Raw genomic sequence first — 72,089 nt, 5'->3', positions numbered from 1 at the left:
CTGGAGTGAGGAAGCAGGGCATCAGCTGCGAGGGAATCTATGTTGATGCGGCTTGTCGCTTGAACGCGAACTAAGCGACGAAAACACTGCGCACACGAAGCTATCAGCCATTGGAGCACACAAACTCTGTGGTCATCACAGATCGCTTTCAAGGTTGGCGTGAAGGGCCGCGGAATAGGTTGCAGCTGAAGTATTAAAACACCTCCCTCTCTCCGCTCTGCCCGAAAACGTCGCGCTTCCTCTGCGCTTTCCTCCCTTGTACACGCCAGATTGAGCCGCCATCGTTGTCTCACTCTCGCACGCTTTCACTCACATATAAACATACGGGGTGCTGCGATGATGTTGTCGACCGTGGATGTCCGTGACACGGGACATCACGGTGAGGACGACAGCAGCATTACAAACTGAATTAAATTATGGAATTGTACGTGCAAAAGCGTCGATCTGATTATGAGGCGCGCCGTAGTGGGGGTCTGCAATGAATTTTCACCGCCCTGGGTCCTTTAAGAAACACCTAAATCGATGTACGCGGCTGTTTTTCTATTTTACACACATCGAAATGACGGCTCCGTGGCCTGGATTTGACAATGTGCCCTCGAGCTTAGCAGGGCAACACTTAAGATATCAAGCAACCATGGCGGGTCAAATACGACGGCGGAAATGCGGTTTCGCAAGACGACCACTCACAAATTACTGGTATGTTTCAGAGGGTTCTATGGTGTCAGCGACCTTCAAAAGGTACTGGTCGCGTTTAAGTGGAACAGCTCGCTACTGAAAAACACGTGAGTAGGAGTTAAAGAGTGTGGTTGCAACACTAACATCGTGAACGTGTATAAAAGGGCGCTTACCAAAATTGCAAGTAATATGCCAAATGTAACGTCTGAATATATGTATCATTGCAATGTTTATAACATTCTGATTGTTTCTGTGTTATCTTTAGGTGAAACACGAGGAAAATCAACGTTTAATTGATATTATACGTGTAAGTAATTGTAGCATCCGGTTGATTGTTTCTTTTACCAAGTAAATTTAATTTTTGCATTATAGTATCGCATTCCTTGTACGTTACAATATGTAAACAGCCGTGAAACTTATAGCCATCGAACGAGGACTAGACGTGGTCTACGTACGTGCAGATAAGACTTGCATGTCGCATTGTGGGAAGCGCTGGCATCGCGCAATTTTCACGCTTTACATGGCCTACTTTCTCGTGTTTTAGGCATTTGCGTTTTCACACACACGCAAGAAACAGTGGCGTGTACGGTGATTTTAACAGTCACTGGAAGGAGCCATATCTTTACTGCGACAATGTACAGTGGTTTGCCAGTAAAGGATGGTTACAGGATGGAGCCTTGTTTCGAATGCGGCCTTATAGAGAGAAGTGGGAGTAAAGCATGTTCAAAAATAGCAGTATCGAATGAAGTATAATCCGGGTTGTTGGCTATGGATGCGGGGCTGTGATTCCGCCAAGAGGTCTTGGGCACAAATTAATGACAGGAAAGGTTAGCGTGGCAAAGGGTCACGGTAACGTTCAAGCGATGATCGACAGGAGATGAAACGTAGCAAGGGGGAACATTATTGAACAAGCATTACTCGCATTCATCTCTGCAACATCGTAATAACATAACGGGTTTTATTTATAACTAAATAAAAAGATGAATGAAAATTAATACATTGAGCTCGCGCATTAAAGTGTACTGCATTGGCGCTTACTTAGCAAATGACATTTTGGTGCATCTGCATCCATACGCGACTATTGAATGGCCGGCAACCGCTGGAAGTTTTCTTTTTTTTCCACACTACCTTTAAGTGATGTTCAATTTTGCGGAAAATATATCGTGTATCTAGCTGCGTTCATGGCCTCATGCTTACGAGATACTCCGAAACCACGATATTCGAAATATCGAGAAATACTATATCGTGCCACCTGTTGCGGTCAGCAAAACACGAATGCCACAGATAATTCAAGCATGTTTTCAGGCGCGTAGGATCGTCTGGGCTGGAATTCACTGACAAACGATGGCCTGGCAGGCCACAGGGTTTTCTGACTGAGCTAATTTGGATGCTCGGTTGCCGCATTCACACGCTCGAAACCTCGCGTTTTTTTTTTCTTGAATGTGGACAACTCTAACTCACCTCTCCCAGTACACTGCATCTCCAGGTTTCAAGTGGCCCCTGACACCGGCCAAAACGCAGAGAGCAAGTGCGGCTATGGGGAACCAGCGCTGGAGTTTTCACGACGCCTGCAGCGCCGCCCTGGCGGATAGAACGTGCACAATGCAGCCTCTCCCGCGGACGAAAATTGCTGCTGGTAGTGGCGTTGCGCCCGCTAAAAGTAGAAGAACAAAAGGACGCCGACGATACTGTTGCGTATACAAGTGCCAAAACTACGTCGTGATGAGGGAGGATGTATCCTCCTGCGTCTTTCCATCTAAACCCTGCGAACGAGAACGGAGGCGGCGTTGGATCCAAGCAGGCAGGCGAGCGGAGTAAGTTCCCGTCTTGTCGCCCTGACAAGCGGTGTCGGGCTGGTTTCTAAATCGAATTTCGCGTGTGTGCTTGGTTTATTCGATAGTGAAGACGGTCAGCCGTGGCAGCCAGTACCAAACAGCAGAATCTGCAGTCGGCATTTCGACGGAAACAAAATGAGCAATAGCATGCACCATCCGGCATCTGTACAAACCATTTTTCCTTCGGAATACCACCGCCAAGCTCCTTGCAATGCCACCACACCAAGCGAACGGTACGAAAGGTAAATAGTTTCCGTTCATTGCCAAGAATTATGTGGCAGGGAAGCTGCCTTGTAATACGAGTTGTGTGCGCTTACTGCCGGTGGACGCGCGGCTAAGCCTCCTATGTGTTTTTAAAGATGCGCATGTGGATGAGGATTCAGCGCTGAGATGCACCCTGTAAATTTATCAGATTAGTGCTAAATGCAGCCATGCTTGTTACGGATTAAGCTGCGGAGCACTCAAACCTTTGCTTGCCCGAGTCAGCTGATGCGATAAAGCTTTCTTCTCCATTGACTGCTGTGGCGAAGTAACATCAGAATTTCTTATGTTTAACCAGAGAAGTATGGAATGTCTTCAGGCCAACTAACACTTCCGGAACCATAGCGCAGCAAGACCGGCGCCGTAGCTGCTAGATTTGCGAGGTGAAGCATGGGAACGGCACAGAGCGCAACCGTTAAAAAAATGCACGTGCTCGCCCCGACACACCGAAAAATATATAAAGCCTAAAAAACTTCCTGCGTCATTTCTTCACCTGACGTCGTTAGCTTCTTTACGGAAACTGTCCACTTGAAACGGCGCGAAAACGGAAACATGCGAACTATGAGAGCGGCCGCGGACGCATCGTCTAGTCGAACGGCTGGAGTATGCCGCGTTTCGTCGCCAGGGCGGGTTGCAACGCACTCTTTTCGACGCAACGCCTATCCAGCGCTGGTTCCCCATAGTAATTGAGGTACAACCAGATTAGGAAGACCCACTGAGCTTCAACAAGACGTTCCGTCACCAGAACAGGAATTGGCCACCCTGGTGCCGTACTCGGCCACTCCATCGCAAATGACTCGATCAGTTACGCAATGCTCATCAGGCCCCAGCAGCTGCGAAACAACTGAGCAAGGCGGCGGTCAAATTTGTAACCCACCAGAGGGTGCCAAGAATCGTTGGAAACAGGCAGGCGTCCAATGCAAACTGAACCTCACAACGTGTAACACCCGAGCTCTCCCGAGTGAAGCTGTCTCTGCAGGACTATTTGAGGAACTATTAGGCATTGTTGTGGGCATAATTGGCCTTAGTGGGGCTACAGCAAGTGGTGTGGCTTATACAGTGCTGACTAGCAGCCACATCCTCCGGTATTGAGGACTCCCAAATCAGAAGGAATACTGGGCAGGATTCCTAATTTAGGTTAAATGCGATTCACAACTAAGGGTATTGCCGGCAAATTTGTTGCTTTTAGACAGGAGACCGCTTACTTATAAAACATAATTCGTCAATGGCCAAATGCAGGCCTTCAGAAAATGACACTTCATGCTGTGAAGAAGTTTTTCGAGGAGGCGAACACTTTGGGGAAATATTAAATTTCACTTGATCCTAATAAGCTAAATGCGTGATATAGATATAGTACTGGGTTCAAAATTGCTTTATGTGGTAATCTTAATTTTTACGCAGGGTGTATTGTGTTCTGTGCTTGCGGTGTCAGTACATGTCTTGTGTGTCGTGGCTATTCAACGTATCTGACTTTATATGTGCGTATGTGTAAGAACTCACGCACAATACTTTGCGATTCATGTGCTGTTGGACTGTATAGTATCTCCTCATCTCTTGTTCTACTTAGTGCCATATTTTGTGGCATTATTTTCCCTTTTTGCGCATATTTGTATCATTTGGTAATGGTCAAGGAGTAGGCGGTGCCGCCATAAAGGCACTGACCTCTCCTATTACTGATTTCAATAAAGAAATGCCGGGATCTCCTGCCGGGTAAATTTCTTTTTACCTTACGGGGACAACACGTACAGACAGATTAATACTCTGACCTGTTGGAATGCGAACGCTAGCCACTTTCGTTTCCTTTCCCTCCTCGCGAGGGCGGTTTTCATTGCGAATGCGACGTCAGCTGACACGGAATGAGTGTTTTCTACGGCATCCCTGATAAGACGGCGAAGCAAAATCGGCTGCCCAGCACTTCTTTCCAGCACGAAGTGCAACAAATAGGTGGAAGGCAATTGTGTTATCTCACTTTTATGTATTTCGAACAAACCGTTTATGCAGCCGTCATTTACACTTCGGGTTTTCATAAATAAACGGCAAACTGCCAATTTATTCATGACATTTTGTTGCAACATTGCGACGAAAAGAAAATAAAGCTTTCGTTTTGAACCTTGCACAGCTTGCAACTCTATTTTTTTTTGCTGCATTGAGAAATCATGCGGTCATCTTAGCAAAAATACGCCAATGTGGTCATTCTAGTAGTAACTTATTTAACAATAAAGAATATTAAAACATCACAAACCATTAAAACATCCTGACCATGCAAATACTATAAGTAGCGGGAGAAGTGACAACATGGGAATTAGTACGGTGGTTGTACTGCATCAGATGTGTCACCAAGATACTATGCCTCGGCCTTGGTAAAGTGTATTGAGTATTTTAGCAGTTTTTAACTCCTCTAATGACATCTTAATGTTAACGAAGCTTTCCCTCAAGTCTAAATATTTTAAGGCAGTCTGTCCTGTGCATATCATGGCCACGCACGCTTATATCGCCTTTCGTTTCTCTACCATGGGTGCGCTTTAAATCCACGGCGCTGCAATTTTGCTTTCCTGTCCTTCCTTCTTCTCCGCCTTTAAACTGGCCCTCTTAACTACTACACGCAGAGACAAAGCAACAGCGCGCGCATTAGATCCCATAGATGAGATGAATATTTACAATTATTATTAGGGTTATAATTATATTCGAGTGCTGATTGCTGTGCTATCGTTGTTAACGAAGCTTTCCCTCAAGTCTAAATGTGTTAAGGCAGTTTGTTGTGTGCGTATCATGGCCACGCACGCTTATATCGCCTTCCGTTTCTCTACCACGGGTGCGCTTTAAAACCACGGAGCTGCAATTTTGCTTTACTTTCCTTCCTTCTCCGCCTTTAAACTGGCTCTCTTAACTACTACACGCAGAGACAAAGCAACAGCGCGCGCATTAGATCCCATAGATGAGATGAATATTTAAAATTATTATTAGGGTTATAATTATATTCGAGTGCTGATTGCTGTGCTATCGTTGTTAACGAAGCTTTCCCTCAAGTCTAAATGTGTTAAGGCAGTTTGTTGTGTGCGTATCATGGCCACGCACGCTTATATCGCCTTCCGTTTCTCTACCACGGGTGCGCTTTAAAACCACGGCGCTGCAATTTTGCTTTCCTTTCCTTCCTTCTCCGCCTTTAAACTGGCTCTCTTAACTACTACACGCAGAGACAAAGCAACAGCGCGCGCATTAGATCCCTTAGATGAGATGAATATTTAGTTATTATTAGGGTTATAATTATATTCGAGTTGCTGATTGCTGTGCTATCGTTAGTTAACGAAGCTTTCCCTCATGTCTAAATATTTTAAGGCAGTTTGTCGTGTGCGTATCATGGCCACGCACGCTTATATCGCCTTCCGTTTCTCTACCCCGGGCGCGCTTTAAAACCACGGCGCTGCAATTTTGCTTCAGACACTTTCCTTTCCTTACCCGCCGTGGTTGCTCAGTGGCTATGGTGTTGGGCTGCTGAGCACTAGGTCGCGGCATCGAATCCCGGCCACGGCGGCCGCATTTCGATGGGGGCGAAATGCGAAAACACCCGTGTGCTTAGATTTAGGTGCACGTTAAAGAACCCCAGGTGGTCAAAATTTCCGGAGTCCTCCACTACGGCGTGCCTCATAATCAGAAAGTGGTTTTGGCACGTAAAACCCCAAATATTATTATTATTACTTTCCTTTCCTTCCTTCTCCGCCCTTAAACTGGCTCTCTTAACTACTACACGCAGAGCCAAAGCAACAGCGCGCGCATGCGATCCCATAGATGAGATGAATATATATATATTGACACGTGTACTTATCTTTATCGGGCGACCACATTTCGCCGCATAACAAATGTAATCGCACAGCGAGGGACGCGCCTGCATGTATCCGACGTTTCTGGAAAGTTATCGATGCTTCTACCCGGCTGTCTGTTGTCGCCGAACCTTGTGTTATCTGATTCCATCGCGTAACGCGAATGGTGTAGAACATTGTGGAAGGCACGCGGGTCCGAACGATTAGTCTGGAACATTCGACGACTGCTCTATAAAAGCCGACGCGCTTGACCCGCTGATCAGATTTCCGACGATCGCCGACCGTGTTCGCCGCTATCGTTGTGCTATAAGTGTAGCCTGTTTTGTGGGCACAGGTTCGCCCAATAAAAGCTAGTTTTGTATTCCACCATACTGCTTCTTTCTTCACTGTCACTACCACGTGACATCTGGTGGAGGTGCTTTTCGTTCATGTACGGGACGCCCCCGACAAGCCGTGATCCCAGCCCAGACCGCAAACAGAACACTAACGTAGTCCCGGACCACCGAGCAAGCCGCCATCTTCAACAGCTGCCCCCGGAGCACGGACTTCTACCTGAGAAGACCAAGAAGATTGTGGCCAAGGCAACCCCAATGGCAGCCCCAGCGTCCCCCATCGTGCTGCAGCAGCCCAGGGAACCACCGACGTTCCGCGGTTCCACATTTGAGGACCCGGAAACCTGGCTGGAAACGTATGAGAGGGTCGCTACGTTTAACAACTGGGCAAGCGACGACAAGCTACGACATGTCTATTTCGCATTGGAGGACGCCGCCAAGACGTGGTTCGAGAATCGAGAAGCCACCTTGACGACGTGGGACCTCTTCCGAAGCGGCTTCCTGCAAACATTTCAAAGCGTCGTGCGAAAAGAGCGAGCCCAAGCTCTACTGGAGACAAGAGCGCAGCTGCCGAATGAGACGATCGCGATCTTCACTGAGGAAATGAGCCGTCTGTTCCGCCACGCTGACCCCGAAATGTCCGAGGAGAAGAAAGTACGTCTACTGATGCGTGGTGTAAAAGAGGAACTTTTCGCCGGTATGGTAAGAAGCCCACCGAAGACCGTCGACGAGTTTCTTCGTGAGGCGACGAGCATCGAGAAGACACTGGAATTGCGGAACCGGCAATTCGACCGACGCACCAAGCCAACAAGCTACTCCGGAATTCAATCCCTGGCCACGGACGATCTATGCGAGACCATCAGGGCCATTGTGCGCGAAGAACTGCGCAAGGTCTTGCCATCGTCGCAGCCTCAAGTGGCCTCGATCGCCGACATCGTGAAAGAAGAGGTGCACCGATCGCTAGGAGTTCCTGAACTGCAACCACAATTACCGCAGCCCCAGCCAGAAGCGATGACATACGCCGCCGTCGCACGCCGTCCAGGTCCCCCTCCGCGACCACGCCAGGGCCCTGCAACGACGCAATTCCGTCGTCTACCGCCGCCGCCGCCAGCACACCCACCCGTCGCCCAGCGCACCTACGCGAGGAAGACGGACATTTGGCGCGCCCCCGACCACCGCCCGCTCTGCTACCACTGCGGCGAAGCCGGCCATGTGTACCGCCGATGCCCATACCGCGACCTGGGATTGCGAGGCTTCGCCGTCAACGCACAGCGCCCGAGGGAAGGTGAACGACCTCGTGACATCGCCGACTACCTCGCCGCGACTCAGTGGAGCACTCGACGACCATCGCGTTCGCCATCACCAGGCCGCTACCTGTCGCCGCAGCGCCGACCATACACTGGCCCAGCCCGGGGCCGGTCAGCGAGCCCATATCCGGAAAACTAAAAGCAGCAACCGATGGCGGTGCGGTTGCTGTTCGTCGAACTGACGAAGATCCTCCGCCGCCGACGAAGACGACGAAGAAACGATCTCGACGACATAACAACGACACGCCGCAGTCCCGACGAAGTCAGGAAGGCAAGACTACACCGACGAACGACGACTTGACGACGCGACGTTCCAACTTCAGTTCAACACGACGCAGCCGTGATCCGACGCCACGACCTAACTGCAACGCCAGACAAAGAACCACCGACCTCGACGTGCTTCTCGACGGCCACGCAATCACTGCCTTAGTCGACACAGGGGCCGATTACTCCGTAATGAGTGGACACATCGCCGCCCAGTTGAAGAAGGTTAAGACTGCATGGGAGGGCCCCCAAATTCGGACCGCTGGAGGACACCTCATTACACCGACTGGAATCTGCACGGCAAGAATTACAATTCATGACCGGACTTACCCTGCCACCTTCGTTATCCTCCAACAGTGTTCACGAGACGTCATTCTCGGCATGGACTTCCTGAATCAACATGGCGCAGTCATCGACCTGAAGTCGAAATCGATAACGCTGTCACAAGATCAAGCGATACCGCCGGAGAGCTGTCGTAGTCACCACGCCTTGAGTGTGCTCGAAGATCAAGTGAGCATCCCGCCGCGTTCCAGCATTATTATTTCCGTCGGCACTGAAACACCCGCTGACGTAGAAGGCGTCATCGAGGGCGACCAACATCTACTGCTCGACCGTGAAATTTGCGTCGCAAGAGGGATCGCTCGACTCCACGGAGGGCAAGTGGAAGTTATGCTAACCAACTTCAGCCAAGAGTTCAAGCACATAAACAAGGGCACGACAATCGCATACATCGAGGAAATTGTGGAAACCAGCAATGCCTTTGTCCTCTCGGATTCAGCCGCATCTACCCCGATGAGCATTATCCCCGAACCAGACTTCGACGTGAATCCAAGTCTTCCTATGAGTAAGCAGCAACAGATCAGAAGTCTTCTCAGACGATACAAAGACTGCTTTTCGACGTCATCGAGGATTCGACAAACACCAGTTGCAAAGCATCGCATAATAACCGAAGAGAGCGCTCGACCACTCCGCCAGAGCCCTTACCGAGTTTCGACGCGAGAACGTGAAGCTATTAGGCAACAAGTCGACGAAATGCTGCGCGACGACATCATCCAGCCGTCGAAAAGCCCATGGGCCTCTCCTGTAGTCCTAGTAAAGAAAAAGGACGGAACCCTACGCTTCTGCGTCGATTATCGACGACTGAACAAGATCACGAAGAAGGATGTGTACCCCCTTCCACGGATAAACGACGCATTGGATCGGCTCTGCAACGCTAAATACTTCTCGTCGATGGACCTCAAGTCTGGCTACTGGCAAATAGAAGTCGACGAGAGAGATCGCGAAAAGACTGCATTCATCACGCCAGACGGCCTCTACGAGTTCAAGGTCATGCCATTCGGACTGTGCTCGGCGCCTGGAACGTTTCAGCGCGTCATGGACACGGTGTTAGCCGGACTGAAGTGGCAGACGTGCCTTGTTTACCTGGATGACGTCGTTGTCTTCGCCGGACATTTCCACGATCACCTTAGGCGGCTTGCGACAGTGTTAGAAGTCATCAAGTCATCAGGGCTCACTCTGAAGCCGGAAAAGTGCCGTTTCGCTTACGATGAGCTTTTGTTCCTAGGCCACGTGATCAGCAAATCAGGAGTACGCCCCGACCCACAGAAGACAGCTGCCATCGCAAAGTTCCCGCAGCCAACCGACAAGAAGGCAGTGCGCAGATTCCTTGGCATGTGTGCCTACTATAGGCGCTTTGTCAAGGACTTTTCACGCATCGCGGAGCCGCTAACACATCTCACCAAATGTGATGTCGCGTTCAAGTGGTAAACGCCTCAGGCCAAGGCATTTCAAGAACTCAAACGACGCATGCAGTCGCCGCCGGTACTTGCACACTTCGACGAGGACGCCGATACCGAAATCCACACTGACGCCAGTAGCCTAGGCCTCGGTGCCGTCCTAGTCCAGAGGAAAGGAGGACTTGAAAGGGTGATATCGTATGCTAGCCGGTCGCTGTCAAAAGCGGAAAGCAACTATTCTACGACTGAAAAGGAATGCCTGGCCATCATTTGGGCTACAGCTAAATTCCGCCCTTACCTCTATGGCAGGCCATTCAAAGTCGTCAGTGACCATCACGCACTGTGTTGGCTAGCTAACTTAAAGGGCCCTTCAGGACGGCTGGCACGGTGGAGCCTCAGACTACAAGAATATGACGTCACGGTAATATACAAGTCCGGAAGAAAACACTCCGACGCCGGCTGCTTATCGCGCGCCCCCATCGATCCCCCGCCGCAAGACGACGAGGACGACGACGCCTTCCTTGGGATAATAAGCGCGGAAGACTTCACTAAACAGCAGCGAGCCGACCCGGAGCTAAAAGGCCTCGTCGAGTATTTGGAAGGGAACACCGACGTTGTCCCTAGGGCATTTAAGCGCGGGTTGCCTTCGTTCACGCTACAAAACAACCTGCTCGTGAAGAAGAACTCCTCACCAATCCGCGCCAGCTACCTTCTTGTTGTACCGTCAGCGCTGCGTCCAGAAATACTGCACGCCCTACACGACGATCCAACCGCTGGGCACCTGGGATTCTCCCGGACGCTGTCGAGAATACAGGAAAGGTACTACTGGCCGCGTCTGACCGCCGACGTCGCCCGTTACGTCAAGACATGCCGAGACTGTCAACGACGCAAGACACCACCGACAAGGCCAGCAGGATTACTACAGCCGATCGAACCTCCTCGCCGACCATTCCAGCAGATTGGGATGGATTTGTTAGGGCCGTTTCCGATATCAACATCCGGGAATAAGTGGATCGTCGTGGCGACGGACTATCTCACCCGTTTTGCTGAAACTAAAGCTCTACCAAAAGGCAGCGCAGCCGAAGTGGCGAAATTTTTCGTGGAGAACATCCTGCTGCGACATGGTGCCCCAGAAGTCCTCATCACCGACAGAGGAACGGCTTTTACAGCAGAGCTCACCCAAGCCATTCTGCAGTACAGCCAGACAAGCCACAGGAGGACAACTGCCTACCATCCGCAGACGAATGGTCTCACGGAGCGCCTGAACAAGACCCTCGCCGACATGCTAGCAATGTACGTCGACGTCGAACACAAGACGTGGGACGCGGTCCTGCCGTACGTAACCTTTGCGTACAACACGGCGGTGCAAGAAACAACAGAGATCACGCCGTTTAAGCTGGTTTACGGCAGGAACCCGACGACGACGCTTGACGCCATGCTGCCGCACGTAACTGACGAAGAGAATGTTGACGTCGCTAGCTATCTCCAGCGCGCCGAAGAAGCCCGACAGCTCGCCCGCCAGCGAATCAAGAGCCAGCAGAGGACCGACAGCCGACACTACAACCTCCGACGACGCTTCGTCGAGTACCAACCTGGCGACCGTGTTTGGGTCTGGACCCCGATACGCCGACGAGGACTCAGTGAGAAACTACTCCGACGCTATTTCGGACCCTACAAGGTCATCCGAGGTATTGGCGCTCTGGACTATGAGGTCGTGCCAGACGGCATTTCGCATTCAAAGCGGCGCCGCGCACGATCTGAAGTGGTCCACGTGGTGCGCCTTAAACCCTTTTACGGACGCTGACAAACTTCGCCATTTTTGTTCTTTTCTTTGCTACGAGTGCTTTTGTTTATTACCTTCGGATGTTTGCAGCATCGGGTCGATGCTTTTTAAGAGGGGGGTATTGACACGTGTACTTATCTTTATCGGGCGACCACGTTTCGCCGCTTAACAAATGTAATCGCACAGCGAGGGACGCGCCTGCATGTATCCGACGTTTCTGGAAAGTTATCGATGCTTCTACCCGGCTGTCTGTTGTCGCCGAACCTTGTGTTATCTGATTCCATCGCGTAACGCGAATGGTGTAGAACATTGTGGAATGCACGCGGGTCCGAACGATTAGTCTGGAACATTCGACGACTGCTCTATAAAAGTCGACGCGCTTGACCTGCTGATCAGACTTCCGACGATCGCCGACCGTGTTCGCCGCTATCGTTGTGCTATAAGTGTAGCCTGTTTTGTGGGCACAGGTTCGCCCAATAAAAGCTAGTTTTGTATTCCACCGTACTGCTTCTTTCTTCACCGTCACTACCACGTGATAATTTATATATATATATATATATATATATATATATATATATATATATATATATATATAGAAAATTATCAGTCATAGCTCTCGTAGTATAGACCTCTGGGCTGCTTCGTTTTTTTTTCATCGAAAATAGTCCTATTAGGGTTATTATAATTACACGAAGGTATTTCGCCCTCGTCAGCAGCAGTCCCTGAGATAGTTATTCTGGCGGCTAGGTTCCCACGCTCTGCGTGCCGCCCTCGCACCTGTTTAAGCTTTTCCTAGACGCTAGTTATACTAGGTCCGCGCAACCTTGAACGATCGGAAAGCGCGTATTCCCCTCTTGGCCGGCGGAGAAGGGAGGCTTTGATCCGGCCGCAGAGTCCTCCCCGTCTCAGTAAGGTGCCTGGTGGTGCTCTCGCGCGGACGATGCCCTCTCGGTGAGCGCTTATTCCCCCTCATCTTTTAAGAGGTTCAATACTAACAAGCATTTGTCTCGCAAACCATATTTATTTCAAGGGAGTTTTCCACGTCTCAATAATTTCTCTCGTCGTATTCGAGTGCTGATGGCCGTGTTATAGTTTGTTAACGAAGGTTTCCCTCAAGTCTAAATATTTTAAGGCAGTTTTCCTAGTCTCTAAAGCCGCTCAAGTTCGCTCTTCTCCTCGGGCGGCCATTTTTCCAAGAAAGTATGCCTTCCAACCACTCGGAAAAGCGACTATCGCGGACATCATCAGTCCCTTTCCCCGTGAGTATGAGGCTCGGAGCAGGAGCTATAGCGCTTGAAAGTAACCTGGGGCCTGACGAACCAACCGACTGAGCTATCTTTCCGAGCAACATCCAAGGGTCACGAGTTCAAATCACCTCTTATGTTCCTTTTTTTCCCCCAAATTCTTTCTTTTCTTTTTCTTTTTAATGTCTTTTCCTTTATTTTATCACTGCACGGGAACCCTCCTTCAAAAAAAAAAAGATATATGGTCAATTATATATAGCCACACATGTGCAGGTCAAAAATACCAGGTTCTCATTTCAGTCTCATGATCCGGATCCGCAGTCACTGCCTGTCCTAAGTATATGTATTCCCTTACCCCTTCCAGTGCCTCACTACCTATCGTAAACTGCTGTTCTCTTCCGAGACTGTTAAACATTACTTTAGTTTTCTGCAAATTAATTTTTAGACCCACCCTTCGGCTTTGCCTCTCCAGGTCAGTGAGCATGCATTGCAGTTGGTCCCCTCAGTTACTAAGCAAGCCAATATCCTCAGCGAATCGCAAGTTACTAAGGTATTCTCCATTAACTCTTATCCCCAATTCTTCCCAATCAAGGTCTCTGAATACCTCCTGTAAAAATGCAGTGAATAGCATTGGAGAGATCGTATCTCCCTGCCTGACGCCTTTCTTTATTGGGGTTTGTTGCTTCTTTATGGAGGACTACGGTGGCTGTGGAGCCGCTATAGATATATTTCAGTATTTTTACGTACGGCTCGTCTGCACCCTGATTCCGCAATGCCTCCATGACTGCTGAGGTTTCGACTGAATCAAACGCTTTCTCGTAATCAATGAAAGCTATATATAGAGGTCGGTTATATTCCGCACATTTTTCTATCACCTGATTGATAGTGTGAATATGGTCTATTGTTGAGTAGCCTTTACGGAATCCTGCCTGGTTCTTTGGTTGACGGAAGTCTAAGGTGTTCCTGATTCTATTTGCAATTACCTTAGTAAATACTTTGTAGACAACGGACAGTAAGCTGATCGGTCTATAATTTTTCAAGTCTTTCGCATCGCCTTTCTTATAGATTAGAATTATTTTAGCGTTTTTCCAAGGTTCAGGTACGCTCGAAGTCATGAGGCATTGCGTATACAGGATGGCCAGTTTCTCTAGAACAATCTGCCCACCACCCTTCAACAAATCTGCAGTTACCTGATCCTCCCCAGCTGCCTTCCCCCTTCGCATACCTCCAAAGGCTTTCTTTACTTCTTCCGGCGTTACCTGTGGAATTTCGAATTCCTCTAGACTATTCTCTCTTCCATTATCGTCGTGGGTGCCACTGGTACTGTATAGATCTCTATAGAACTCCTCAGCCACTTGAACTATCTCATCCATATTACTAATGACATTGCCGGCTTTGTCTCTTAACGCATACATCTGATTCTTGCCAATTCCTAGTTTTTTCTTCACTGCTTTTAGGCTTCCTCCGTTCCTGAGAGCATGTTCAATTCTATCCATATTATACTTCCTTATGTCAGCCTTCTTACGCTCGTTGATTAACTTCGAAAGTTCTGCCAGTTCTATTATAGCTGTAGGGTTAGAGGCTTTCATACATTGGCGTTTCTTGATCAGATCTTTCGTCTCCTGCGATAGCTTACTGGTATTCTGTCTAACGCAGTTACCACAGACTTCTATTGCGCACTCCTTAATGATGCCCACAAGATTGTCCTTCATTGCTTCAACACTAAGGTCCTCTTCTTGAGTTAAAGCCGAATACCTGTTGTGTAGCTTGATCTGCAATTTCTCTATTTTCCCTCTTACCGCTAACTCATTAATCGGCTTCTTATGCAGCAATTTCTCCCGTTCCCTCCTCAGGTCTAGGCTAATTCGAATTCTTACCATCCTATGGTCACTGCAGCGCACCTTGCTGAGCACGCCCACATCTTGTATGATGCCAGGGTTAGCGCAGAGTATGAAGTCTATTTCATTTCTAGTCTCGCCGTTCGGGCTCCTCCACGTCCACTTTCGGCTATCCCGCTTGCGGAAGAAGGTATTCATTATCCCCATATTATTCTGTTCCGCAAACTCTAGTAATAAATCTCCCCTGCTATTCCTAGTGCCTATGCCATATTCCCCCACTGCCTTGTCTCCAGCCTGCTTCTTGCCTACCTTGGCATTGAAGTCGCCCATCAGTATAGTGTATTTTGTTTTGACTTTACCCCTCGCCGATTCCACGTCTTCATAGAAGCTTTCGACTTCCTGGTCATCATGATTGGATGTAGGGGCGTAGACCTGTACAACCTTCATTTTGTACCTCTTATTAAGTTTCACAACAAGACCTGCCACCCTCTCGTTAATGCTACAGAATTCCCGTATGTTACCAGCTATATTCTTATTAATCAGGAATCTGACTCCTAGTTCTCGCCTCTCCGCTAAGCCCCGGTAGCAAAGGACGTGCCCGTTCTTTAGCACTGTATATGCTTCTTTTGGCCTCCTAACTTCAATGAGCCCTATCATATCCCATTTACTGCCCTCTAATTCCTCCAGTAGCACTGCTAGACTCTCCTCACTAGATAACGTTCTAGCGTTAAACGTTGCCAGGTTCCTGTTCCAATGGCGGCCTGTCCGAAATTAACAGCACGGAAAGCATACCTAAAGAGATTCGAGAGATCATTGAGATCAGCCCGATACTGAGGAACATGGACCCTCAAATACACACGGCCAAATAAAGGCAAGATCAGAAAGACACGAACGATATTTCGCTGGGAGAAAGGACGTGTTATACGTCGACGTGACCACATACAGAGACCACTCCGCGCCGGTAGTCAGCGTTGTTGATCACCAGCTTAGAGAAATTAATTACGCTTCGATCAAAGGCAACATCCTCGAGGCTGAGGAAGCGGCAATCGCACTCGCCATCACCCACTAGGGCATAGAGGCCACTACAGCAATACTTACCGACTCGCAAGCGTGCAGAAGGTACAGCAGTGGACGAATATCCACTGCAGGCATTCGCATACTCAAGACGAGAAAAATCACTTTTTCGAGACGCTTCATTACGTGGACACCAGGCCATGAAACTGTGACAGGGAACCAGCGTGCCGATGCCAACGCTCGAGCACACGCCAACCGCGGGGCGCGCCACGACGGGGAACCGGACACAGTCACCAGACGCTATGGAGCACATTTAGAAAACCAGAGCCCTAAGGAGGATTTAACCCCCTCCCCACAAAGACCTTAGTATAGAGCATAGACAGCAGTCGGTTGCCTGGAGACAACTTCAGACTAATACATACCCCAATGTGTCTACTCAACAAAACCTGCCCGGCAACATATGACAATAAATTCCCGCTATGCGAGGAACACGCAACGCTTTACCACGTTACATGGGCCTGCTAAAAACCAAAGGTAGCACCAATACACAAAACACCAACACCGGAGCAGTGGGTGCTGCGCTGTCCTGCTCGAAGCCTGAAGAACAGCTCAAACAGATCGACAGAGCTAGCAAGATGGCCAAGGCCATCTTGCTAGCTCCTTTGTGAAAATAAAGTTTTTTCATACATTCATTCATTCGGCGCAATTGTGTCAACGCCGATCGGTTCAAGGATGCGAACGCCAGGTTCCAACGAGACCTCCTGGATTACAACTTCGGCGCCAGTTGCAACGCCAGACTGTTAATTGTCAGACTGTAAGTTGCAGACTGTTAATTGTCAAATACCTTACTACGATCGCGGGTGTGAGGGCGACAAGGATGGCTACCATGCGTGTAATTTGTTAACGCGGTGTTTCCCCGACCAGTGCGTGTCCGACTATCGCCTGTGTAGTACGTGCCGAGATGCTCTCTTGAAGGGTGCCGTTCCGCGTTTCGCCACGACGAAGGGTAACGTGTGTCCGCGCGTGCCGGCGCACCTTCTGAAGCTCACCATTGGAGAGTTTTAGTTTAGAGGACGCAAGCGGGCATGCGTACGCAATAACTAGGGGCGATGGTACTGCGCATGTGCACATCATTACGTCTACTTGCGTCCTTGGGTTGTTGAGGTGGCCGAAAATATCACTCCCCCTAAGCGGTCACGTTACCCACGTGACTCTCGCGGCGTACGAGAACTTACGAGAAGCGAGACCAGCCGATACAAGCCGCCCATCCCGCCACACAGAGGGAGAACATGGTTGCGCCGGCGAGGACTTGTGCACGTGTGCATTTTACAGCCGAAGTTGTAAAGAAGCTGGTCGCAGAGCACACCGGCACGCTGTCGTCGCAACGGCGGCATGTCAAAATTTTACAGGAGGCTCTAAATAAACAATGCACGAGACGCCTAACTAAAGTTTACCAAACGCATGTTTAGATTGCTTCGGCTAGGCCTCAGTCATAACGTAGGCACGTAGATAAGTGCCGACAGACATTGTTTTTTTAAATATCTTAACTGTTTTTAATATTCGATTGGATTGGTGAAAGGTTTATTTGAGCCTGCAGTAAAACGCGCGCCTGCGCGCGCGCTCCGGACGGGGCTGCGTCGTCCTCTCGGCGCTGGCCGTGCGGCCTGGGTCCGCACTCGCCGTTGCCGGCTCGCTCGGTCCCTGCCGGGCCAGCGCCTTGATGACCTGCTGGACAGCTCAGAGTTGTTCTTTTCGATTGTTGCTCCCTGCGGCTGCTTCGAGTCACAGCGGGATCCTCCCAGACTTGGCTTCTTCCTGGTACTTGATGCAATTCCACAGCACAAGTGCCCTCTCCCTTCGGTAGACAGCACTTGTCTGTGGGGTGCGTCTCGGGATACATTCTGTGCATCAGCGACGGGCTTGGGAGTGAGCCCGTCCGCAGCTGTCTGAATAAAACGGCTGGCCCTCAACTCAACCCCGAGGAAGGGGGTGGGAGGGTTCTGCGAGCCAGGCGGGAAGCCTTGGTTATCTCGTTGTATTCGGTCATTCGGTCCTTGGCGCTGAACCACAGAGGCCAGTCGACCGAGGCACAGTCAGCGCGCGCGCCTCGGCGTGTGCCGTCTCGTTGTGGTTGGCGTTGTGGTCCGTCGCCTCGCCCGCGTATGCCGGGTACCACTCGATTCTCACTTGTCGTTTGCTGCCATCGTCGTTCTTTGATGCCTGCAGTATGCGCACCGCTTCCTTCGCTATCCAGCCTTTGGCGTAATTTATCACCGCTTGCCTCGAGTCACACAGCACCATGTGGCAGTTGCGGTCGGCGATGGCCAGGGCGATGGCCACCGCCTCCGCTTGCTCTGCCTTGGTGCATCTCGCGCTGGCGGTCGTGGGAACGGTGCCGGTCGCGTCGATGACGACCCTTGTGAAGCCGTGTAGCTTGGCGTACTCAGCCGCGCCCACATATCGTGCCTGTCCGTTGGCCGCGTGCTGGTCTATCAGCGCCTTGGCTCTCGCCGCTCTCCTCCCTTTGTTATACTCCGGGTGCATGTTCCTCCGTATCGAGTCCACGAGTCCACTCTGATAGTGCGCCTGATCTCATCGACGACGGGAAGCTGCGTCTGCTCCCTGCCTTGGTGTCCAATCCCCAGGTTGTCCAGGATTTTCCGGCCGGCCTTGGTCGTAGATAGCCTTTCAAGTTGAGCGGCGCGTCGGGCCTCCACTATCTCCTCTAGCATGTTGTGCACGCTCAGCTGCAGGAGACGGTTGGTGCTCGTTGTTTAGAACAGCCTCAGTGCCGTCTTGTAGGGTATGCGGATGAGTACATCTATATTGTTTTTCTCGCTCTTCTTCCACTTGCGGTAGGCCGCCACGTACGCTACGTGGCATATGACGAACGAGTGGATGAGTCTGATCAGGCTCTCTTCCCTCATTCCGCTTTTCTTGGTCGTGGCTCGCTTGAGTAGTCTCGTGGCTTTCGCCATGAGCCGGGTCATGATCTCGCCGTTTCTGCCGTGCGTCTCTATGGTCATTCCTAACACTCAGCTACAGCGCGACAGACGCGGACAAAAGGAATAGAAAGGGACACAATACGGTGCTGACTGACAACTGAAGTTTATTGGAAGAAAACAAGCAGTACAACGCATCACATTATCAACACCCAGTCACCCCATGGATACACAGGTACACTACCAAACCAACCTTCATATCACAGAATGCTCATGTTTCGAAGGCGACGCAGATGCCATGGCTGATTAATCAACGCAAAAAAAAAACAAATTGCTAAGGTACGAGGCAACTCAGTGGCTTTACCAAAGTTCTAACAAGGCAAGCTCGCTAGCTTGCAGCGAGACGGATGGCCGGCTGACACATAGTGAACCTTTCTTTCTGTAGTAAGCCTCCATTACTTCGAGAGCTCTTCACAGCGTCTAAACAGCAGAGTAGTGCTTTCAAAAACTGGATGACGCCCACAATCGCAACAATGCATAGAAAGGTGCGAATGTGCAAAAAACCCTTCGAAGAACTATGGTATACCCCTTTTTCGAATGTTCAAGCATCTTCCAGTCTGACCGATATAATATTTTGTAAGCCGTAAGAAAAAGGAATCAGATAAACAACATTTTGTGAGCAAGGTACAAACTGCATGCCATGCTTCACTTTGCAATTTTCCCTGCTCAGACACCCGTGTGAAGAACCCGCTTGTTTATTGCTTCACATATTCCCTTCGGCTTATTTTTGTGCGAAAACCCAATCGTGACCCGGATCTTAGAAGCCACATTTTTCAGCCTGTGCGAGAACGAATGGAGGAAATAATGGCAACTTTGTTCCTCTCTTGCTTCTTCCACCCTGGTTGCGCTTGAAGTTCCATAATTAACTTGTCGCAAGATAAATAAACCACTGAAACTGGTTGACCTGCCTCATTAAGCCTTGTCACCAGATTCCTCACACTTTCAAGGATAATGTGCGGGCAGCTCTTGGTTAGGCAGTCTCTAATTACGTGAGCGACAATGATGTGCTTAATAAGTTTTGAATGGCTAGACCTTTATTCAAGAAGGGAAGTTCTTGGCTAATATCATTAGCACACGTGACATCCTGTAAATGTAAGCCTGATATGAAGAAATTGCTGCACATCTTTTTCTGGAACTTCTAAAGTTGAAACCTTGTTCTTGTTCTCTAAATAGCCTCAGTGCATCGATAACAGCTCTGCGAAAGTAACGTTCGTGCATGAAAATCAAATAATCGCCCACGTATCTGAAAATCATAAGAACAAGCGCACTCAGGTTATGATTAATTTACTGGCCAATGTAACTCAAAAAGATACTACTGAGCACACGCGCAGCACAGGAACTTATGCACATGCCAGCTTTCTGGACAAATATTTCACTTTCCGACCAGACCAAAATTAACTTTAAATAGAAATCAAGAAGCTCCAGAAAATTTGCACACCGAATTTTACACCTTTCACAAAATTCCAGCTAATCCGTTTGATCGTGTATGCAGTACTTAAAGAACTGCAGGCAACGCACATGCGGCAAAGAATAGTATAGATCTTCTATGTCTATACTAAGCCTGCGTGTTTCCCCAGATTATGCTTCGGCAGGAAGTGTACAACACTCAGAGCTGGGAGCAAGGAATGAGTCCTCGATTCTCAACCTGTCAAAGTGTTCCTGCAGAAATTCTGAAATAACACCAAGCCACAAATTATATTCCAACACAATGGTTATGAAATAGATTCCCTAGCTGGTGTGTTTTTACACTGAAGAAGGCGCGTAAAAGGCCTCTTTTTCGGCCTTAATAGCATTTGAGACCATGGTCAAACCAAAATGATTCAACTTCACTACAGCTCAAGTTTTATGTTAGCTGGATTTGCAAAATTTTGATCAGAATTTATGCCACTTGCAGGAAAGCCCTTCTCTTAGAAAAGTGCCATCCAACATGACAACAAAATGCCCTTCTTTGTTCTCAAGAAACCTCCCAGTTTCTGCCCCATATGTTAGCACAGGTAGAATTCAGTGATTGTACACATATATATATATATAGTTTTTATTTACCATCTAGGGAACAAGAGAAGCCTGACATCACTGACCAATTTCTTTGACTACAGTAAAGGAATTCATTTTTTTATCTTGTTACTGCACACGTCCCACACCTCCATGCAGGTTCCCAACATGTTGATCTAAACAGCTTTTCTGTCTCCACGTACACACACCTTGATGGTATGTGTTGAAAGCATTTTCAACCTCTGTTTGCTTTTCTGGCTTGGAATAAAACGAAATTTTGCCTCTAAACCACTTGCTTTTCAACCATTCTGTTTGGTTCATTTTTCTAACTTCTGCAGCATTCGCATCTTCCTTAATTAACTCACCCCATTTTCTTTCCTGCTTGCCACAAATACGTTCTCAAGTCATGCTAATTTGGCAGGCCTTCTGTTAGCAATAGGTGTTGTGCTTCAAGACTATCAGTCCAATACTGCACGAAGAAAACTATCTTGAATTTTTGGGTGTCCCCTTGTATGAAAGCAAACTGAACATCAATAAATTATTAAAGTTATTGTTCAGCTTGATATTATGTTATTGCCGCATTGTTGTTATTGAGAGTGTATTTCAATGGGTATTGTTTTCTTTCTTTTGACACGAGTTTATAAGACTCACAGATATCTGTACCAACAATATCTGACATAGTATCTTAATTTTGTGCGACATGCACTAAATTTTTTCACACAAAAGTTGCATGTTTTGTCTCTCAGACCATTCTGCTCAGTGTCAGGAGGTCAAGAAAACGATAGGGGATGGCTGGCCAAGATCTATGGTGTCTGACGCGTGTTATGCATCTGGCCAGCTCTCATGGTAGCAAGAACACGTCAGACATTCTGTGACCTTTCATATTATTGTACCCAGAGTTATCAGCATAATATTATCCTTCATGCTATAAAGAAAACCTCCAGCATATATTCCATATGCTTAGCATTTTTGTTGCTTGCCCACAAAATATAACATCCTTTCAACCACGCTCACTCGCTATCCTGTCGGATGCATAAGATGAAGAACACGGCTTTCCCTCAGTTTATTAGCAACAAGAAAGCCACTCTGGAAGCAGTTATATACATACGCAGCAACAAATCTAAATACAAGGAAGAAACTCTTACAATAAAGAAACGACACACCCAACATGTATTGCATATTACTCAAGTATGCACATCCAACCTGAGTTAAAGAGGTAGACGGTTGACTCTCGCACACCCGTGCATGCATCTAGATATGTTAAGGCTCAGCTGCTCTTTGTATATCACAATCATCCGCATGTAGTCATCCCCACCGCATGAACAACAATGGCTGGACAGGTGGTTCACTTTTCGAGGAGTTACCACGTTCTATAAGGAGGATGCATTATCTAGGGCTGCGGCACTGCACAAGCAGTAATGGAGCTGTGACCTGGCTGCAGACAAAGTTCTTGCTTTGACAGCTGCCAAGTTCTTGAAGTTCGCTTCACCTTTGACAGCAGTTGTAAGCTAAAAACAGATATGCACGGACAGTGGAAAGTTTGCGTCTACTTCTTTTACTGTCCCTTTTAGCAAGCTTCAAGGACAAGCCAGTGCCTCTCCTGATAAACGAGAAGACAGGAGGTTAACTAAGGGGCCCGATTTTTATTAGTCATATCATAAGAAGCCAACAGGCACTGACGCCAAGGACAGCATAGGGGAAATTAGTTGTGCTTAATAAATGCAATAAAGAAGCGATAAATTAATGAAAATGAAAGTGTTCACAAACAAATACGACGTCTTCTAGTTTACAGTTTTGCACGTGCTGCCGCCACTGCTTCAACTTTGGAGCTTAAGTAAAACGTAACTTTGTTTTCTTACTGTATTTTGTACTAGAATTTTCTTCTATTTAGTTGCACTGGAAGAACTGATGGTGTCTGAGCTTGCAGTAACGAGCAATACTTGGGCTCAACCCTGGACCACCTGGTTTCTTTATGGCTTGCAGCATGTTTATAGTTGGTAGTGTGGTCTTGTGCAGCCCCTATTCCATTTTTAAGTTCTGTTGCTCTTGCTTGTTGAATTTTCTGTTGTGAATGGGGCACGTGTGCTCTCAGCTTGGCCGCACTTTTTTCTTTATGGTTGATAGGTTTAAATTCATTCTGAACACTTTTCGCTGGGGATGCTGCTTAGTTTTGTGCATCAATCACGAAAAAAATGTTTCCCCCTTCGCGGGACTTGCTGTTCCAGATAATGCGCGAGTAAGTGAGCTGTTGCAAATTTTTTAACACTCTATGTTATGTTTACCTCTACTGTTTCTTGTCTTGCATGTTCATACTGTTTCCCTCTTCATCTCGGATTTTATAGTGGCTAGCGAATCACAACTTGCTTGAGCACCTGCTCGCCACAGTCCAAAGAAACATGTTGAGTAATGCGAATGTAAACAATGAAGAATATTTAGGAATGTGGTCCAGCCGATGATAGTTCTACTCAGGCTCAATTTTGCTGTAATGTTTACTTGCCTTGAAGACCAAGAAATTTTCTTAGATATATTGCAGCTGGATTGCTAAGCAGTGATTTTCCCTTCATTAATTACTTCTCTCCATCTTGTGGCTTTCCGCAGAACTATTCCGTCAAACTCTTACCTTTGCTTCGATTTGTTGACAAATTCGACTTCGCTCTGCCATCTGCTAGCCACCTGGTTAGCTCAGATGGTAGAGCGGCTGGCCCGGAAAAGCGGTAGTCCCGGGTTCAAGTCCTAGACCAGGACGAATTTTTCAACTGCGAGGCTTTATTTTTTTTCTCCGAGGTATCCGTATGGTTTTCCTAGATATAGCAGTTGCTAAGAATGGGTGGATGTCTGATTTTCCGTTTATTAGTGCTTTTTTAGTATTACTTCTTTTGATGGTGCTATTTGAGGAACTATATTTGCGCAAATGTTCCTTGCATTTTGTATGAAAACACAATGTACTATCATTAGCAACATGAGCAGGAGCACTGGAGCACATGCCAGATAGCCTCAAACCCTGCCATGGGCAATATACAGCGGCCGCCGTCAGAAACAAAGTAGAAAGGAGGACGCTGTTCTGATAACTCTTGGCACTCCCACCATGCATCTCTTTATACAAACTGTGGAAGTTTACATCGCCATCGCACATTGATAAAGCTGTTTGATATTGCAGTTACTGACAATTTTGTGCACCGAAGCGTGGCCAATAGCAGCACTGTTTTGACGCGTAAACATTGAAGAGCTACGTAGCTGGGAAATATTCCTGTCTGTTTGAAACAGGTGACACAATGCGCTGCATAACATGTGCATGAAGTCCTGTGATGGTATATAAGAAAATACCTTAAGCTAAACGCAGGACTGGGCTTCTAATAGCTGCGCCCTGAAAGAAAAAGAAAACAACGCCATGACAGAAAAAATATTACTCGCCGTAAGTCACTGCGTACATAACCATCTTATCGGCTGTCGGCGCCCAGTGAAACACCGTAAGCTGCCGTTTTCGACAAACGCAGGCATGGTGGGAGTGCCAACAGTTAGCGGGAGAGCCCTCTTTCCCCTCCGTTTTCGACAGCGCCATCTGCATATCGCTATAACTTGGTTTCGAGGCTATTTGCAACGAGTTCGCGTGTTTCCTCTAATATTGCCCACGATATTATGTTCATTGCAGGAACCTGCACCATGTTGAAGATGTAAGATGCATGCAAATGTGACCGGTGTAGGTTTACAGGCCCATGCCACTCAAGCATGCACCAAGTTTCCATTGTATGAATCTTCCTTCACCTTGCTACACTTCACAGGGTTTGTTTGGTTCATCCCTTGATCTGTACAATGGAGTGCAGTTTTGAGCCTTACCCTGATCCTCTTAACAAAATTGTTTTATTGCATTAGCAAATATATCTGTGTGCACTGGCGTAGCAACAGGGGGGGGGGGGGGGGCCAAGGGGCCGTGGGCCCCGGGTGCACGGGGCCAGTAGAGGGGGGGAGGGTGTCATATACGTCTGAAGACACCCGAAAATTGTCGATATCCCCGCCTTCCTCGACTACACCTGGGGGGGGGGGGGTGACAGAAGAGCTGAGAGCCCCGGGTGCCAGACGACCTAGCTACGCCACTGTCTGTGTGACTATGTGACAAATTTTTCCTCTATAATCTTTTTTTTCCTATCTTTATCAGTGTAATTGTGAACCACTTATGACTGTTCAAACAGTTTCTGTTCACATAGTCGGTGAAGAAGAGTGTTGAGACTCACTATAGGACTTCCTCTTGGGCAAGTTGGTGAAGTCTGCTAACATTGTTTTTGTGTCCAGAAAGGATATTTACGGGCGAGGGATACATACACATGATAATGCAAACTACCAACTCATTTCATGATTCATAGGATGGAACATAGTGTGCAAATTTTGTGCACGTGCAAAATGCACATGTTGTGACAGTGCTAGTTTGTCTAGTAATGCTCAAGTCGGCCTTAACCAAGTGCACCTCTGGGGAATATAAGGTCATTGAAGTGTTAGTAGCATGTGCAGGATCTTCCTGATGAAATGCGCCTTCATGAGCTCATGTGCTGTTTTGTTGCCAGTTCTGCCCAGGATCATAATGTGCGAAAGTGCGGCTCACATGAGCAGGCCTTGAAATGTGCGCTGCAACATCCAGTTTGAATTGTTTGAATGCTCCTTCAGATAGACATTTGAGCATAGGCCCGTTTGGCCTACATTGAACTTGCCACAACTGAGAGGTATCTCTAGACTACCCCACAGCACAATCCATAAAATGGTTGGCATGATTTTTCATACACCCTTGCCTCGTGGCACGAAAACACAATTGGGCTATTGACGGGCTTGTAAAAAAAGCAACTGGGACACCATAGCTAAATGGCACGTTCTTCAAGCTGTGGCTAAATTTGTGCACATATGGCAAGCTCAGGTCTAGTGGTGTCAGTTCCTGTCATGTCTGGTTGTCAAGTCCTTGTCAGGCTGCTCTTCAGATTTCACAGAATGAAATTGGCCATGGCACACATGACCTATAGGCCAACCAACTTTTAAGAGTCTGTCTATCTGATCTGTCTCATTTCACTATCAGTGGTAAGTAATTGACTGCTGTTACTGTAGCACCCACTTATATAAAGTCCAAGGTGATCCCTTTTTGGTCCCAAAATATGGATGCTGTCACCTTAGCTGCAGAAATTTGGATGTGGAATTCCTTAGGTTGAGGGGAACAAATCTCTTCACTTTTCATAGTATGAGATTGTATAAAAATAACCATATGACAATTCATTTAAGAGTAGCCTACAGAAAGAAAACAAAAGGCCTTGCTTCACAATGGCATATAAGCTCCCGACATGGCCCAGGTGTTGCGTCGCAGCAAGAACTATCAGCGCCTCGTGCAGCAAGTTGAATTAACTCTGGCATAGAGAGACCAGTATGCCAACGCTGTGCTAGCATAGAAACTGCATAAGTGCTTTTGTTTAAAGCAACAGATATGTCACGAATTTCGCTTTGTTACTTAAGGCAACAGCAAAATTATTCACTTTTACATGTACAACAAATGTTTTACACTGCTGGACATGTTTTCGGCGTGAAATAACGGGTCCTTTTTTTGCTGGAGTACCGATATTCGAAGTGATCGAAACACATCAAGTGTTTTTTCGGGCATCGTCATGCCTTATGTGAGGTTATGCTTTGACATAGCAATTCAATAGAGTCAGCGAGCATGACTCAGCTCGGTATCCATGTAGCTCGCTCTTTCGTGGCTCAGCATTGACACTCTAGTGAGCCCTCAATTTTCGCTTACGTGCTCAAATTGGCCACTTCTCGAGCTACTGCACAGAGGTGATGGAGTGTGCTCATTTTATTCGCGTCACTGAAATGTTCATGCACTGTGCTGGATCCGATACTGCACCCACACTTTGAAGCAAAATGCACAGCTAGGGTTCAGGGGCATGTTAAAGTAGACATATTAATCAGGACTTTTTTAATAAGGCTGCGCCTCACGGTGAACTTCCGGTGTACTGTTATTACGCATTGCAGCGCTATCGCAAGTGTGACGAATGACACTACCCAAACCTAACTGAAGTATGTGAATGGAATTAATGTCTCGAATTACTAATCAGAGTGAATGGATCCGGTCAGCCAGACACCGCTTTATGGGCATAGCACCTCCCAGATGCATACCTTCACCAGATGCTGAAGCAACAGGAGCCTGCCCTGGCTGTCAGTGCGAGAGCAGAGAGACGATGAAACCTATAAAGCATCGGCGGGGGAACTGAGTGAGGCATCAGATCACCCAGGGCAACAATTTAAAGAAGACATGTATTTTATGTTAATATCAATTTATTAAACAATTTTCTCCCCCTAGCATGGTGAAGAGGACATTTTAACCAAGCCCCAATATGGACAGGCAGAAGCACGACACAAATGTCCAGTGGTGCCACCAGGAATGTCAACATACGAGCACTGAAAACACAGTCACCGGTGATTTGAGGACTGAAGACATAACAAGAACCACGATGTGGAACTGAAGGCGTGAGTGCGGACACCCGTCTTTCAAAAGAGATCCATTCTCTCACTGAACGCACCAATCCCATGCTGCGCCCCGATCAGTTTCAAAGCCATGAACTGTGCTGTCTTACAGGGTGCCTATTCCCTAAGCGTCACATAGTTGCACTTCTGCTGCAACAGATGTCGCGGTGCTCGCCAGCAAGCTGCACTGTCAGAAGCATATACTAGATTGAGAAGTTGCAATATGTTTGCATTTCTCGTCAGCAATTGGGGCACAGTTAGCTAGAAGTTTGGTGCATTAGTGGGTATTTACCGCAAGCACCTTTATGACAGATCAAGCGTCTCTGCTATACATTTAGCTGAAAACCAATTTTTTATGGCCGATTCTGAACAGTATCCACAATTGCCCAGCAGGCCACTTCCTTATGCCTCCTTGGACATTCTTCTCTTCCAAGCTGAAGTAGCTAGCCGGTATCAAGCTGAGCCATCTTTCTTTTGACCAGAGGACCAAAAGAAACAATGAACTTGGAGAAAGCATAGGGCAAAATAATTGTTGAGTTTATTTGGAATTTATAAATAATATGGAAACGGGAAATGAAAGTGGATGAATAGACAACTTGCTATAGATGGGAGCTGAATCTACACCTTCAATAGACATGCGGCACATTACTAATTCAGCTACTGTGGCACTCACCCTCCCATTTACTTTAAGTATTTGTGGGGGTTTGTAGAATAGCAGCCCTGGGAGTCAGCCAGTATTATTCACAGCCACGGCAGCAAGCGTAAATCATTCTTTTACCTGCAGCCATAGCGCAATACATGAGCAGACAACTGCTCGAGGGCCCAGACTTCGGTTGCCTTGATGCCTTAAGATGGCATACAATCGTTTATTGGCCATTTGCCCAATTAGGGGCACGTGGCATGCTTATGCGGTTTCATCAAATGAACAGGCATGTAAAAGCCAACTTCACTCAATTTGTTGTGCATGTTGTGACTGAATCTGTACTTTGAAAGTAGAATAATAGCAGCTCGACTAGGCTCGCCAATCAGACGTAAAAAGAACAGACATCACTAGACCCAAATTTGAGCCACATGCGCACCGAAATGGCCACAAAGTGAAGAGTTTGGATGCTAATTATGGCGTCCAACACAGTCACTGATGACTTCACAATCCACGCTTCTCTTGTGTATGCTTGTCCAGTACACATGTAGAACCCAACTATTGGCAAGTTGTAAGCTCACGCTGAATGACCATAGTAGAAATCATGCCGTCGGTGTCACACCAACATGGTCACTGCCGTCTTGTTGCTGTCGTTACACACATAGTTGTTCATTTTAAACAAACATGGTCAGCCTTCACATTGATCGTATCGATGCTCGGTAGCCAGTTACCAGCAAAATGTTTCCCATAACATTGATTCCCAAATGCATGGGAGATGCTTCACTTTGATTTCCAACCTGTGTAATTGTTTAACCCTTCTGCTTAAATGCAAATTCCTAAGGCCTCATGTTAAATTATGCAAATGTGATAATGACTTGCAGGCTAATGCAATATTTTGTGACTTGTGATGAAAGCATTGTTAGTAGAGGCACATGTGCAAAAAAAAATAAGCATGTGCAGTGCTTGAACATCTCTGAACTGCATGAGTTATTAAAATATCCCTATCACACAAGAAAGTGCAGAAACCTTTTGCTAAGTCATCAGTAGGTCATCTACATCAGTAAAGGACAAAGTAGTCATTTGTTAGGTAAATGTTCATGTCTTCCTCGTCTGTTGTACAGCTGTATAAAAGAGCCCCCATGGTGTGTACTTGGTGAAACACCGATGCCAAACTTGGAGCAAGAAGCAAAGAAGCTTGATCCACATTGAGTGACTGTAATGTAACTGCATTGTTAGGATTACCAACATTCAGGACTGGCTCTCATTACAAACCACATTGAAACTCTTGCAAGAAACCCTCACTAAAAGACAAAGCACACACTTTCTGATGAGCTTACCCTTTGCATTTTCATTCTTTAAAGCTTCGTCCATATTTTTGCTTATAGGTTTTAACTTCAGAAACATTATCTACACCGAGTTTTATCCACTCACGGTCAAAATCCATTTACAAAAGAACTAAAATTTGAGCTAGTTGGTGCCGACTAGGCCAAATTTTAGTTTTTTAGTGTTGTATGTCATCTTGCATACTAAAAAGATTTTGCGCCAAAACAACACACACAAGAAAGACATCGACACCACGGGCGCTACTTCAACTGTTTAATGAGGGTGAAAGCACTCGACATATATAGGCCAGCAAAACACCGCTTTCGCGTACAAGGCAACACGGAGTAAAAAGTCTTACCATAGTAGGCGCGATAGAAACTTCAGCTCAGCCTCGTAAAGGAAAACTGATGTGTCACTAACACAGTTCGGACCCGCTTTCTTGATGTAGAAGGCTTCCAATGTTTCACACGATGTTTGATGCCTGCATCTACCCAGAATCCACGCATCGCAGAACCGTGGAAAACAATCGGTGCAAGCCCTGCAGTGATCCACAAGTTGCTCACCTTCATTATTTTTTTACATTTTGCATGCTCCTTAAGCCGGTCATTCACAGAACGCCCTGTCCGTCCAATGTAGGATTTCCCGCAGCACAGAGGAATTTCATATAAGACGTTTGTGGCACACTTTACGAAATGCTGGCCATGCTTCTTCTGACAGCCAAGCATTTGACTTTCGCAAGTTATGCAACGGCTTAGCTGGGCAAGCTTTTCGGGAGTGGAGAACACCACCAGTACATTATACCGGTTAGACACTTTTTTCAGGCTGTGCGTGACTTCACGGATGTAGGGGACCACTATAGGCCACTCTTTTCCCTTCGACTCTTCCCTGCTTACCGCAGCCTTCAACTTTTTCAAAAGCGTTGCTGCGACAGGGACCAAGACTGACTCAGGGAAGCCAGCTGCAATGAGCCTGCCCAATTGATTGTCAAAACTGGCTTGCATCTCATGCACACACGACTTCCAGAGCGATGACTCCAGGCAGAGGTTGGCGATGCCTCTTTTCATTACCTTTGAGTCAGCCGAATTGTACGGCAGGAGCCCTTTTTGCGCACGAGGGGAGTAAGCCCAACAAATGTGCCCATCTGAAAACTTTAACTGTAAATCTAAAAACTGAAGCATACCATTATCCGGTAGCTCATAATAAAACTTGGCCCTTTCCCCAGGTTTCTAAAATCATCTACAACACTGCTCACTGTCGCCTGATTCAAAACAGAGCACTGCTTGTTTAAAACCAATAAGACGTCTATGTAATGAAACACATTAAGGACTTTGTCATTATTAAAATGGTTAAAACGATCAGCAGAGAGCGATCGATAGATGATAAAAAGATATTGCAAAATATAGGGGCTATACAAGAGCCTATACATATGCCTTTCTTCTGCAGGTAAGGTTGCTCATAAAATAAGATAAATGTACTCCGGAGATAAAATTCTAAAAGGACTTAAAAGCTATCAACAGTGATACCAGCAGCGTTTTGGAAAGCCACTGGGCCGCTCTCGTCTATGCAATCTTTAACAAAGGCAAACAGGTCCGGATAGGGCACTGAATAAAAAAGGTCTTCTACATCAACAGAAAAAGCATAATGTATGTCATTCCTTTCCTCGAAAAAATGGGCTACTTCCTGTGAACTTTTTGTAAGAAAGGGATCAGTTATGAGGCTATTCAAACTTTTCTGAAGGAACTTCAGAGAAGTTGTGTGTGCATGAGATGCAAGCTAGTTTTGACAACCAATTGGGCAGGCTCGTTGCAGCTGGCTTCCCTGAGTCGGTCTTGGTCCCTGTGGCAGAAACGCTTTTGAAGAAGTTGAAGGCTGAGGTAAGCAGGGAAGACTCGAAGGGAAAAGAGTGGCCTATAGTGGTCCCCTACATCTATAAAGTCACGCACAGCCTAAAAAAAGTGGCTAACCGGTATAATGTAGCGGTGGTGTTCTCCGCTCCCCAAAAGCATGCCCAGCTAAGCCGTCGCATAACTTGCGAAAGCCAAATGCTTGGCTGTCAGAAGAAGCATGGCCAGCATTTCATAAAGTGCGCCACAAACGTCGCATATGAAATTCCTCTGTCCTGCGGGAAATCCTACATTGGACAGAGGGAGCGTTGTGTGAATGACCGGCTTAGAGAGCATGCAAAATGTAAAAAAATAATGAAGGTGAGTGACTTGTGGATCACTGCAGGGCTTGCACCGATTGTTTTCCACGGTTCGGCGATGCGAGGATTCTGGGTAGATGCAGGCATCAGACATCGTGTGAAACATTGGAAGCCTTCTACATCAAGAAAGCAGGTCCGAACTGTGTTAGTGACACATCAGTTTTCCTTTACGAGGCTGAGCTGAAGTTTCTATCGCGCGTACTATGGTAAGACTTTTTACTCCATGTTGCCTTGTACACATGCATGTGCACGGTGTTTTGCTGGGCTATATATGTCGAGTGCTTTCACCCTCATTAAACAGCTGAAGTAGCGCCCATGGTGTCGTCTTTCTTGCTTGTGTTGTTTTGGCGCAAAATCTTTTTAGTATGCAAGATCACCAACTAGCCCAGCGGTTAACGCTTCTAAAGTATGTCATCTTGCTTTTGTGTTCTACTTAGCACTTAAGATACCACCATGTACATTTACATAGAAAGCAATACAACCATTTGTATTACAGATGTTTCCACCAATGCAAAAAATACTACCGTTGAAGGCAGAAAACACTAAAATTTGGCAAGAAATACTGAAAATTGTTTTCTATGTAACACATACACTGTTTATTAAAAGAAAATTGGTTGGCTTTGAGCAAGCTGTTCGAAAGTGTTGTATAATTTGGTTTCGTAAAGTCAGTTTCTTCACAATACAGCCTTGTTACACGGTGAAGCAAATCAAAAGTGAAAAGGGTGTCACAGGATGTGTGTTGCACACGTGTGCACTCGCCGTCTCCTGTCACAGTATGAATACCGAGACATGTAATAACTGTACTGGCAGTTATTCAAAGCAATTTCTGTGGTGATTTAAGTCCTATATTCAGGGGTGAAAAGTGTGCTTCTAGCTGTAAGATAGTAATATATTATTTATGAAGCCGAAGTTCATGATGTTCATGTTTTTTAAAGTGTTCATTATTTCTCGAATATAAGCTACATCCTTGCAAGGTGGTTGAAACAAGAGTTCAAATTGCCACAGCCATGTCCGAAGTAGCTCTGAAAGCCTGCTAGTACACTGAATAAGTGTCTCGGCGCTTTTACTGAGAGTAGATGGTGGGTTTGCGTGTGCATAATTAAGGAACATATATGTCCCATGACAGTGGCCCCTTTCTACTCTTAGTATGCTTCACCGTAGTAGATTTTATATGCTTCAAAACGTAACACGGCTGTATTGCAGCAGAACTGACTTTAGAAATCCAAATTATGCAATGCTTCTACGAGTCCTGCCTAACTTCATTCTGAAGAGACTCTATAAAAAGATATGCTGCTCTATACTCACAGAAAACGTACTCTATGTCACATAAAAACAAATGTATGTGATATTTTTCAGTCACCTGTACTTTGGGCAAAATAAGTTTTTCAAGATCAAGAAACACTGAGTGATTTCCTATGGCCCAATTTTTTGGATCCATTGATTATGCGGATCTACCCGCATGGCTGCAGCATCAACTGATATAACCAATGTATAGGACCAGAGAGTCCTCGACAGATGTTATGTAAATATTTCATTAATAAAATTAATAAAACATTTATACATGTCTGCAGCATAGACCCATTGCTGCTGCGACTATATTGAGCTGCACGGGTGTTCAAAGCATTGTTAGAGAACAAAATCTGCAAGTCTTTACTTAAACAGTCAACATGTTGAATAATCGAATACCCTTTAGTATTTTCACTAAATTTAGGTATTTTTCGGCTTCCACTGACATGTTCTCTTAATTCTAACAATGGCAGTTCTAAAAATCTCAACAGACCACCTAACCATGTGGAGCATTTTTTAACAAAGCACATATTCACTGCCTTTGCCTGCATTCCACATGGCTACCCACAATCAGTAGCTATGACGCAGATTCTTTATATTTGGAATAGGCTACTTAGGCAGAACCTCAGAGCAGGCAAACGACGATAAAGCCGTTTGCATATGTCCGACAAAACATTTAATGCATACATGAAAGGGAAAAAAATCGTAAAGACTTAAGAAACTAAGAATAAGACATCTTGACCTGACTTGAATTAACAGCAAACTACAACAAATAAAGTAGTACAAGATAAAGCGAATGAGGAAAACACTTATCAGCCAAGGAAAAGAGTTCACCGTTGCAGCAAGGTGAGCGGATGAGGGAAGCAGCAATGTACACACCCCAGCCGCCACAGGCTTGACCGAAGAGTCCAACACATCATAAACATAACGTCTACACTTGGCCAAAGAAGCAGTGGCCATATCAGGAACTTCCAACAGGAACACTAGGAGGAATTGTCCTGGCCTGGCCAGGCGGAAGCTTGTAAGGTTGTGTTCTGGCCACAGAAATGGGAGCTCACAGGCCTTGTGTTAGCATTCTGTGGCTAGTGAAGTTGTAAAGCACACTCTTGTAGAGATGTGTTAGCCGAGCCTTGACTGGTTGCCCTGGTCCAGTGAAGTTTTGGTGGCCTGGTTCCAAAAACGAACAGCACGTCTTTGGCACAGTACCCTGGGCAAACTTCTTCCCATGTGGCTTTCCTCCATGTTCCAACTATCCCCTTCACTTTTCTCTTCCGGAGCTTCATAGTCCCCAGTGATTGGTTCCTTACTTAACAGGTACACAAACCACCCCAAATTTTCTTGTTTTCTTGCCTTGCATGCTTGGGTACCTGTCGTATATAGAAGGAGGTAGCATCTCTTACCTACCATTACCGTTTTCGCTAGAGTTCCAGTAAGAGAGTAAGATCAGGGTAGCCATGGCATCTGTCTCGGTTCTTTGCATTTGGCGTCGTAACCAGTACTCCTACTGCGGCTGCAGGCGTCATGTGCAGGTTCGCGAGGCAGGAGCACCTTCCCCTTGCTATCCTGTCTTCTTGCCTTTCAGCACAATGGCCCAAAGTTTGCAAGGCCGGGATGCCGCCAGAGATGAACAACACAACCTGTCAGCCCAGCCTTCAGAGCAGCCGATGGCATGCCTATAAATGCAAAGGACAACTGCAATGACAACTTCGAAGTTGGCAAGGCTGGGACGATGAATTTCTTAAGTGAAATCCATATTGTGGGCTTATCCCTCGAAGTGAACAGCATATAGAATGCAGATGTGTGCCGCTATCACTACAATGACTGCTCCATAGCTCGCAAGGCTGGAATAGCGAGTCTGATTCGAAGCCTAATTGTGCAGGCCTAGCTTTTGAAATAGCCGATATTGTGCACCTTTATCATGATGGCTACTCCAAGGTTTGCGAGGTTGTATTTGATGTTTTTACTACCAGAATATATATTTTCAGGTGTGTGCTATGAAATATTTGTTTCGTTACAATCAATGCTGTGACAGCTCCCTCGCAGCAGAATACAAACTGATTTTTATATTAAATTTTTTATATCCTTTAAATTTTTATAGCCATATACATTACACAGAGAAAGACAGAAATACACAGCATCTTAGAGCAAAAATTAAAAAGCAGATCATTCAGACGTCCATGATGTAATAGCAAGCATCACAATGCATTACATTGAACATACATATTTCGTAGGGGCGTGTGAGCAGTAATATTTGATATCCATAAGTGCAACAAAGGAATCCCCAAATCAAATCAAATATTAAATACTTTTTGAACAAATTAAATTAAATTATGGGGTTTTACGTGACAAAACCACAACCTGATTACGAAGCACACCATAGTGGGGGACTCCAGAAATTTTGACCACTTGGGGTTCTTTAACGTGCACCTAAATCTAAGTACATGGGTGTACTTTTTGAACAATAAACAGTCACTTTACAAGTATTAATATAAAACAGTGATCAGATCCTAGTTCTAACAATGTTAGCAACTTTCTGTCAATACAATGTGTGTTATGAAACACTGTTTATTAAAAGCAAAAACAGAGGACTAGAAAACAGACAAACAGGCCATTCACATACACAGGGCTCTTCCGAAAGTGCAAATGATCACTGCAAGACCCAAGCAAGCACGACTCTCAGCAGGGTAGCCTGTTCCACTATTTAAGTTCACGTTTATAAGTGCCCTGTAGCTTTAAAGTTACTACATTATAATTTCGATGGGGGTGAAATACAAAAACACCATAGAAGTGCATAGAAGAAAAATTAGACATCGTTCGTGCTACCAACCGTGACACGAAGAAGTCAGCGCTGGCACGCGACACGGATCTGCTGTTGACGACATTGTGCGGCATTTGGAATGCGAAGAAGTTGCTTGGCAGCGCTGCTGCGACCGAGGTTCAGCTTTTTGCCATCCTTGCTTCTGTTGTTGCCGAAGTGCTGACTAGCGACAACGATGAGGACAACAAAGAAAGCTACAGCACGAGCAATTCATGCCCAACAGTGGCAGAAGCTGTGCATTATGTAAGCCTCCTGAATGCAATCGTCACGACGAGAACAGCACCACGCAATGAAAAAGGCACCCCGCGACTTCTGCAGCGCCACCGCGCGCGCGCACAGAGAATATGTAAGGCCAACGAGGAATCTGCCATGTGAGTGTTTGCCGAGAAGAGGGGGCGGACCGAAAAGCTGGCTCACAGCTTCAATAAGTTTGAGGCCGCTGTCGCGCTGCTAGGCCGCCACGGCATCAAATGAAAATAGCACTTTTTGCGCTCAAAGTGAATAAGTACTGCATGTTTTCTTTCCTTTCATCGCATACTCTCCGAGTTCCAAGTTTGACAGGTAAGTGGGTGATCTCATGCTATTTCGGTTAAGCAGTACTACCGTTTATTACGTACTTTTTCCAAGCTCCGGCAAACTATGGTTTAACGAGGTTTCCCTGTTCTTTAAATTGCCAACTCTGTGCTATAAAACACAACATTGGTGCAAATGTAGACTGATCTTCATCCCTGTGGGCATAAAATGCATATATAAGTTGAGAACCTACGTAGTACAACAGGCTACACTAGAGGGATCCTTCTCACTTTCAGAAAGTCCTGTACATGTGAACAAACACTGCTTAATTGTTTCTAATGCTCCATTCTAAATTTTGATAAATACATGATAATGTACAATGCCATGAGAGAAAGATGCTACGCTTATGACTACTACGATCTGAATACCATTTTACATCAACTGTGAAAATGGCTGCTTATTATTCGAAAACTATAAGAAAAGTACTCATATTCATTTTGATTCTGGCATTATTCAATTTGTATTTGATTCACTCTCAGAAATTTCTATTTGCACAACTCTATTATACTAAATTACGAGCTTCATGTGGCAAACTTAGGTGTATCACTTAATAGACAGATTTAGTTTAGCGTTTGTAAACTGAATGTAAAGGCATTACGTACATAAAGGAATAGCGTCGTCCTCACTATGCATACTCGGAATGTTATTCAGTTTCTACGGTTTATGTGCGCTATGATAACGTACATTATTTGGTGAGTTGAACATCCGTAATGTTTACGGATGCTAAGAAATAGCATTGTCGAACATGGTGGCATCGATGGCTTCCGCTTCAGCATGAATTCTCCTGATGGCTACGCTCTAACTCGCGTTGATCCCTAGTAACTATTGTAATGAGCTTTCGCTTTCTCTAAACTCACCTGAAAGGTTAGTTATGAGCGCATAGCATGTCTATTTTCTGAGATCGTTCGGCGATTCTGGTGCCCGTATGCCTAACAAGATGCATCCACATAGCAACAGCAGGATGGCTGCTAATGGACCATGTTGGATTGAATACGTTTGGCACGAGGCACTAAACGAAATGCACCCTGTTTTATAATGTTTTCTTTACATTTGTGTTTCCGTACGGTAAACTAAAGGACTTGAAAGGACACGCACCATAACATCCTGCAAAGGTGCGTATGTTTAACGTACGTAGGGCGACGGACACTACTCTAAAGCTGTCTAATGATTAGAAGGACCTACGCTAAAGACTCGGTGCGTTTGTACGATATTGTTAAAATCATTCCAGAGTCCCTTTCACACGTTCCCAGAAATGAAGATTTTTTCGACACTGGTGTTCAGTAACTCTCCAAACTGCAAATTTTTTTGGAGCTGCTAGATATTACGTGAACAAGTAAAGGTATGAGGCCCACATGATTGAGAGCAGTAGGTGCTCGCTAAGAAGCTTCCCTCGCAGTACTCACCTGCCTGAGCCAAGTGAAAATGATGGCATGCACTTAGTTTCCTATTCTGATACTAGCAAATCTCGTCAGCCGTCGCACGTTGTATTCACAGCTATCACAGCCAACCCTATTGCGATAAGCATCTTCACCTATACATTTCACAGCACCTGTGGCATAGTGTCACTGGTGGCACCGTATTCCAGCACCACCCACCAGCTTGATTTCATTTCGGTTTCCCGTAACCACTTTTGAACTTTGTGCAATCGGAAAACAACATATCTAGGTCTGCTAGAGCGCCTCCAGCTCATCGCACGATCATGCTGCAACAATTTTCGCCGAGGGAGCATGTCAAACCTTTCCACCAAGATGTCCCACTCAAACCTGCTGAACCAGTAATAATAATATTTGGGATTTTACGTGCCAAAACCACTTTCTGATTATGAGGCACGCCGTAGTGGAGGACTCCGGAAATTTTGACCACCTGGGGTTCTTTAACGTGCACCTAAATCTAAGCACACGGGTGTTTTCGCATTTCGCCCACATCGAAATGCGGCCGCCGTGGCCGGGATTCGATCCCACGACCTCGTGCTCAGCAGCCCAACACCATAGCCACTGAGCTGCTGAACCAGGCCGAATTCGAAGAGTGCAAATGATAGCTTGCAAAGTAGCAACAAAAAACAACACGTCTCAAACAGCTCAGGCTCCACCAATTTCGCATGCGTCAGCGTTTCATGCTGCAGCAATCTACGCAATGTGCACATGTCAACTACAGTCGAGTCTGCTAAATGTTTCAGTGACTTCAGATGTTATGTTTGCCTAATAAGAATGTTTTTTCTGGTGTTTTTTTCCAAAAAGCTTTGGTGCACTACGACAGAAGCTATGGCATTACCTTTTATAACCATACGTAACACACAGCCGTGGGCAAGGTGTTGCAATCATGAGAATTGCACATCCCATGCCGAGCACTTTGGTGGCGAAAGGCCATGGCATCACTATAGATGTGAAGCCATGGCCTGCCAGATAAGACAACGAGCCGCCAGATCCTGAAGGCCATGCGTACACCACGAACAGGCTAAGGAGACTTCGGAACCATGGTGTGCGGGCTTTTGCTAACGCCCTGCTGCTATTGATGTCACCACATAAAGTCATGGCAAAAGGAAATGTGGAATTCTGAGCAGCTAAAATTCCAGTGAGGTTGAGCTTAACTCATATTTTGCTGCTATTTTGAATTTCTTATGAGCAATAACATGGGTTTGTGTGGACCATTTTTCATTTCTTTTGCTCTTTGTTTTATGACATGCTCAGAATAGATCTAGGGCAAATATAATGACCCGGAGAAAGCATTCCCGGGCCCTTTTAGGAGTATATGGGGACACTTGTGCTACCTGATGCAGCATAAAACCCTGCAGCAAGCTCTATGTCTATAGATTTCTAATTGAAACTCTATTTCAACATGGCCGTTGAGCTACTTCACAGTATCATGGTGGTGTGTTTTCTTATGTCTGCACAGGTAATCAGCCCGCATAAAGGACTTGGAGCAGACGGCAAAGCGGTATGGTTGGTCACCTGTATATAAATGAATGCTCAGATTTTGCTTCATAGCACTCCAATGAGAATTTCCGAGTGCATGAAGGGCACGGAAATGGCTTCTCGCCTGTGTGGGTGTGCAGGTGCTGCTTTATGTAGGACTTCCGCGAGAAGCTCCGAGGGCACGAAGGGCATTGAAAGGGCATCTTTTCTGTGTGGGTTTGCAACTGTTCCTTCATGCTGGACTTATGGATGAAGTTAAAACGAACGTTTGGGCGAGTTGGTAAGCCATTTTAAACAGAACAGCGCATATTTTGGTAGGGACAAGGAGGGAGACATGACACGGACAAGCGTTGTACAGCGCTTGTCCGTCTCGTGTCTCCATATTTGTCCCTGTCAAAACGCGCTGTTCTGTTTATTATGGAAGAAGCTGTGAAACCATGAAGTGCACTTTCATGGATTCTCACCTGTCTGGTTGCACAGATGGGTTTTCAGGTGGGACTTTTGTGCAAAGCTCTGAAGACATGAATGGCATTGAATGGCTTCTCACTTGTGTGGGTGCGCAGGTGGGCTTTCACGCTGGACTTATGCGAGAAGCTTTGAGGGCACGAAGGGCAATGCCATGGCTTATCACCTGTGTGGGTGCGCAGGTGAGCTTCCAGGTGGGTCTTCCGTGAGAACCTCTCAAGGCATACAGTACACTGAAATAGCCGCTTACCCGTGTGCACACGCAAGTGCTTCTTCAGGGTGTCTTTTTTTTCAAAGCTGTGAGGGCACAAATGGCACTTAAACCGACACCCTCCAGTATAGACCCTGACATGTGCTTCTAGACGCAACAGTTTATCAATCTTATGGCCAGAAGGATGGTTTTCGTGTGGGCGTCCTTGCTGTGAATCGTAACTGTTGGCTGTTGATGGAGAAATAGAAGGCGTTGATCCTGCACAGATGAAACAAAAGTAGTATTATGAAACGCAAAAAAAGAACGCAGATACTAAAGTCAACAATGACTTTCATTTCCTTTTCGACTTCGGAGGTATTAAGGGTGATTTCAGGTATGATGGCACAAGTGATGCCTAGTGACCATTTTTGATTTACTGAATATTTCTACACCTGAACGCTTCTCAAGTCCACCCATATAAATGATTTTTCAGAAAGGTAAAAGATTGCAAAGTGAGAGAATCTGGAGTGTTTGAAGACTTTCACAGATTTATACGACCATTAAAGGACAATGACAAAAAGCTTCGACACGTTAGCGCTCTAATCCTCAACGAGCACTTTAAGTTTGAAGGCTATATTTGGCATTTGCAAAACTTATGATTCACTGGCATGACAAATTTCTCATATAAGATTTTGTCAATGGCTTCTTCTTGACCACATGCCTCAATTTGGCAAGGTTTTCATAAGTTTAGATTGTAAAGAGCCAGCTAGAACATACCGTATTTTTTCTCGTATAACCTGCCCACATGTAAAACCCACACCCCTTTACAGAATAGCTCAGAAAACAAAAATGTATATATGCAATACTTCTGGGAGATAAAAAAAAAATTCAACGAGACACTTAAGACTGCTTACGTGTGAGATTGCAAAAGCATTATAGTCCCTTTGGTGAAATGATTTTTTCCACGCATTGCTTGTCCGTGCAAGCTCCCACATGCATTCTGCTGCACCTCGGTAAGGCCAAATCAAGATGCACCAAGTGTCTTGGCGCACTTGCTTGCAAGTGAGAATCTTATAACTCGAAGAACCGCTCAGCAGCGTTCAATCGGACATTATAGCTTTTTATTTGACACACTAATTTTATACACATGATCTAAGCCACCTCCTCCCCATTGGCCGCATGGTCACGTGCCCAACAGCACACACACTAGGCACACCCTTTAGTCAGCCAGAACCATGGAGCCACCACGCTTTCGGGGAAGCGGGCTTGTCCTACACCTCAGAGTCTTGGGTTCGATTTCCACCCAGATGGATATTTCCCTTTCAAAGCCCTTGAGTTACTTTGTTTTTAGGAGCCTCCCAAGAAATTTGACGTCAATGCGAGCATTTTTCGCTCTTCGTCGTCGGCCATGTTAGTACAGTCACTAGGTGGCAGCGCCGCCGGATTTTTGTGTAATGGAGCATATAATGCTTTTGCCTTAAAGGTTACATGCGTATAACAAACAGAAATAACTGTATACAACACTAAAATGTTTACAAAACAGTCTCCTTCAGAGGATAAACTTGTCGTATCTATGATGTCGTATCTTCTTCCAGCAACTCTGTTCCCTCCTTATCAGCAATGCTGCTGGGCCACTGAGCGCAGCTTATCAGAATCCAAGTTCTAATTTGGTGGTACCGTATGCACTATTAGCTAACTGGTAGAGTGCGAAATAATTACCCATAAAGAGGAGGATAACAAGCAACCCCGAAGGATGGGAGAAGGGATCTTCAATATGTAAGGAAGGAAGGGGGATAAAGTTACCTAAGAGATAACTTTCAATGGCACAGAACATTGCCCTGAAGCGTAGCTTCATGCCCGGGCACAATGCGCTGCCCTGAAGCCACACCTTAAAGCGAAATTTGCGTATAATCCACACCCCAACTTTACTGTTATATTACTGGTGCTGGCTAGATGCCCAAAAATACGGCAGCTTCTTTTTTGACATGTCACCATTTTTTATCTCTGAAAACTACTTGCCAACTTGGGCTTTCCTCAGTGTCATCCTTATAGGCTTAACAATGTTTGACAACACTTTCAATTGCTGTTTTGCTCAAAGTGAAAACTATTCAACACACACTCTGCCCCTTGTGCTGCGCAATCACAATATTGTGGCAACTGATTGCTGAAACTGACAAGGAACAGTCTAAACAAACCTCACCCTCTCCAAAGTGCAATGCAAATCAATACACCAGCAGGTAAAATTAGTTAAATCAGGTTTAATGGCACAAAAGCAACTTGGGCCATGCTGCACCATACACAAGGTGTTGACAAAACAATGATAGAGGCTGCAAAAGCTGTGTTGCTTTAAAGTCTGTTCATAAAAGTTTTTTTTTTTTTTAGCACGTTCAGGACTTCTGTAAGAGGTACAAGTGGTTCATCTCCCAAAATAAAGCGGGGTGTAAAGGTATCTGTAATTTGTATAATTTGCGGCAGCATTTTCTTCTTTATTTCGTTATGTGGCCATGTGATTAGAATGTCTATCACTCTTAATGGTTCCTGGCAGTTACCGCATGTTGGTTGTTCTTCCTTTTCCAATAAATAATTGTGTGTGAGATGTGTGCCATATCCGAAGGTGGCACAAAATTACTTCGATAAAGTGTTCTTGATGGCAACATGTTTTCTTTCACCAAGAACAGATTAAGCAAGTTGCAGTTTGTAGTTCTCTCTCAAGTTACATTCACTTTGCCATTTGAAGGTCAGTGGTTGGCAAATAGACTGAAGCCCATGCCTAACTAGTACGGTAAGACCTCGTTAAACCGTACACACTTAAAGAGTACTTTCGTTTTAAAAGCAGCAAAGTCAAATCCCCGACTCAGCGGCTATTGAACATAATGTGTTTTGTATCCGCATAAACTGTACCAACTTATTGCGTACATATGAGTTAACACGTAGTGTTTCCCCTTTTCGTTGTGCATACACGGCAGAGCGTTGTCTCCATCGGGTTGCCCGGCAGAACAACAAGCCTCAGAGATTGGAACCATGGATCAAACAACGGCCTCCAAGCGCCCTCTGCATTTGGGCGTGAAGCCACATCAACATCATTTCGGCGCCATGCCAGAGAGCGTTGTGGCGTCGTGCAAACAGACTCACGTCATGCCGAAGCTCGGATAAAAATGACACCGGGTGCTCAGCATAGAACAAAAATTAGACATTGTTCATGCTATCGAATGTTACACGAAGAAGTCGCCGCTGGCATGCAACAGGTATCTGCTGTTGACTATGGTGTATGGCATTTTGAATGCAAAGTTGGTCGGCAGCGCTGCTGCAACTGTGAAGACATGCCGGCTACGAGGTTCTACTTTTCGGCATCAATGCCTCTGTTGCCGAAGTGTCGCCTAGTGACAGTGATGAGGACGACGCGACAGCATGGGCGATTCAGGCCCCACAGAGGCAGAAGCTGCGCGTTACGTCAGCCTCGTGAATGCAATCGTTGTGACAAGAACAGCATCTCGCAATGAAAGAGGCGCCCCACGACTTCTGCAGCACCAACGCGTGCGTGCACGGAGAATAACTAACGCTAACGAGGAATCTGCCAAACGAGTGTTTGCCGAGAAGAGGGGGCTGGCTGAAAAACTGGCTCGCAGCTTCAGTAAGTTTGAGGCTGCTGTCATTGCTGCGAGGCCACCACAGCATCAAACGCAGATAACATTTTGTGGCACAAGGTGAATAAATACTGCATGCTTTTTCCCCTTTCATTGCACTATGAGTTCCATGTTTGACAGGTAAGTGGACGATCTCATGCTATTTCAGTTAAGCAATACAGTCGCCGACTGATTTTCCCGACTCCAAAAATTCGGACATGCTCGATTATTCGGTCTGCTTCGTGGCACCGCCATTCTTCCCATAGACCATAATGTATAACAACTGCCGACAGTTCGGACACCTTGCAACCTCTCGTCTGATTTTTCAGACACTCCTTGAGCCAACTCGATCGAGAGCACCATGAACCGACTCTGACCAGTGCATGGTTGGCTTGCTGAATGCCATTTTTGTTTCGAACGGAGCTTCCTTGCAGCCCCACGAAGTGGCGCTAATGCAAATCCCTACTCATCATAATCGTTTCTGCCTGGTTCGATAGAGTGGTTCTACAGCAGTTCCGGTTTCAGCTTAGTAAGCAATGTCAAGACAATCCAGCAGCTGATTTGTTTCTTCATGCACGACGCGGCGAGTAGGCCACGTTTTTCGTTTGTGCGAGTGGTGTCGGCATGGTGGTGTTTCCTTTGTGTGCTGTCTCGAGGTTCCGGTAATCCAACGCGGCATACGGAAACATCCCGTCAAGTGCCTAATGACGCCGACAGTGCCCGCGCAGACTGCGCTGGGGAATGCCGGCAAGCAGATACCAGGAGGCCTAGGATTTGTCGCCTTCCGATGTGCTCCCTACTGACGCGAAAAATGTTCTGCTGAGACCCGTGCAGTGGTTGCATTGCGATCCTGGACACCATATCATTTGACAGTTTCACAGGTGTTGACACTGCTGTACTGACATGCGTAAAACTCGACGACGGCGAGATCATTCGTCAGGTTTCTGCTGCATTGCCGGGCGATGACTCTGAGTCGGAAGATGACGCACCATGTGCTATGCTGCCGTCGCATGTGGAGCGTGTACAAGCAGTGATTGTACTTTCAGCCGCCTATAGTGACCGGACGACCCTCTCCGAGATTCAGGCTTATCTGATTGCGCGTAAATAGAACAGCGTGCAACAGCGCATTCCCGATTTCTTCAAGCCTACTGGCGAGCCCAAATAAGTGCGTGGAAATAAAGAAGTTATTTTTTTTTTTCTTAATCTGCTTTTTCGGACACTTGTTTATTCGGACATTTCCGCAGTCCCCGTGAGGTCCGAATAAACGAGGCGACATCACTCCTCTAACATCACTGCAAACATGGTCGCAAGAACACGATAGTGTTGGCTGATATTTGCTACATATTTGCCGTAATAAAGCAACAGATCGTTTTCTTATTCACAAAGTTCTTGCCCACTTCTAGATCTTAGTGTACCTAACTGCACTCTGCACTCACCGGCGTAACTTTCCGATGCCGCATGGCGACGCTATGCGGGCTGTCGCTGTACGGCGACATCCGGTTAAATGCGCTCTATTGGGACTCGCATATTTTATTCGCTAGGCTAATAATTTCTAATAAAGCACTCATGTAAAAACTTGAGGAGCTGAATATCTTGTCTAGATGTTCCTCCATCGACTCAGGAAATTTTGCGTCTGCGCTAGTTCTACTTATCGCTAGGACGCTTTCCTACGAAGGGGAAACATGTGGAAGCACAGAGACCGGTATAACACAAATTCAAAAATGTTTTTCATGCTTAAAACAAAAAGTAATTTGATAAATGTTTCTCATTTTGTAGGCAATGAATGTTTATAATAAATACACTATTTAGCGTATTTTTACCCCAACCACCTCAATGCTAAATTTACGACTAAATATAGGCTAAAATTAACTGTTTTGCAACTTTGTCGCCAGCTGTACAGGCCATTTCACATTATGTTCGTCCCAAATTATTTTTCACTTACAGTACAACTTGCTGGCAATTAGTTACTATGAAATATAACGTTTCAGTAAAAGTTATTTTTCTGCAAAAATATTCCCAATATGCACCAAATTTTGCATATTTAGTGCCATATAAGAAACTCACGGAAACATAAAGATCGATAACTCTTTTTTTAAGTGAAAACCATATCTTCATTCTCAAGGGAAAATCGTGTGCTCGCCTAATTTAAGAGAAAATTTTTTAACAATGCGTTTTACGACTCGTACTTTCGAGCTCTCTAAAAAACTTCGCATGTTCCTAGTGGTGCTGAAAAATTTTTGTTCGCAAAAATATTTTACAGGAAGTCTTCTTGCTTTAAATAGATAGTCCTCAATTTTTTTTTAAAGAAATCGCTTATGGTCGAGCGCCAAGGTTGGGACAGTTGGCATGGAATGACCCATAAAGAATGCATTAAAGAAGATGGCATAATTCTGTTTCTGGAGTTATTTTCCTCACGAACAGTGTTGCGCTTAGAATACAACCGTGTGGCACGCCGTTTTCCTCAGTTCTGGGGTTTCAGTGCCAAAAGCACAATTTGATCATGAGGCACACCGTAGTGGGGCACTCCGGGTTAATTTTGACCCCCAGGGAATCTTTAAACATGCCCTGAATGCAAGGGACACAGGTTTTTTTGCATTTCACCCCCATCGAAACGCGGCAGCTGCAGTGGAGATTTGATCCCGTGACCTCGTTCTTGCCAGGCACAACACCATAGCCACTTGGCCATCGTGGTAGATGCTGTTTTCCTGGACGAATATTCATGAAAGCACTGTGCCAAGACGCACCTGAAATGTTCGATTGGACATAAAGTCCGCGGGACAGATCAGTATCTTGCCATGAATCCCTAGGTCTGCAAAATCTCGCACTATACCAATATATCCATGTAGTAGGCTTTGTCCAAGCCAACGAAAACTGTGAGATAGTGTTTTTTCTGTAGAAAGGCACTGTGTAGTTCATATTCAAATCGAACAAGGGGATCAGTTCTTGAACAACCCTTTTTATACCTGCATTGATGACTGTCTAACAGCTTTTGTGTATCAAAGCTAAATGTTAGCTCGGTGTTCAGTACAGTCGCCGACCGTTTATTCGGACCTCACGGGGACCGCTGAAATGTCCGAATAAACAGGTGTCCGAAAAAAACAGATTCCGAAAAAAAATCCTTTATTTCCACGCCCTTATTTGGGCGCGGCAGCAGGCGCAAAGAAATCGTGAATGCGCCGTTGCACGCTGTTCCGTTTACGCGCAATCAGATCAGCCTCAATCTCGGAGAGGGTCGTGCGGTCACTGTAGGCGGTTGAAAGCACAGTCACTGCTTGTACAAGCTCCGCGTGCGACGGCAGCGGCGCACATGGTGCGTCATCCTCTGACTCAGAGTCATCATCCGGCGGGGCAGCACAAACCTGACGAATGATCTCGTCGTCGTCAAGTTCTGCGCACGTCAGTACAGCACTGTCAGCATCTGTAAAACTACCAAATGAGACAGTGTCCGGAATCGCAATGCCACCACTGCGCAAGTCTTGAACATTTTCGGCTTCAGTAGTGAGCACATCTGAAGGCGACAGATCTGGGGCCTCCATGGCACTCACTTCATCGGTTATAACAAATCCAGCGTGCCGAAAGCAGTTCTGTAGAGTGGCAGGGGCCACCGCCTTCCAGGCATCCGCAAGCATGTTTATAGCCGACAGAAGGCTAACAGCGTACTGCTTGCCGGCGTCGATGCAGACGACCATGCGGTTCAAGAGGCGTGCTCTGTATAGGACCTTCAAATTTTTTATAATGCCCTGGTCCATGGGCTGGAGGACACTCGTGGTGTTGGGTGGCAGGAATTCCAAGCGGATGCACTCGAGATCATGGATGTGACCGTGTGCACCGCAGTTATCCACAAAAAGCAGTACCTTCTGGTTTTGCGACTTGAACTTCCTGTCAAGATTGCGGGCATAGTCGCTGAACAGCTGTTGCATGATCCATGCTTTTTAGTTGGCCTCATACCAGACGGGCAGTGACTTCGCTCCCTTGAAGCCCCTCGGGCTTTTTGATTTGCCAATCACAAGAAGCGGAAGCTTCTCTGTCCCCGACATGTTGCTGCCTACAATGATGGTGACGCGCTCTTTACTGTGCTTCCCGCCGTGGCAGGGATCGCCAGACACAGAAAGGGTCTTATCATGCAGCATCTTATAGAATAGGGCAGTTTCGTCACAGTTAAAAACGTCATCTGGCGAAAACTGGGACAACAGCAACTCCAGAGTCTCCGAGCGATAATTCGCAACGAGGGTCCGGTCAACGGCACCACTCTCGCCGCACATCCTCTTGAAAGCAAGGTCGTACCTTTTTTTGAAGTTACGGAGCCATCCGTCACTGAACATAAAGCCCTCGATGTTCATCTGGAGAGCGAGCGTCTCTGCCTTCTGCTTCAGAAGGTCTCCAGACACAGGAATCCGCTTGGCAACTATAGCACACAACCACATGTCGAGGGCTTCTTCAAGCTTCGGGTGGCTGCCGTCCCTAAAATTTTTCCTTTCCAGGCTGGAGGAAGACTTCGTTGCTTCACCAAGAATCTTCATCTTGTTTCTCATGTAATCCAAGACCGTCTGCTTCGGAATGTTAAATTCTCGAGCAACTCCGCTTTGAGACCGGCCGCTCAGGACTTGCTGCACAATGGCGATCTTTTTCGCCATTGACATTGTGGTATATTTAGTACCACGCTTGCCAACATTTCCCAGCGCAGTCTGCACGGGCACTATCGGCGCCATTGGACACTTGACGCAATGTTTCCGTATACTAAAACGTTCGATCACCGCGACCTCGACACAGCACACAAACACCACTACGCTGTCACGCCGGCACCATTCGCACAAACTAAAAACGTGGCCTAGTCGCAGCGTCGTGCACGAAGAAAGAAACAAATCAGCAGCTGGACTGCCTTGACATGGCTATGGTGACATGGCTTACTAAGCTGAGACCGGAACTGCTGTAGTCACTCATAGCCACTCTACCGAACCAGGCAGAAACGATGATGATAGGCGGGGATTTTCAGTAGCGCCACCTCGTGGGGCAGCAAGGAGGCTCAGTTCAAAACACAAATAGCGTTCAGCAAGTCGAGCCATGCACCGGACAGAGTCAGTGGGGGCGAATGCCATCGATCGAGTTGGCTCAAGGAGTGTCCGAAAAATCGGACGAGAGGTTGCAAGGTGTCCGAACTTTCGGCAGTTGTTATACATTGTGGTCTATGGGGAGAATGGCGGTGCCGCGAAGCTGACCGAATAATCGAGCATGTCCGAATTTTTGGAGTCCGGAAAATCGGTCAGCGACTGTATACATTCATAAGATTTTACCAAACAGCTAATGAGAGCAATAGGTCAGTAGCTGCTTAGAAATGGTGGGAGTTTTCTGGCTTTAAAGAATGGTACTATTATTGCAGTTTTCTGTGCTTTTGGCATTACTACCGTTTCCCAAATCATGTCAAAAAATTCCAGCAGAGCCTCTACGTACCGTATTTATTCAAATCTAGGCCGATAGTTTTTTTTCAATTAATCATATTTCAAACTCTAGGCTCGGCTTAGATTCAAGGATTTTTAAACACATGCCAGTTTTTCATTGAAACTGCTAAACATGGTGCATAGCTAGCGCCATCTAGAAAAGTTAGTATCGCAGCCGCTACTAGCCATGCCAGTAGCCAACCGCACACAAGCGAGGTTGCCATTTTGACCTGTGTCGTGTTGGCCGTATCTGTGTGCGCTTCTTGTCGTCGAATCTTACCATGGGCACTTGACCGACAACATGAAGGCTGCTCTCACCCAAGCGAACACGGACCTCGCTGTCATACTGGGCGGTATGACGGGCCAGTTGCAGCCATTTGATGTCTGCATCAACAAACCTTTCAAGGATCGTCTGCGGAAGTATCACACAGACTGGTTGACTGACGACGACCACATGCTAACGGCAATGGGCCGCATCAAACGTGCATCACTATCACAGCTAGCGGGCTGGGTAACTGCAGTGTGGGACGACATCCCAGGTACTTTGATCATGCTCACCTTTGAAAAGTGCAGCATATCGAATGCGCTTGATGGTGCCGAAGATAGTGCACTGTTTGAAGGTAACTGTGACAAGGAACACAGTGACGAGTCTAGCAGCGACGATGACGTTGAATGAGCTCTGCACGTTCAGATTCAATAAATGCTGTTTGCATTTTGTGAACGCTGTCCTCACTTTTTTTTGTTCGGCCTACATTCGAGTAAATACGGTATGCTTGTTATAAGTGGGCAACTATTTAATAGTGGATGCAGTCAAGATCCACTGCTGTTTTCCTGCGGGCAGGAAGTACACTGTTCAATTCCAGCAGTGTCAGGAGAGCATCATACGGTTCATTTAAGGCACTGCTAGTTGGTCATTTTTTTTTCGCGATGTTCTTGTACAACCTTCAGAATGTGTAGCGCAGTCCAATTATAACAACTCCACTTATGCAAATATTCTGCTCACAATTTCAAAAATAAACGAAAAATCTGATTGTTATAACCGATCATCAGTATATTGCCACTAGGTGTCACGCGCCAGCGTTGAGAAAGAAGGGACTGGAACGCGCGCTCTGCAAGAGGTGTGCGCTGAAGAAGAAGAGGCTGAGGATGCCGGCTTGAGTTTTATGTACGCCATATTATACAACTGTCTGTCTCGCCGACACCGGGTACATCTTCAATTGTCTTTTAGTGACAAAACTGGTGGAGGTGCAGGGTACGGTTCATCCGATGCCACAAACCCCTCCTGGTAGCAGGAGTACCAGCCCCATACTAGTGGACACCCCTGTTCACCGGGCCCGCAGGAGAATCCGAGGATTACCTCCGGAGCTTGATCACCTCTCCACAACATCGACGCCCCCACAGACCAGTATGGAAGGAACATTGACGTCTCTATCGACCATTATGCAAGGTACGGCCACAACGGCAATTCAGTACCTGCTGCAGAATCTCAGAGTGCCGAAAGTGTTCCACGGAGATGTCTTCGAGGATGTAGAAGACTGGTTAACCCAGTTTGAGTGCGTTGCTGAGATAAACGAATGGAGCGACACGGCAAAGTTGAGAAACATTTACCTCAGCTTGGAGGACGGTGCTCGCACTTGGTACAAGAACCGAGAAGGGCTCCTCAAATCGTGGCTCGAGTTCCGCTGTGCCTTGCTGGAGACATACACCAATGCTGATCGCCGCAAACGAGCCAAACGGGCGCTCCAATCCCACATTCATCTGCCGAATGAGAGCGTGACGTCGTACGTAGAGGATATGACGTGCCTCTTCCGTCGGGTGGACCCTACCATGTCAGAGGAAAAGAAGCTGCGCCGTCTAATGCGGGGAGTTACAGAACAGCTATTTGCTGGCCTGGTTCAAAGCCCGCCGAAGACCGTGGGTGAATTCTTAACCGAAGCCACCCCAATGGTAAAGATGCTGCACCATCGCTCAGCTTTCTATGAAAGGCAAATGAACGCTACTTCACCTTCGGACCAGCGCTTAGCTACGTATGACAGGCACGCGAATGCTGCTTCACTGACGGATGCAGTTGCCTTTGGAAACCTGGACGTTCTCCTAGACTTTATCCGCTCTGTGGTTCGTGATGAGCTTTAACGGCTCAGCTGCCCGCCTCAGCCCACACTGGGTTTCATTTCTGCCCTCGTGAGAAGTGAAGTGCAGCAAGCGATCTAAGGTCCCGTCCCAAGCAGCAATGCGCCACCTGTGACAGCACAGTTGCACAGGCCATCGTATGCGGAAATTTTGGGGTGAGTCTCTGTCAGCGCTCCGACCCATTTCATCCCCACCACGTCTTATGCCGCGTCATACGTCCCGCCGCTCCCATCAGTGCAACCGATCCAACGTATGAAGGACCAGCGCCCGCTCGAAAGGAAATCTGACGTCTGGTGTACCCCGGACAGAAGGCCTCTGTGCTATCACTGTGGAGAAGCCGGTCATGTATACCGAGAGTGCCCATACTGCCGCCTCGGACTGCAAGGTTTTGCCGTGGATTCACCAAGGCCCAGATATGGCAAAAGGCCTAGGGCGATTGGAGAATACCAGAACCAGCAGAGTATGCCACTGTTCCTGCGGCGGCAGTCGCGCTCGCCGCCCCCTAGGGGATTTTCCCCGCCCCTAGAAGCCCTCTAATAGCAGCGCAGGGACGACCGCCAAGTCCTCGCCGGAAAAACTAAGAACAGTGACCTTCGGGGGCAAGGCCGCTGATAATCACCCTTCCGAAGACCTCCCATAGACGCAAGCATGGTCTATTCAGCACGATTCAGCGACGACAGCAGCCGAACTCAACGACAGACTCTCGCTAGACATACCTGTTGTGCTCGACGGCAGCCACGTTAGTGCGTTATTGGACACGGGTGCCGACTACTCGATCTTGTGCGGAAAACTAGCGACGGAACTTAGAAAAGTTATCACGCCTTGGTCTGGAACGCAAATTCGTACTGCGGGCGGGCATATCGTGACACCGTTGGGCATGTGCATGGTCAGAGTACAAATTCGTGGGTGTACGTTTCCAGCCAGCTGCCTTATAATCCGCGATTGTTCTCGGGACCTCATCTTGGGCGACGATTTTCTGCGAGAGTATGGTGCCATTATAGACCTCCAGGAGTGCACAGTGACTTTTTCAACAGAGAGAGCAGCGAACAGTCGCAACAATTGCCGACATAACGCGCTTCGGGTTTATGCCGACAGTGTAACTTTACCACCACGCGCAAGTGTCCTGGTAGCGGTCGTATATGACGATCTGCTTAAGGTGAAGCTGTTGCAGAGGGCAATTCCTCCCTTATGCTGACTCACGGTGTATGTGCAGCCCGCAGTCTCATTATGCTTCGAGGTGGACATTCTGCGCTCCTTGTGACAAACTTCAGCCAGGAACATCGGCACCTGTTTCGTCGTACTACAGTGCAGTCCACTTATAACGATACCACATATAACGATATATCGGTTATAACGATGGGTCGACATGAGAGTGTCATTTTATGCATTAGGTCTATGGGGAAAAAAAACATTTATAACGATAGGTTATTCACCGCATATCGGATATAACGATCAAAATATTGCCGCCCAGATGGCTTTTCCCGTGCCAAATAATCGTAACATTTGCGTTGCTTAGTTCCCTGAAACGAACGATGTCGAGACGAGGCGATGTTTACCTCCGTAAGTTCGTATCTGCCGCCATTACCACGCTGCGCGTCCCGCGCCGCCCGCGCACCGAAGAGTACTTGAGTAGGCGCAGCGCGCCACAAGATGGCGCTAGCTGCTTCATGCGCGTCGGCCACAGTCGCTCCGAAAGAGAGAGAGAGAAAAAAAAAGCAACAAGCAAAGCGGCGCGGTGGCACCCGTCCCGCACTCAGTCTCTCTCTCTCGCGATAGCAGGCTGACGCCACCGAAGCAGCGTGCAACCAACGTGACCAACGGTACAACCCAGTTCGAAGATGGCGCCGACAAAGCGTAAAGCTGTGTCGCTTGACACGAAGATGGATATTTTGCAGGACTCTCGACGCAGCTTCAAGGTGAGCGCCCTCGTGAAGAAGTATGAGCTCGCCCAGTCGACGATATCAACCATCTTGAAAACCGGGAGCACCGCGATTGTGAAGGCAGGAGCTATCAGCGACCATGCCGATCAGCGGAAAAGGGTTAGAGACCCTTTGTACACCGATGTTGAAGAGGCACTTTACCAGTGGTTCATCTCAACCCGCGCGCATAATGTGCCTATTAGTGGGCCAATAATTGCCACCAAAGCGAAAAACTTCGCTTTTCTTCTGGGACGGCCAAATTTTGAGCCTGGGGGAGGCTGGATTCAGCGCTTTAAAGAGCGGCAAGAAATCGTTTACAAAAATGTGGTAGGGGAAGCGGCGTCTTTGGACACAGAGGCAAAGCAGCAGTGGCTGCAGACAGAGCTGCCCAGCGTGCTGGAGCGCTACGCGGAGAAGGACATATATAATTGCGACGAAACTGCTTTGTTTTTTCAAATGTTGCCGTCGAAGTCTCACGCTCTTAAAGGAGATCGATGCCCCGGCGGGAAGCACTCGAAACTTAGGGTGACCGTGTTGCTGTGCGTTAGCATGGACAGGAGCCATCGTCTCAAGCCTTTCATGATCGGGCGATCAAAGAAGCCAACGTGCTTTAAGAATCAGCACATCCCGGTCCGCTATCGCAGTAACAAGAAGGCGTGGATGACCCGCGACCTGTTCGAAGAATGGCTGCTCGAGTTCGGCAGTTTAATTGAAGGCCAAGGAAGAAAATTAGTGTTGCTACTTGACAACTGTAGCACACACAGCGTTAACCCGAAGCTAACATCTCTAGAACTGATGTTTCTGGCTCCGAATACTACGGCAGGCCTTCAGCCGTTGGACGCCGGCGTGATCGCCAACTTTAAAGTCCTGTATCGGCGGCGCATGCTGGAGTGGCTAATTTTAGCCATTGACCGCGCAGCTCCTGGAACGTCGGGTCATGCAGACGGGCCCCCTGACCTGAAGATCAGCCTTTTGAAAGCCGTGCGCTTCGTTTACGGTGCATGGTATGAAGTAAAGCAGTCAACCATATACAACTGCTTCAAAAAGGCGGGCTTTGTGCGTCAGGACGAACTTCCCCAACCCACTGAGACCAACACGGTGGAAGCCGCTGACATAACCGAGCTCTGGGAGCTCGTTCCTACTGGTGACACAGGTGGTGCGTCGATGGAGGAGTTTTTGACTGCAGACAGTGCTGCCTCGTTCTGCGATGAGGTCACCGACGAGGCGATCGCCGAAGATGTGCTGTCTCGACAGACGGCAAAGTTGTGCGACGGTGGCGACGGCAGCAGCGACAGTGACAATGAGATTGGCAGTGGCTCCTTGACCCCGACCACGATGTCCACACAAAGTGCACTGTCGTCGATCGACTCCTTAATTGATTTTATGCATGCCAAAGGATTGTCGCCAGTGTTCACGCAGCAGCTGGAATCCATGCACACCGCGGTTGTGAAGCTGAAGCTGCCGCAAAAGCAAGTGCAGATTTCGGACTATTTCGGCGCGCCTAACCCTTGACACGGTCATTGGCGCTACAAATAAAGTTTGTTTTTCACAGCCGACTTTCTACATCATCTATTCTTTAGAGCAAGTAGCGAATTCGAGTTCGGAGCTGCAAAGGTATGTACCGCGTTTTTTCTTTTTTAAATTTTTTTATAACCAGTCCAGATATAGCGATCATCGGTTATAACGATCATATTTTTCGTCTTTCTCGATATCGTTATAAGTGGACTGCACTGTACTATCGCTTTCGCTGAGCCCATAGCAGACGTTGCTGAATGCTTTGCGTCTATGACAAAGGACAACGCAGCTCAGACACTCAGCAATATCGACATCAATTCAGACCTTTCGGAGGAAAAGCAAAAAGCGCTGTGCGAGTTGCTAGTTCGGTTCAAGGAGTGCTTCGCATCTACTTCTAAGGTACGCCAGACGCCCATCACGAGACACCGAATAATCACGTATGACGATTCTCGTCCCATACGACAACTGCCTTATCGCGTATCGGCAAAAGAGCGCAACGTAATTAATGCACAAGTGAAAGAAATACTTGACGATGATGTCACACAACCATTCCAAAGCCCTTGGTCGTCGCCGGTGGTCCTTGTCAAAAAGAAAGACGGAACGCTTCGGTTCTGTGTTTATAGAAAGTTGAATAACGTCACAAAAAAAGACGTTTATCCACTTCCGCGGATCAAAGATTCGTTAGATCGGCTGCGGCGAACCAGGCATTTTTCATCCATAGACTTGAAGAGTGGATATTGGCAAATCAAAGTTGACGTACGAGATCGCGAAAAAACTGCCTTTGTTACCCCGGATGGACTGTACAAATTTAAAGTACTTCCATTCGGCCTGTGTTCTGCACCGGCCACATTCCAGCGAATGATGGACACTGTTCTCACGGGTCTGAAGTGGCACAGCTGTTTAGTATACTTAGATGCCGTCGTCGTGCTTGCGGCGACCTTCGAAGAACATCTGAAGCGTTTAGAGGCGGCACTTGAGGCACTCCGCTCCGCTAATCTCACACTAAAGCCAGAAAAGTGTCACTTCGGTTACGAAGAGTTGAAGTTTCTCGGGCATGTCGTGAATGCTGACGGTGTCCAGCCTGGCCCAGACAAAACATCTGCTGTTGCTGCTTTTCCGACTCCTCGGGACAAGAAAGCAGTACACCGCTTTCTCGGTCTGTGTGCCTACTATCGTTGCTTCGTCGCTAATTTCCCCCGGATCGCCGAACCACTCATACGCCTCCCGCGAGAAGACACACCCTTCGTTTGGATGGATGAGCAGGACGCGGCCTTCACCGAGTTACGGCAATGCCTGCAGGAATCAGCCGTCCTCGCTCACTTTGACGAGGACGCTGACACCGAGGTGCATACCGATGCAAGCAACATAGGTCTTGGCGCTGTTCTCGTTCAACACCAGGAAGGCATCGAGCGAGTGATCGCTTACGCCAGTCGCACCTTTTCACACGCCGAAATCAACTTCTCCACTTCCGAGAAAGAGTGTCTAGCAGTTGTGTGGGCCATCATGAAATTTCGGCCTTATCTCTACGGTCGCCCTTTCAAGGTGGTGACTGACCACCATTCCTTTTGTTCGTTAGCCAACTTACGAGACCCGTACGGGTGACTTGCTCGATGGAGTCTCAGTCTGCAGGAGTTCGATGTTACCATCGTCTACAAATCAGGCCGCAAACACAAAGATGCGGTCACGTTGTCGCGCGCTCCCGTCAAAATTTGCGATAAGGACATGGACGAAGACGGCGCATTCCTTGGGGCCCTCGCCGCATCTGACCTGATCACACGGCAGCGTGAGGACGCCGAAATACGCCCTCTCATCTATCACCTAGAAGGCAAAAATGTTACAATTTCCCGACACACTTCTTGCAGTCTCTCGGCCTTCTGCCTCCGAAAGGGTGTCCTCTATAAGAAAAACTTGAGTGCCAGCGACAAGGAGTATCTATTGGTCGTACCTGCCACCCTCCGTGATGAGATTCTCCTAGCCTGCCATGATGAGCCCATGCCTGGACACTTGGGATTTTCTCATACTCTTGCAAGAGTACGCCAGATGTACTACTGGCCCAGACTTTCTACCACAGTGAAGCATTACGTGCAAAGCTGCTGTGAGTGTCAACGCAGGAAATCACTGTCTTTGAAGCCCGGGGGGTTCATCGCACCACCTAGCGCGCCGTTTCATCAAATCGGCATGGATCTTCTGGGACCCTTTCCCTTGTCAGCCAGCGGAAACAAGTGGATTATAGTCGCCACAGACTATCTAACACGCTACGCCGTGACGAAAGCTGCCCAGTTCTTTATCGATCAGATAGTCCTAAGACATGGTGCCCCATCACATGTCATCACCGACAGAGGAACTGCCTTTACGGCCCAACTGATAGAGGACATATTCTGGCTGAGCTGCACGCAGCATCACAAGGCCACAGCCTATCATTCGCAGACCAATGGACTGATGGAACGGCTAAACAAGACCATTGCTGACATGCTGTCTGTGTATGTAGACGTCCAGCATAAAACGTGGGATCAAGTCCTGCCGTACGTTACATTCGCGTACAACACTGCCATTCAGGAAACAACGCAATTCACCCTGTTTCGCCTTGTCTACGGGCGCAAGGTCCAGACCACGCTAGACGCAATGCTTCCGCACGACACCGACGCATCACTTACTTTCGACGCCGAGCAACTTACTGAACATGCAGAGAAAGATCGTCAACTCGCGAGCATACACATCACGACGCAGCAGAGTCCAGAGACACGACGCTACAACCTTCGACATTGGCAAGTCGAGCACCAGCCAAGTGACCAAGTCTGGGTGTGGACTCCAATCCGTTGCCAGGGGTTGTCTAAGAAGCTGCTTAGTAGATACTTTGGACCCTACAAAGTGACACACCGCATTAGTGAAGTGAACTATGAGGTCATTCCCGACGGTGGCGCGTCGCCTCGGCGTCGAAAGCACCACTCAGAGATAGTGCATGTTATTCACCTGAAACCGTATTTCGCGCGTTAAGGCGGCACCAACTCGATCTCATACAACTTCCACACTTCCACGTTCTTTTAGTAAGCATCGTAGTTTAGTAAACATCGGGTCGATGCTTTTCTTTGGGCGGGGGGATAATGCCGCTAGGTGTCACGTGCCAGCGCTGAGAAAGAAGTGACTGGAACGCGCACTCGGCAAGAGGTGTGCGCTGAAGAAGCAGAGGCTGAGGAGGCCGGCTTGAGTTTTAGGTACGGCATCTTGCACAACTGTGTGTCTCGCCGACGCGGGGTACATCTTCAATTGTCTTTTCGTGACAATATCTAGATTGCTATAAAAAAAAAACTGCCCAACATACCTTTGTTGCTCTGAAACCAAATTTGCCACTTGTGGTAAGAAACGAATGTTGTAGAAAGTAGGCAGCGAAAAAAAGTATGTTTGTTCATACCCCTACAGCGTGTCAAGCGTTAGGTGCTCTGAAATAGTCAGAAACCTGCACTTGCTTTCGCAGAGGTTTCAGGTTTGCAACTGCAGTTTGCACTGCATCCAGCTGCTGCACAAACACTGGCAGCTATAATTTAGCGTGCATGAAATCAATTTACAACTCCGTCGGTGATAGAACACTTTGGATGAGCATCGGGTACGGTGTCAAAGATGTGCCATTGTCAGTCTCGGACACTGACATTTCAGACACAGCCATTATAATTTTAAAACCCTCAATCTTCATCTGACGTGCCAGGGCTTCTGCTTTTTAATTTAAACATCACCAGACGCTGGCACTTGCTTGGCGATCATGGTGCAAGTTTTGGGTTGGCACCTTGGCTGGCATTCTCCTGTACGGCTACCGCAGATTTCTCGGCAGCTTCTAAAATATTCACCTTGTTTTCTAGATAGTCTGATATTGTCTGCTTCAAGATTTCAAATTCCTTTGTGACGTCCGCTTTCGATCGGCCACTTTGCACTTGCCTGATAATGGTGGCCGTATTTTCCATCGTCAGTCTGCTATAATTTGTTCGCTTCAAACTCTGTTTCAAGTTTGAGACAAACAATGAAGGCAGTGTCGGCACCATCGGTAGCAGCTGCCAATGCAACTACTGCAGACATTTGGTTCTTGAAGCGCCTGAGCCTAGTGTTGCAGTATGCAGCTGAAGTGAGCCAGAATGCACTAAAGGCAATACAAACAATACAACTGGTGATATGAACAGTACAATTGACCATAAGTGACTGACAAGTGTCAACAGCGATGAAAGCATGAAGCTACAGTGTAGTAAGCCCACTGGCATTTCCTCTGCCAGTGGGCTTACTCCCTGGCAGAGGAAATGCGGTGCGGCGGCTCCACGAACGTCAACAATATGTACTTCTCAAGCGGTGGCGCTAGCGTTGGCTTCAATGGAACGTGGGAGAGGCAGCGCGGCAGCCCAAGCTACACCTGAGCATATTAGGCCAAGCCTCGCAGGAGGATGCAGCAAGCGGTGCCTGCTATCGTGGCTGTACCGGAAACGGAACCTCTGAATCGGCATGCGAGATGCGTGCAATGCAGGTTCGAGGCTGCAGAAAAACAAAATGACGGTGATGTTTACGTTTTTGGTAGCTTTTGACTTGTGATCAAGGGGAAAAGTCTGGAAAATCAAACGAGTAGAGCTTGAAACATGCCAAATTTTGATCATTGTTATATATTGACTCTGGAGCGCGTTGTGGTACCATGGCAGAGTCTAAATATTCGAGCTGGTCCAGAAAATCAGGTGTCCGAAAAAGTCACATCAGCAACTGCACTATTATTACGCTGTGACAAAGAACAGATTCGAATTCCACTTAGTGCCAGTAAACATTATGTAAACTATTTTGCAAATCTTATGCTGCAATTGCATGGGCCTGAATTGTCAAGGAGAGGCTGGGCCTTGGTCTGGAATTGCAAAGTACATTTAGTGCAATCTTCCTGTGTTTGCCATGTATGTTGTGAACCAAAATAAAAAATGTCTTGTTCATAGCTGCCAAAATGGAAAAAGCATCGCATTTGTCAATACTGTGGCCAACACGCCAACTTTGCAAACACATGTTAATAGTGCTACAGGTGCAAAAATAACATCTCTCGGCTTGACTTTATTACTGCCTTTGCAAACAGTGTGATAAAATAAGTGGAAGTGTACAGCAGAAATGTGACAGTGCACCGTTTGGCTTCTGAGAATAGAAATGGAAACAGTGTAACTGTTGATTTTCATTGGAAGCTTTGTTGCGCAATGGCTACCGTGTTGACAGTGAACTTGAAAACACTGTGGTGGAATTTCTTTGTGAGCACCGTGCATGAGTTCTACTGATAACACTAGATTGGAACGGCCTTCCTAACCACGTTGCTGTCATCATGTGCTTATCGAAGTTTGTCGAAAATGTAAAAAACTTGCTGTTACTGTGACTATGTATTTTTATTCTTGCCACCCATAATGTAACGCCCCATTTACTGGGGCCTTTAAGGTAATAAAACGAAATGAAATTCAGTTCACTGCAAAGGCAATTGAATTTGCTCACTGCACTAGTGTCTCGCTTCTTGAAGTGAAAAGGTTTGACTTTTCACATCGGCGAAGGTGGATGAGATTTTACCACATTGTAGCAAGAGTGCTGCGAAAGAACTATCTACTGGGATAAACTCGCGCAACGGAAGAGGTCTCATTGGCCACTGCAGTCTGCAAACATTGCACAAAAAACCTGAAGTTGCTATCGACAGGAGAGAATCGAAATGAGTGTATGGCCTGCAGTCCCCTGAAGACACGTATAAGGCAGCTGAAGTTATGGCTGGCATGCACCTCAGGTGCCCAGTACATACTGCTAGTTGCCTGATAACACTGTTGCGCATGCCTAGTCCTGCTTAGTCAAGTGCTGTGGGATGTTGTGACTCAAAGCTTTTCCAGAACAAGAATCCCCACAGTCTCAATGCGCCGTTCACCACTCTCAATGAATGAGCATATGGATAAAGAAGTATGTTACTGCATTAAAGAATTTTGTTCGAATTTTGTTCACCTCAAGCACAGGGGCTGACTTACATTTCGCACTGATCTATATTCCCGTTTTTTCACTATACTGATTTAGACATAACTAAAGGACTCACTGGGCTTAATGTGATTGTAAAGCACTGTGAGGGCCTGCAACACCAGGGCAAGAGAGCTCTGGATTAAACTCACCTAAGGTGCTTCAGTGTGCTCAGTAAAACATTATTTTTGCATTTTGCCCCAATCAGAATGCAGGCAAGAATCACAGACCTGCCCATACGTCCTCAGCAGCAGACTGTCATACACACCTGAGCAGGTCATACCAAGCTAGCCAGACTTGGCTATTTATCACAAACTCACACAAGCAAGCAAATGTAAGAGGAGTGATGGTCACTGCCCACCTGAGGTGGAGACTGATTGATCCACAGTCTCTGTAGTCTGCACGCTCCTCGACTCACTGCCTGCTCTCAAGGAGCACCCAACAGACTTGTCAGCCAGAGGCAAGCTGCACTGCGTGCCAACCTCGACCTGGTCGATGACATTGGAAGGGGCGTGGCGTGCCATTTTCGCAGTCATACCTTCAGCTTGGCTCATCGCATTTGTGAGGCCTGCAGAAAATAATCAGAGTGGCTGCAGTCCTGTTACATCATCGAGTACAAGAAGTAAATCCAATCATAGAATAAATGCGGGGGCACTTTATAATGCACAGCCGTGGAACACAACACAACCCTTTCTGTTCAGTATTTCTAAAGAGACAATCCACATTGAATACTCGAAAACAGGGCAAGCTTTTTCTGTGCAAGGTTTAAGGCAGCAAAATGTATTTCCAACCTTTTCCATCTCATACATTTTAAAGCTCTTGGAGGAGTCTAACTAATGCAAAGTGATTGCAAGATCCTAAGATCCTTGCCATCAGCCTATTAAAATGTTCACTGTAGGATCTCCAATAGCCCCATGTCTTGGGCCAGCTAATACCATCCTATGATTGCAAATTTCCTATATCATCACACTACCTAGTTCCATTCAGTGGCCCCAACAGACTGTCAATTACCTGCCAAACACAATACATTGCTGCCAAAGTTCATTTTTAATGCAATAGCATTCTTTAAGAACTTCAGCCAGTTAGCAGTAGTATGTATGTATGCTTGGAAGAATGCTAACACAATCCTAATCCATAAGAAAGGGGACGCCAAGGACTTGAAAAATTATAGACCGATCAGCTTACTGTCCACTGCCTACAGAGTATTTACTAAGGTAATCACAAATAGAATCAGGAACACCTTGGACTTCTGTCAACCAAAGGACCAGGCAGTATTCCGTAAAGGCTACTCAACAATAGACCATATTCACACTATCAATCAGGTGATAGAGAAATGTGCGGAATAAAACCAACCCTTATATATAGCTTTCATTGATTATGAAAAAGCGTTTCATTCATTCGAAACATCAGTAGTCATGGAGGCATTAAGCAATCAGGGTGTAGACGAGCCGTATGTAAAAATACTGAAAGATATCTGTAGCGGCTCCACAGCCACCACAGTCCTCCATAAAGAAAGCAACAAAATCCCAATAAAGAAAGGCGTCAGGCAAGGAGATACGATCTCTCCAATGCTATTCACAGCGTGTTTACAGGAGGCATTCAGAGACCTGGATTGGGAAGAACTGGGGATAAGAGTTAATGGAGAATACCTTAGTAACTTGAGATTCGCTGATGATATTGCCTTGCTTAGTAACTCAGGGGACCAATTGCAATGCATGCTCACTGACCTGGAGAGACAAAGTAGAAGCGTGTGACTAAAAATTAATCTGCAGATAATGAAATTAATGTTTAACAGTCTCAGAAGAGAACAGCCATTTACGATAGGTAGCGAGGCACTGGAAGTCGTAAGGGAATACGTCTACTCAGGGCAAATAGTGACCACGGTTCCGCATCATGAGACTGAAATAAGCAGAAGAATAAGAATGGGCTGGGGTACGTTTGGCAGGCATTCTCAGATCATGAACAGCAGGTTGCCATTATCCTTCAAGAGAAAAGTGTATTAACAGCTGTGTCTCACCAGTACGCACGTACGGGGCTGAAACCTGGAGGCTTATGAGAAGGGTTCTACCTAAATTGAGGATGACGCAACGAGCTATGGAAAGAACAATGGGTGTAACGTTAAGGGATAAGAAAAGAGCAGATTGGGTGAGGGAACAAACGCGAGTTAATGACATCTTTGTTGAAATCAAGAAAAAAGAAATGGGCGTGGGCGGTACATGTAATGAGGAGGGAAGATAACCGATAGTCATTAAGGGTTATGGACTGGATTCCAAGGGAAGGGAAGCGTAGCAGGAGGCGGCAGAAATTTAGGTGGGCGGATGAGATTAAGAAGTTTGCAGGGACAACATTGCCCCAGTTAGTACATGACCGGGGTAGTTGGAGATGTATGGGAGAGGCCTTTGCCCTGCAGTGGGCGTTACCAGGCTGATAATGATGATGATGATGATGATGATGATGGTGTGTGTGTGTGTGTGTGTGTGTGTGTGTGTGTGTGTGTGTGTGTGTGTGTGTGTGTGTGTGTGTGTGTGTGTGTGTGTGTGTGTGTGTGTGTGTGTGTGTGTGTGTATGTATGTATGTATGTATGTATGTATGCATACCCGCCGTGGTTGCTCAGTGGCTATGGTGTTAGGCTGGTGAGCCTGAGGTCGCGGGATCGAATCTTGGCCACGGCGGCCGCATATCGATGGGGGCGAAATGCGAAAACACCCATGTACTTAGATTTAGGTGGACGTTAAAGAACCCCACGTGGTCGAAACTTCCGGAGTCCTCATCTATGGCGTGCCTCATAATCAGAAAGTGGTTTTGGCATGTAAAACCTCATAATTTTTTAATGTGTGTGTGTGTGTGTGTGCACGCGTGCGTGCATGTGTACGTAACCTCTTTCCCGTCAACTTGTGTCACTGAGTGGTCTATGGTGAAATGGGTAGAGCATCTGGCTGCTGTGCCATTGGAACTGGGTTGAAAACCAACCATCAGCCCAGCTTAGGGCACTGAGCATGTAACACTGGGTATGTGCTCCTTTACAACAAACTTCTCAAGACACCAAGTTGGGTTAGTGGGCATGTTGCACTCGGCATGTGCCGCTCTTCAATGGCCTCTCCCAATGATGTCCAATTTTCCCTGTCTTGCACCAGCTGATTTCAAGTTGTGCCTGCAAATTCCTTAATCTCATCATCCCACGTAACTTTCAGCCACCCTCGAATGTGCTTTCGTTTCCTTAGCACCCATTCTATAGGCCAAATAGACCACCGATTATCTGCCCTATGCATTACATCGCCTGCCTAGCTACATTTTTTCCTCTTAGTGTTAACCAGAATGCCAGCTACTTTTCTTTACTCTGAGATCGACACTGCTCTCTCCCTGTCTCTTCAAGGTACATCTAACCTTCTTCATTCTATCACTTGTTGTGCAGTTATTAATTGTTCCCGAGTTTCTTTGTTAACCTCGAAGTTACTGACCCACATGTTAGTACCAGTAGAATCCAATTATTGTACACTTTTCTTTTGAATGATAGCAACAAGCTAACGGCCACGATTTGATAATGCCTGCAGTATGTGAACTTTCATGGTTTCTCGTTTCTTTGTCTGCTTAGGAGAGCTTACATGTTGCCTTTGTGCCTCACCTCTCACTTCAATTTCTAATTCTTAAATCAGCCATGTTACAGTTTCATTCATTACCATTAATGTTATCTTCATATTTCTGTTCTACTAAAAGCTGCATAATTGTTTGAGAGCATCAGCCTGAATTCATCTACTTCTACCCTGACTGTGTTTAGGCTGGTCTGTTTTCTTTTAACTAATTTTGTCTTTCTCTTCAAATTTAGAATAATCTACCTACAATCAATAACTTCAATTACCTATGATCACTGCCATTTACCATACCTAACACTTCTACATTCTGCACTATGCTAGGGTTGGCACAGAGTATAAAATCTATTTCATTTCTTGTTTGCCCATTAGGGCCTTTTCAGGTGAATTTCCCATTACTGCGCTTCCAGAAAAAGGCAATCATCATTTGAAGGCAATTCCTTTCCGCGAAATCTACCAACATCTCTTGTCTACTATTTCTAGAGTTGATGCCATAGTTGCCAGTCGCCTGTTCTCCCATACAATTTTCTTCCAATTTTGTATTATTGTCACCCATGAATACAGTAAACTAAGTTTGCCTCTTTCTCATTGCTAATTCAACATCTTCATAAAACTGTTCTATCATCATTCCTGGAGGTTGGAGAGTAGGGTTATACTATGAGTAATCTAAGTTTCATGTTAAGTTTTATCACGACGACTGCTACCCTTTTATTAATACTGTCATGTTGAAGTGATGGTGAAAACCAGAGTCGCACAATGCACTCAGCAAACCTGTGCCCAGGAAAACAAGTTACACTCAACACAATGATAGTGGCAAGTACACTCAACAATTTTTTAAATATGATTTGCTAGTCAACTGCATCAGCTTTTATACATGACTTGTCGAATATGTTCCAGTGTAATCGCTGGTGCCTTCACGCATTCCAAAATGTACTACAGAATTCCTGTCGTGCATACAATCTGATTACACAAGGTTAGGCGACGACAGAAAACGGATAGAACCAGCAGTAACATTCAAGAAACTTCCGATACAGAAAGGCGTGTATTAAGTTGAGTGACAGCATTGTAACAGAGATTGGCAGGTGAAAATCGTTCACCAAAAACAAACTATTTGCACGCATGTCAATACTGCAGAATTAATCAGTGTTGCCCACTGTGTACTTATGAATTAGAAATCCTACCCTATATTCCCTCTTGTCTGGAAGACGTCTGCAGTAGAGGACGTGGCCATTAGCAAGTTCTGTATAAGCTTTTGCGTTTTTCTAACCTCCTTACACCCAACGATATGTCGGGAAATGCCCGATAATACCTCAAAGAGCTAAGCTAGCTTCACTAAACAGGGTTCACATGTTAAATGTTGCCAGGTTCAATTTCCAGTGGCAGCCTGTCCAAATCCAGAGATTATTTGCACCTACTGCCGGTTTGCAGGTCTGACCCCCACCTTGTTCATGTACTCCACAACCGCACTAGATGTGTGCTGCTTGTCATTTAAACACCTTGACACCAACTTGGGTCACTGGGCATGTGCCAGTGGGTATGTGCCACCATTGAATGAACCTCAATAACTCAAATACGCGAACAGGCCTTGTCATCTGTCCAGCACAATAGTGGTAGGGTGTGATACATCACTCAAGCCACCATTCATTACCTGCTTTTTTTACTGGAGCAGTACAAGTAATAGAAGCAACGGCATGCCTTGAGCAAGTGGATATACATACTACATTCTGGAATGAGCCAACCAGCATCATTCAGCACTTGCGGCTATTTGTAGTAAACGATGCAGAGACAGGTTAGATCTTCGTGGGCACAAAAAACATCAGCAGAAGCTGCAAAGACAGCAGTAGCAAAGTAAAACACATTAGACAAATGGTTGAGCACACAGCCAGGGATATGGGCCTAGGGAACATCACCACCTAACTGCCCGAAATTGAAACATGCTCCTCACGCAACCAGGAAAATTCACAGAGGAACTCCTCTGATGGTTGTACAAGTATGTGTAAGCATTGTGCCACTCGCTCATCTCCATGCAGCCCAATGTCATTATCAATGTTATGGAACTTGATCCGACCAGTATAAACCCTTATAAACCTGCATCAGTGGTCTGCTTATGCTTGTTAGTGAACATGACAAGGCAGGCTTAAGTAAAAGTTCGATACAGCACTCGAGCGCACAATCATTGGTGTTAACTAAGGTGAAGTTAATTAGCCACAGTTAAGATAGAGTTCATTAGGGCACACAAACTCTTGACCTTTGGTGGGAGTCGAACCCACAAAGTGTAGTGTTAAGTTTAATTTAGCAAAGCTGTTGCAAAACCACCACTACATTTGCTGATAGGTGTATGCAATGCTTTGTAATGGTTCGGATGCTTATTTTAAGCGTGTTCTTTATTTAATCATATGCTATTAGGTGTGTTGTATCGGTGATGTTAATGAATGCACACTGTTTGCTTCACTTTGCTGAGCGCTTGTAGCCTCTCCCTTACGTTGGTATGGGCTATTGCATCTCTTCTTTGCTTACACGCGTAACAGCCATTGCCTAAGTGGAGTATTAGCCATTTATTGTCTTATGAGACGGAGAAATTTCTCGTTCGGTAGGCTCGCTGGAGGCGTCACCACCTGAGTGCACCAAATGGAAAGCACTGACGCCCCAGTTGGTGTGGTCAGCATAAGCAGTGAGGAAGAGAAATAAATGCACTCATGTGTGACCACTGCTCAGCACAACAGCACAACTATGGCGTGACCTCCGCATAAAAAGAAGCGTAACATCCCATAAACGTGGAGAGAGAAAAAAAAAAAAAAGACCCACGAGACAACATTTCCAGCACTAACAGTGCAGTGTATACGGATATGTTTGCGCGTGGGAGGTCCCACCTTGTTTTCGTCGCGACAAAATACAGGCCTGTTGCACATTGCTAACAGTGGTACTCCATTCAATTAAAGGCAGCGCAAAGGAAGTGCAGCAATGCTCATCGAAGGCACGAATTAGTGGTTCTGCGATTTCTGCAAGACTGCGTCAACTGTTTTGCGCAACCTGGCATTATGAGATTACTTTATACCACACGCATTCGCAAACGCGGTGGTCCCTGCAAGTGTCAGCAAAGGAACGCGTAATCGCACAAAAAGTACTCTCACCTCAGCTGCGTTGCGGTGATACGGCGCAGGGTCGGGTCCAGTGGACCAAACAGCGCTCTCCCGCTGAGGCACCGCGTGTGGAAGAATTGTGTGAGGGCGCTCCGAGCGGACTGGATTTACTAGATTGAGGCGGGGGCGCGCTTCGCGGTATATTCAACGTAATTCCGCTGCGGGCGCTGAGACCGACTGCGCACCTACGCTCTTATAATGGTGCTTTATTTCAACTCCAAATTTGTAGTGACACCTTTTTTGCAACGTATACATATTTGAGGCATGTGTTTTGAAAGACAACGTCTTGAATTTCTCTGTCATTGTCAAGTGTCTGCTAGCGAACGCGCGTTCGTTGCGCGGACGCTGGCGGACGGCCAGTTTTTCTCGCAGAAAGTCTGTGCAGTAATTTTTTTTGTGGTTTTACTTGATTTGGTGCGTGCGCAGCTCTTGTCGGCCGGTACCAATCGTAGCTTTAGGCCACTGAACTGGCATTCTTAACATAGTTTTTTTTAAGTAACACTTAATTTGTGCCTGAATAGCCGCCTATATCTGAAACATGAAGCTACGCAATCTACCTATGTTGCGCAGAGGCGCATTGCTCCCTGAGAGAATTAACGCACTGGTGGTATAATGGGTTCTGCTGAACAAGTTCCTAGCTGTCATTCAATATAATTAAACGCCCATTTGGTGGCAGCATGTAAATCTGCTAACTTGATACAGGTAAGGAAAACATTTTTTTGACAGTCTCACCATGTCTGCAACCCATTAAATCTGGGGGCCCAATATGTGGCACCACACTTCTTCAACCGAACGCAGCAGACCTACAAATATTTCTACTTGTATGTGAGGCTTACCGCTCCTTTAATTGACGTAGTAGTTCTGCGGAAACCCGCAAGGTGGAGAGAAGTAATGAATAAAGGGAAAATGAGACATCCACCCGTTCGTAGCAATTGCTACAAAGGAAACCCATACGGGTTCCTCGAAAGAAAAGCCTCATAGTTGAAGAAAAATTCGTCCTGGTCCGGGACTCGAACCCGGGACCACCGCCTTTCCGGGGCAGCCGCTCTACCATCTGAGCTAACCAGGCGGCTAGCAGATGGCAGAGCGAAGTCGAATTTGTCGACAACACGAAGCAAAGGCAAGAGTTTGACGTAGTAGTTCTGCGGAAACCCGCAAGGTGGAGAGAAGTAATGAATAAAGGGAAAATGAGACATCCACCCGTTCGTAGCAATTGCTACAAAGGAAACCCATACGGGTTCCTCGAAAGAAAAGCCTCATAGTTGAAGAAAAATTCGTCCTGGTCCGGGACTCGAACCCGGGACCACCGCCTTTCCGGGGCAGCCGCTCTACCATCTGAGCTAACCAGGCGGCTAGCAGATGGCAGAGCGAAGTCGAATTTGTCGACAACACGAAGCAAAGGCAAGAGTTTGACGTAGTAGTTCTGCGGAAACCCGCAAGGTGGAGAGAAGTAATGAATAAAGGGAAAATGAGACATCCACCCGTTCGTAGCAATTGCTACAAAGGAAACCCATACGGGTTCCTCGAAAGAAAAGCCTCATAGTTGAAGAAAAATTCGTCCTGGTCCGGGACTCGAACCCGGGACCACCGCCTTTCCGGGGCAGCCGCTCTACCATCTGAGCTAACCAGGCGGCTAGCAGATGGCAGAGCGAAGTCGAATTTGTCGACAACACGAAGCAAAGGCAAGAGTTTGACGTAGTAGTTCTGCGGAAACCCGCAAGGTGGAGAGAAGTAATGAATAAAGGGAAAATGAGACATCCACCCGTTCGTAGCAATTGCTACAAAGGAAACCCATACGGGTTCCTCGAAAGAAAAGCCTCATAGTTGAAGAAAAATTCGTCCTGGTCCGGGACTCGAACCCGGGACCACCGCCTTTCCGGGGCAGCCGCTCTACCATCTGAGCTAACCAGGCGGCTAGCAGATGGCAGAGCGAAGTCGAATTTGTCGACAACACGAAGCAAAGGCAAGAGTTTGACGTAGTAGTTCTGCGGAAACCCGCAAGGTGGAGAGAAGTAATGAATTGCTTCGTTATTGCTTCGTAATTGCTTCGTTATTGTCGTTATGGTAGTGCACCGGATAACTGAAAGCAGCGGTTTTTAATGCAGAAGCCCCTTATATGTACAGCTCAGCGGACGTGCAGTTGGGAGCGGTTTAGGTATGAGACATTTAGGTACATTTAATTATATATAAGGTAAGCGTGATATGTCTGTCTCAAAAATCAAGCTCGAGAATAATTTTTTTCGTTCACACCCCTAGAAAAATGCCTGGACGCAGCTACCTCAATTATTTTCTGTTTTTCTAAATTAAGCCAATTGTGACGTTTTACGTCTGGCGATATGATTTTGAGGCACCCTGTTCAGTTCTAACCACCTGGGGCTCACCTAAACGGGAGTACACGAGTGTTTTTCCATTTCGTTCCCACCGAATTCCGCGACCTGGTTTGAACCCGTGAGCTCGCGTTTAGCAGCGCAACGAGCTACCGCACCACTTCTTTTTTTTTTTTTTTCGTTTTTGTTGGTATTGTTAAGCATGAACAGGACAAAAAATTTCATATGGCTTACGGGTCAAATATTAGCACGTATAATGGCTACGTAAAGCTGTTTTCGGCGCCCTAGGTCCGACCGCAATAAAAGCACTCGCAATATATTACTCCGCATTGTGTTACGCGAGAAGGAAATGTTGCACTGCATATTTTTTCTTTTTACTATAAGAATACTTTCCGTAAACCTGAGTACTTCCTGTTTCCCGCTTCAAACAAATATATGTTTTTTTTTTTTTTAAGGCGGCGAGCAGGTAGTTTACATATTTTAGTATACGACTATGGGGAACCAGCGCTGGATAGGCGGCGCCACCATAGCGGCGCGTCGAAAAGAGTGCGTTGCACGCCGCCCTGGCAACGAGACGCGGCATATTCCAGCCTCCCGACCAGACGAGACACACGTGCGCGGCCGTATTATATAGTTCGTATGTTTTCCGTTTTCGCGCCGCTTCAAGTGGACAGTTTTCGTAAAGAAGCTAGCGCCATCAAGTGAAGAAATGACGAAAGAAGCTTCTTAAGCTTTATATATTTTTTACAGTGTGTCGCGGCGAGCACGTGTGTAAATTTCTTTAATAGTTGCGCCTAGCTGCCTCGCAAATCTTGCAGCTACGGCTCCAGTCGTGCTGCGCCATGGTTTCGGAAGTATTAGTTGGCCTGAAGACATTCCATATTTCTCTGGCTAGACATAAAAAATTCTGTTACTTCGCCACAGCAGTCAATGGAGAAGAAAACGTTATCGCATCAGCTGACTCGCGCAAGCAAAGGTTTGAGTGCTCCGCTGCTGGATCCGTAACAACGCTGGCTACATTTAGCATTAATTAGTTAAATTTAGCGGATGCATCTCAGCACCGAGTCCTCATCCGCATGCGCATTTTTAAAAACACATAGGCAGCTTAGTCGCGCGTGCGCCGGCAGTACGCGCACACAACTCGTATTACAAGGCAGCTTCCCTCCCACATAATTCTTGGCAATGAATGGATAATATTTACCTTTCGTATCTTTCGCTTGGTGCGGTGACCTTGGAGGGCTTGGCGGTGGTATTACGAAGGAAAAATGGTTGGTATATATGCCGGATGGTGCGTGCTATTGCTCATTTTGTTTCCGACGAAATGCCGACTGCAGATTCTGCTGTTTGGTACTGTCTTCCACGGCTTACCGTCTTAACTATCGAATAAGCCAAGCACACACGCGAAATTCGATTTAGAAACCAGCCCGACACCGCTTGACCGGGCGACAAGACGGGAACTTACTCCGCTCGCCTGACTGCTTGGATCCAACGCCGCCTCTATTCTTGTTCGTAGGGTTTAGATGGAAAGACGCAGAAGGATACATCCTCCCTCATCGCGACATAGTTGTGGCACTTGTATACGCAACAGAATCGTCGGCGTCCTTTTGTTTTCCTTCGACTTTCAGGGCACGCAACGCCACTACCAGTAGCAATTTTCTTCCGCGGGAGCGGCTGCATTGTGCACGTTCTGAACGCCAGGGCGGCGCTGCAGGGGTCGTGAAAACTCCAGCGCTGGTTCCCCATTTTATACGGGAAACGCGGCAGGACCAGCGCATGTTATGCAGGGAAGCGCACGACGACGAAAAATGCTGTGGCGGCGCTGCGATCGAAGGGCATGTTTGGGACACATCAAGGTCGCGCCATCGGAAACTGCCGGCGATACTTCTTGGAAGGGCCATTCGTGCTACTTCGCGCTCTGGTACATGCGTTCACACCGCTCAAACGGTGTTTATAATTGCGCATGACATATATTTATGCCTTAGGAGTAGATGCTTTTCTTTCTCTTTTTCATTTCATTGTATCTTCTTTTTTAATGCCGCTCTGTGATTGTTCGTGCATTGCTGCGCCAGTGTCGGCTCTCATTCCACTACGTTATCGTACGATTCCCTTTGGAAAACAAATATTTTTTTTCTTCTTCAAGCAGCATATATTTCTCGCGTGTATTTTTGCGCATATAGTTTTCCATTAGTAGGTCTTCAGCAGCGCAGACAGAAAGCATATATGTAACCTTCCTACATGGCGTTTCAAACAAATAAAGTATGTCTGCCCCATCCGGCGCCATGTACTGTGATTTACAGGAATTATTCTTTGCAACATTCCATTCATGTTTCCGTTTTCCCCGCGTAACGGAACGCGGAGTAATTGGCACGGTTTCTTTTATTGCGGTCGGACCTCGGGCGCCGAAAACAGTTTTAGGTAGACTTT

General features: G+C 46.7%; 1 long non-coding RNA gene and 1 pseudogene across 2 annotated transcripts; both read right to left on the bottom strand.

The window, feature by feature from the left end:
* Positions 1–17,688: 17,688 nt before the first annotated feature.
* On the bottom strand, positions 17,689–21,271 carry LOC142568183 (uncharacterized; annotated as a pseudogene).
* Positions 21,272–32,228: 10,957 nt separating this feature from the next.
* Positions 32,229–67,414, bottom strand: LOC142568153 (uncharacterized). Of its 2 annotated transcripts, XR_012825372.1 has the most exons (6): positions 67,330–67,414; positions 65,917–66,024; positions 62,261–62,338; positions 60,973–61,179; positions 39,817–40,286; positions 32,229–34,722 (listed from the first exon to the last, which is right to left on the bottom strand). It is a non-coding gene; the product is annotated as an uncharacterized LOC142568153 (long non-coding RNA). The 2 variants fall into 2 exon arrangements; XR_012825371.1 differs by lacking the exon at positions 62,261–62,338.
* Between the last annotated feature and the right edge of the window lie 4,675 nt (positions 67,415–72,089).

Source organism: Dermacentor variabilis, unplaced genomic scaffold, assembly GCF_050947875.1.
Source record: "Dermacentor variabilis isolate Ectoservices unplaced genomic scaffold, ASM5094787v1 scaffold_17, whole genome shotgun sequence".
NCBI classification, from domain to species: domain Eukaryota; kingdom Metazoa; phylum Arthropoda; class Arachnida; order Ixodida; family Ixodidae; genus Dermacentor; species Dermacentor variabilis.
Note: the sequence above shows the minus strand (reverse complement) of the source record. Positions and strands in the feature narration are given on the sequence as shown.